A 72,089-nucleotide genomic window follows, 5' to 3' on the forward strand; every position below is an offset into this window, starting at 1 on the left:
ACATGCTCCACGGTCTCAGTAGCACCACATACACTGGTACCCATAGGAAGCTGATATCGGTGCCTGAGTTTATAATTCCATTTACCATCTGTGCAATTTCTAAAACAATATCCTGTCTGGACTCCGACATGGTACTCTGAATACTCATCAGGGCAGAAGCAGAATCTGAGGCAATTAGCACTCCATTCCTTGGTCTATTCCCCTCTATCCAGGTCAAAGCAGCGAGGATGGCTACTAGTTCTGCGGTGTATACAGCAAGATCATTGTTTAGCCTTTCTTTTTTGCACATCTTAAGCTCTGGTACTACAAATGCCACACCCACTTTCCCGTCAGGTGACTTTGAAGCGTCTGTAAAACACACAAGTTTATCCTTGTACTGAGCTCTGATATGGCACTCAACCATTTCTTTGCTGAACTCCTCTTGCTTCTTCAACTCTAGAAGTGCTAAATCTATTACAGGTTCCTTTAACAGCCATGGTGCTACAACTGAATATGTGACAGCTGCACACAGAGTAAGTGCCTGCAGGCCTCTGCCTTTTGAGGAACCACCCACCCAAAGCTTCTACCTGGTTTATCTTTCTCCTGGCAGTGAGTTCACACAGATAGACTGATGTGGCCTTCCCTTTGCCCTCTGAGGTTAGCCCAATAGACTAAGGCCAGCTGATCTCTCCTTATATGCAGTGGCATTTCCCCCACCTCTACCTGTATAGCATTAACAGGAGTCGACTTCATTGCTCCACAACGCGTTCTTACGGCTTTATGCTGAATAACATCCAGTTTTGCCAGGAGCGTCTTAGATGCAGATCTGTAAGCCACACGACACATCCATAGTCAAATACAGACCTAATAAGGCTGATGTATATCGTTCTCAAGGCTGACCTGTTGGCTCCCCAGTCCACCCCTTTCAGACAGCGCATGGCATTCAGTACCTTTTTACATTTCTCAATCATTTTTTGCATGCGAACAGACCAAGTTAATCTCTTATCTAACCACAGGCCTAGATATTTAAAACAGTTTACTCTCTCTAGTTCTGCGCCTGATAACTTCAGCTTCAAACCCATGGGAATGTTCTTTCTAGTAAAAAACAAGGTTTTAGTTTTGTCAATAGACATTCTAAATCCCCATTCAAGGGCCCACGCTTGAACATGGTCTACTGCCTGCTGCATTTTACACACAATGAAATCCACATTTCTGCCCCTTATCCACATTGCACCATCATCTGCAAACAAAGCAACATGGACAGATTCCTGCACCTCTTTAAAGACATCATTAATCATGATCAGGAACAATATCGGGCTGATAATGCTTCCTTGCGGAGTGCCGTTTTCCACTGTATATTCACTGCTGAACTCTTCATTAATTTTGACCGTGATACTCCTGCCTGATAGGAAATCCTTGACCCACTGAAACATTCTACCCTTGATACCCATTTGTCTGAGTTTAATTAGGAGTCCCTCTCTCCAGACCATATCATAGGCCTTCTCTATATCAAAGAATACTGTCAGTACTGTCTCCTTATCAACTTGGGCTTTCCTTATTGAGTCTTCTAAGGCCACTACTGGGTCCATGGTGCCCCTTCTCTGCCTAAATCCACTCTGGTAGCTGTACAAAATATTTCTCGTTTCTAACCAGTAAACCAACCTATCATTCACCATTCTTGCCATTATTTTACCCAGCTGTGAGGTCAGCGCTATAGGTCTATTGTTTGATGGCATCTTTACATCTTTCCCAGGCTTCCTAATAGGGATTATTACAGGGATTATTATTACAGTCAATTTCTCCAACATAATGTAGCATATCTCATCCCTTCCTGGGGTGGACCTACCCACTTTCTTTAACGCCCTATTCAATTCACTCAGGTTAAAGGGCGTATTTAGAGCATTCTGCTGCCCCATCTCCTCCTCTAACATATGCCTGTAGCTATCTATTGTGATTTCTCTTCCTCTTGCCTCACTGGGAGTAAGATTCCCTGAGCTGTGTACCTGTACAAGTGTTTTAGCAATGGCCTCTTCCACTTATTCAACATGCTCAAATATGCGTCATGTTTCAGACACCCCATTTGTGCATGTTAAACTGCTTGTTAATACGATGAGTGTTTTATTACTTTCCATGTCTTCCAAAAGAGAAAATAATCAGGATTTTGAGGATGTTACCGTTACACACCAGCTGAGACGCAGGGTAGCAAAACATTATGGGCGTGAAAACGAAACTTAGAAAATCGGCTCGGCGCATGCGCAAAACCACAAAGTAGCAAATCTCGACAAGTAGGAGAAATCGACAGAACACCGGCTTTGACTCGTTTCATATTCCGGAGCATGGTTAGCCCGCAGGTGGTAAAACAAATTACTCGTGTTACCTTGTCTTGCGATTACTGTCGCATGGCATATCCAAGCGGATGTTCAAAACTTTGCATTACTGCCATCTACAGGACTCATGAGCTATTGCGGTATAAGGTATGGCAAAAAAATCTCTACCGTTGGTGAAAAATACCGCATAAGGTATGATACCGTGCATCCCGCCCACCCCTACAGGTAGGGCAAGAAAGATAGTGCCATGGTGGTCCAAAGAGTGCAGGAAGGCTATCAAAGAGCGCAACAAAGCGTTTAGAATTTTAAAGAAAACATTGAACTTTGAGAATTTGATAAATTACAAGCAGTGTCAAGTGGTAGTGAGGTCTAAAGTTAAAAAAAAAAAAGTACTGGAAAGCATTTTGTGAAACTTTAGACAGAACTACCCCAATAGGGGATGTATGGGGAATGATTAAAAAAATGAGAGGCATTAGGAGAGAGCTGGAATATCCAATAATGAAGGTAGAGGACAGAGTTATTATAGGCAGTAAGGATAAGGCAGAGGCCATTGCTAAAACACTTGTACAGGTACACAGCTCAGGGAATCTTACTCCCAGTGAGGCAAGAGGAAGAGAAATCACAATAGATAGCTACAGGCATATGTTAGAGGAGGAGATGGGGCAGCAGAATGCTCTAAATACGCCCTTTAACCTGAGTGAATTGAATAGGGCGTTAAAGAAAGTGGGTAGGTCCACCCCAGGAAGGGATGAGATATGCTACATTATGTTGGAGAAATTGACTGTAATAATAATCCCTGTAATAATCCCTATTAGGAAGCCTGGGAAAGATGTAAAGATGCCATCAAACTATAGACCTATAGCGCTGACCTCACAGCTGGGTAAAATAATGGCAAGAATGGTGAATGATAGGTTGGTTTACTGGTTAGAAACGAGAAATATTTTGTACAGCTACCAGAGTGGATTTAGGCAGAGAAGGGGCACCATGGACCCAGTAGTGGCCTTAGAAGACTCAATAAGGAAAGCCCAAGTTGATAAGGAGACAGTACTGACAGTATTCTTTGATATAGAGAAGGCCTATGATATGGTCTGGAGAGAGGGACTCCTAATTAAACTCAGGCAAATGGGTATCAAGGGTAGAATGTTTCAGTGGGTCAAGGATTTCCTATCAGGCAGGAGTATCACGGTCAAAATTAATGAAGAGTTCAGCAGTGAATATACAGTGGAAAACGGCACTCCGCAAGGAAGCATTATCAGCCCGATATTGTTCCTGATCATGATTAATGATGTCTTTAAAGAGGTGCAGGAATCTGTCCATGTTGCTTTGTTTGCAGATGATGGTGCAATGTGGATAAGGGGCAGAAATGTGGATTTCATTGTGCGTAAAACGCAGCAGGCAGTAGACCATGTCCAAGCGTGGGCCCTTGAATGGGGATTTAGAATATCTATTGACAAAACTAAAACCTTGTTTTTTACTAGAAAGAACATTCCCATGGGTTTGAAGCTGAAGTTATCAGGCGCAGAACTAGAGAGAGTAAACTGTTTTAAATATCTAGGCCTGTGGTTAGATAAGAGATTAACTTGGTCTGTTCGCATGCAAAAAATGATTGACAAATGTAAAAAGGTACTGAATGCCATGCGCTGTCTGAAAGGGGTGGACTGGGGAGCCAACAGGTCAGCCTTGAGAACGATATACATCAGCCTTATTAGGTCTGTATTTGACTATGGATGTGTCGTGTGGCTTACAGATCTGCATCTAAGACGCTCCTGGCAAAACTGGATGTTATTCAGCATAAAGCCGTAAGAACGCGTTGTGGAGCAATGAAGTCGACTCCTGTTAATGCTATACAGGTAGAGGTGGGGGAAATGCCACTGCATATAAGGAGAGATCAGCTGGCCTTAGTCTATTGGGCTAACCTCAGAGGGCAAAGGGAAGGCCACAGCAGTCTATCTGTGTGAACTCACTGCCAGGAGAAAGATAAACCAGGTAGAAGCTTTGGGTGGGTGGTTCCTCAAAAGGCAGAGGCCTGCAGGCACTTACTCTGTGTGCAGCTGTCACATATTCAGTTGTAGCACCATGGCTGTTAAAGGAACCTGTAATAGATTTAGCACTTCTAGAGTTGAAGAAGCAAGAGGAGTTCAGCAAAGAAATGGTTGAGTGCCATATCAGAGCTCAGTACAAGGATAAACTTGTGTGTTTTACAGACGCTTCAAAGTCACCTGACGGGAAAGTGGGTGTGGCATTTGTAGTACCAGAGCTTAAGATGTGCAAAAAAGAAAGGCTAAACAATGATCTTGCTGTATACACCGCAGAACTAGTAGCCATCCTCGCTGCTTTGACCTGGATAGAGGGGAATAGACCAAGGAATGTGTGAGTATGAGTGCTAATTGCCTCAGATTCTGCTTCTGCCCTGATGAGTATTCAGAGTACCATGTCGGAGTCCAGACAGGATATTGTTTTAGAAATTGCACAGATGGTAAATGGACTCATAAACTCAGGCACCGATATCAGCTTCCTATGGGTACCAGCACACGTTACCAGGTTACGAGGGAACGAGTTGGCGGATAAGTACGCAAAGAAAGCATGTGTGACCCCTGAGGTTACCTTAGAAGTAGCTTATAGCAAGTCAGAGATAAAGTCACTTGTCAAGACAAAGTCCAGGGAGATCTGGCAGAGTGAGTGGAGTGGTGCAGCTACTGGGAGAAAGTACTTTGCCATCCAAGGGGTGGTTGGTCATGCTAGACCAACAGCAAGACCCACCAAAGAGGAGGACATCATATCTAGGATGAGGTTTGGGCGTTCTGGTCTGAACAGTACGCTATTTGTTTTTAAAAAGCATGCTGATGGAAAGTGTAGTGTATGTGGTGCTACTGAGACCGTGGAGCATGTAATAGAGCAACGTGTCAGGTTTGACCAGGAGAGGCAGCACCTCATCCTAGGACTAGAGTCAGAAAGTGTGCAATTAAACATTAAAACAATACTACAGAAGAACTCAAGTGAGATGTGCTTTAAGTACCTTTTTCACTATCTAGAAGCCACATGACTGATTAGAAGGATATAATACCTTTTTTTAATTATTTATTTATTCTTATTTTTTTATATTTAGCTGAGATAGTTTTCGCCCAGACTCACACTCCATTTCAATAGGTGGCGGTAATGCTTCCAAAAGTTGTTTGCCAACCGCCAACAAAATAGAAGAAGAAGAAGAAGAAGAAGGGCGAGGTGAGACCATAGACATCATATATGATCTCCATGGTAAGAAAAGAGCTGCTGGAGCCACCGGAGCTTTTACTTACTCACTGGCTCATTAACGTCCTTGTGATAAGTGGTAAGCCCTCAAAGCAAACTAATGTAATATTTTTATCACTTAAGTAGTTGATCAATGGCTCCATAGATGAGTCTCACATACATAGTCAACAAGTAATTCACCTAATCTGCAGAAAAAACATTTATTAGTTTTTTGGACAACATTAAAAAGTAATACAGTTGTTTATTATTTGATGTCACAGAGCAGAGCAACCCCACGTAAGATCCAGTGGTCTGGTGACTGGACAGTAGGTAGCACCACTGCTGTGATGTAATTGAGGTCTGTGCGCCTTGGTTTCTTGTAGATGGGGCAGGCGTACAGCTTCGGATCCACAGGAGCATTGGATTTGATGGCAAACATGTGGATGACAGGCATGGGTGTGAAGAGTACTTTGGGTGAGGACTCGATGAGAGTGATGTTCTTTCTGTTCCAACCAGCCCCTTCCAGGAACAAACCATAGACATAAACCCCTTCCTGTAGAGGAAAGGCATTCAATAACAAAATAGCACACGGTTAAATTCCTTTCACATTTCCAGTGAGCAGAAAACACCCACTCACCGTTGGCGAGGCTGTGATCTCCTCCACTGACTTCTTCAGGACATTGTTGTTCAGTGTGACTGTGTCCAGAGCCCAGCCTTTGTTCGCCCTGGTTACTTCTTGTCTCATGGCTGTTAAAAAACCTGCAAACATTCAAGTAAACATTAGGTCTAATAACGTGTAACTTTAGCTGCTGGAAGTCTTTAAGACGTGTCAGCTCCATCATGCTCAAAACTTCAAGGTCTTAACCAGTAATGCAGCCAACTCAGTGTTTGACATTGTAAAAGGCCTCATTCCATCAAAACCACAAACTCACCCTGAGGGTTAAAGAAACCCGTCATCCAAAACGCTTTGGGCCTTCCTTGAAACACCCAACTGTAGAACTGTTTGTTTCTCTGGATAAGCTCGGTGTACCAAAAGCCCAGAGTGGAAGACTCCCAGGAGATCTTCCTCCACAGGCTGGGCACACGAGCGTCAAAAATATTGTCCAGAGCATCACGAAGGTTCTAGGAACAAAGTACATACCAGGAGTTTGAAAGCATTTTAAAGCCTCCTGAAAATCTATTCTAACTCTAACAGACAATCGTTGATGAAAAAACTGAGTAACAAACATACAGAGAAGTGCGTATCTTAAGAAGCAAATATGAAGCGATGTGCTGAGGAATCAGAAATCTTACATCACTCATTATTATTGTGCCATCAATGGCCAGCTTCAGGTCAGTCAGACTCGAGCGCACCACAGAGATGATCCTTTGCATTCGATCCACTTCCTGACGTAGGAAGATGTTCATTGGGTTAAGAGCTCCCATTGTCAACAGTCTGGCTCTGACCTGAACCCATCAAAGTTACAGAGTTTAGATTAAGAGAACGTGTACATTGGCCTGTAAAAAGCCTAATGATCCTACCAACTGACCTCATGTGGAATGTAATTAGCGGGCAGTTTGTCCAACATGTCCTCTGCCATTTTGTGGACGATGGACTCCCGAGTCTCTCCAGATCCCCCTCCACTTTCCTTGGGCTGAATATTTGTGATTGTGTCTAACACCTCAGCAGATGTGTTTGTCTGGTATCTGGTCAACATTCATTATAGAAGAGAAATGCAATAACCTCAGAGACTCTAAGTACAGTAAATACAACAAGACCGCTTTTAAAGCTGCAGTCGGCAGGTTTTCAAAATTCCGAGTCTAAAGTCGGAAAATTCAAACTGATACACTCTCAGGTCCCTCCCCCAACCTCTAACAAGCTCCGAATCGCCCCCCAAACCCCTCCCCCTCTGTGGACGAGGTTGTGCACGTGAGTTCACACCAGTGTGAGCGCACACAAGCTGGGGCAGACTCACGCTCAGCAGCGTGTGCACAAGCTGTGACTGACAGGTAGGATTCCTCCACCCTAACTTGATTGGTTAAAAACAGCCGGGAGCGCTCGGTTTTTGCAAGCATGATTACAGGCTTCAGAGGGAGCTACAGATTTCGTTATTTTTCCTAAACAGCCTATTTAATATTCTCCTTCCAGAATCCCATGACAGTTCAAGCTAATATGACTAAAAAAAAGTTGCCGACCGCAGCTTTAATGCCTCATCATGACGACACTCTCCTTACGTGATATCAGCATTAGCGTGCAGCCCCAGTGCTTGGGGTGAATCCTCAGTGGGTAAACTCTGAATGTTATCCATGTACTCTTCTATTGTCTTACACACCGCAATTTTGTAGCCCGTGTAAAAGCAAAATGTTGGGTCAAACATCTTCTTACTGAACCACACCTGTAATTAAGAACATTGAGCTTCACGTGTCGTATCAAATGTAATACAATGCAACATAAAACACCGGGAGTTGTAACACACGAATCAACAAAAAAACTGGGATTATTACACGAGCAAAACACTTCAACAGGCGTTTGTCATAGTCATCTGTGACCCTTCCTCCATATTGCACCTCAGCGAGCATGTATCGCAAGGTTATCCATGACACATCCTGTGGGGGGGGACACAAAGTAGTGAGTGAGGGAGGGAGGATGACATACAAATATTAAACCAGGGCTGCAAAACGCTCACCTTCTTGGGGCCGCAATCATCCAAGTGTCTTTCAACAAATTCAACACTTGCAGAGAAATCGGCCGAATTGAACTCGTAAGGTATGTTCCAACCTAAGGGTCCAAATTTACGTCGTTCCTTACAAAGCCAAAAAAAAAGAAAAGGTTACCATGTAAAATCAGAAAATCCCTGTGTTATTATGACGAACAGCCTTCCTTCTACTGGAGGAAAAAAGTCACAGACACGAGTTGATTTGTGCTACACTGGAAAATACAAACCACTCAAACTTCAAAAGCCTATAAAATAAACTAAAGCCAACACATTCTCAATATGGTAATGAGGTGGAAAATTTGCCTAATGCATTATTAAAATGGCACAAATGATTTCATTATCAATTATGAAATTAATAAGAAAAAAAAGGCTACCAAATTAAGTAGTGCCATTGTCAAGGTTACGGTACTTCTAAATATGGTTAGTTCACTCTGTTTCTCATATAACCTGTGCCAGGAGCAAAGCATGCATTCTTTTTTAATATTTCCTTTAAATAAAGTTCCACTATGACACGCGTGAACTTAGAATGCGCAGTACCTGCACAGCAGTGTGTAAAAAGGCCACACCGTACAGCAAAGGCTTCCACATGGGCAGGTTGCTGACTTCCAACTGGTTCTGTGAAATTCCTGCAAATGTTCGTTTCAAACCAGCACGTATTCCCTGGGGGGGGTCGTTGGTGAACTTGATGGAAGACTTAAAAGGTAAAGAGTGAGAGACAGTCTGTGCGTGTACAAAAACTTTTAACACCTTCCTTTTTATGACGATGTTGTCAAGTCACACCTGTAGGAGTGTGATGGAGAACAGATCGTGTGGCTCTGTGGTGATCCACACCCTGAACGTGTCATGCATGCTCTCTGTAACTGTGATAGTTTCTAGCAGCTCATCCATAAACTGCAACCCCAGGTGACAGTTCTGCAGAAGGACCCAACCTCCCTGTACACATCCAGACACAAAAGCCACGGATCAGGTCAAACAGTCAGCCATTGCTGTTGAAAGCAAGAAGCAACACTCTAGCTTGCACATCAGGACAATCCAATACACTCCCACATGAAAGCATTCACCAGATGCCGTCACCTGCTGGAAGCTGCTTTACTTTGTGAACTTTCTATGAAACCATTTGCTTGTCCACATGCACGAGAGCCACTCCTGAGCCTTGTGGTCATATACGTTCGTTCCAACAACACAGTCAGCATTTATGATTACCGCCCTATGAGGGGTGCTTTCACAAATGCAGTTTGCATCTAGGCTTATAAATGGTATGTAATGTTTTAATACTGCCAGCTGGCATTTCTAAGCCCTGGCTGCAATGCTATTTATAAACTCTGATTTCCATTACAAATCCCACTCAGACATGGTCAATTCTGTGTGTATGGCCATTTGCAAACCACAACTGGCAATATTAACACTATCTAAAACATCAGATGAAAGATGACATCATTAGCTTTTCGATGCTATATCGATTTTACGTCTAAATGTTCCCCTTGCTCAGTATTCATTTATTTATCTTTTTAATGGCGGTCAAACTGTTAGCTGGTCTCAGAGTTCACAGGTTCCCTCCAGACCCTGAATTGAGGGGTTCTTGGTCAAAGAACTGGTACCAATCCTGGAACTGCCTCAGTTGGAAAGGCTTAACTCATGCATTATACTTCTTCAGTAACTTCTAAAAGCACCTCTGTCATTGATGTCTTGACCAGCTTCCTTGCATGCACCTCTTGTCCTTGTCCCATAGATATTGCTCTGCATTCTGTAAACCGAAACAGTGGGAGTATTTACATAGACATGAACATATAGAGTGCATTTAAATAGTGCTTTCCCCCCTGGTCTAATCCACCACTCAGGACTTTGCAGTACAAGCCACAGGCCTTTAACTATACTGTACATACAAAACATAATTATCTTTCTAACACAACATAACACACACACTTACACAAGGATGAAACATTACGGGGAATTAAGGGCCACGGATCAAACCACAGACCTTTCAATTAGTGGAATTTTAACAGCCACAATCAAATGAATTTATGCTCAGGAAAACAAATACATGAGCTGGATTGCCCAGTGAACACCCAAGGTGCCACTGCAAAGAGCACACAGCAACCAACATCCAGGATACAGTTGGTTACCACGGTCACAGGGACATCAATCACAAAATTTGGGTTTCATACCGTTCTAACTGAATCAAAAGTAGATAGCGTCGCAAGTTGGGAACTGGTCTGAATGTAAACACAATCAGACGTCGGGAGATTTTGGCATTACATCTTCAGCAGAAAATAAAAAAGTTCAGTAAAATAAAATAAAAAATGGGGCAGGACAGGGCAAACTCACCGAGATTAAGTTTCTTGGCAAGTGCTTCGATTTGTTCGGTGGGATCTGAGCCCATAGAAAGGAAGCAAATGAGGGGGGTGCGAGGATCACTTTCCTGCCAGGTGCTGTGAAGGTTCAAGAGGACAGGCTCAACGAATCTCATGCCCAAAGAGTCTCCCACATACTTTCTGGCCTGAGACAAGGTGCGATCAGGGCACCAAGACCTGTGAGAAAAAATGCTTGTGAGGTGATTGCATTTTATAATATGGTGTATTCAAACATGTAATCAACATTCAAGTAGGAGGACCCAACCTTATCAGCAAAAGCTTATGGAAAACATCAAGAGAGTTGTATCCATCTGGAGTGACGCCTTCCTCTGGGGCATCAAGATTGAGCCATGCTTTCCAGTTTTTCCCATTTTGGGACACCTACAAACCATGTCAATACCAAAACTGATGACACTACAAGCAGATGAAGAATTCAGATGTCCAGATCATTCGTGGATCTATGGCTTACCTGGTTTATAATGTTAGTGAACTGTGGCAGCTTGCTGAGTTCTACCAAGTTCAGCCACACCATATCCAGGATCCAGCTGAATGGCTTTGATGGACAGGTCTTCAGGTCAAGAGCTGCGCCACCTATTGTTTCATCAATTATGTTCAGAGATGTCAAGTCCAAAAGGCAATTCAACTTTTCCTGGGAATGATGCACACCTTACCTTTAATAAGAATCTGAAATTTGTTGTGTTGTATTCTGTTATTCTGTAAGTCAATCTTGAGGGCCAGCAGGAGTGTGAAGATGAACTTGTGGTTTTCATAAAGGCTTCTGACTGTGTATCGGAAAACCTCAAACGTCAGATATTCAATAATATTTGCAATCTGCTTCTGAGTTTTGGAGGCCTTCTCAGACCTGCAAAAGCGCATTAATTAAAAACAAAAAATCAGCATAAAAAAACGAGGGAGGCAAAGACACAGAGAACAAAGCATATTTGAAGAATACGACCACACCACAGCGTGGTTAAAGAAACATCTTTGTCAACCTATTGTTCTTTCCAGACAAATTTGTTGGTCATTAGAGGAAGTAATGGTTGGAATAGTTTCCGAGCTTTAATCTCAAACATCTTATGATAAGACTGTGCAGACATACTTCTTAAATCACGATAAAGCCATACCTTGCGAGTGACAGATCAAAGATTTTGAGGAACTGACCCAAGGAGGTCTGGTACATGATATTGACCATGCTCATCTCCGTGATGAGGAAGTACAATGTGCTTCCTCGAGAGGCAACTGGATGGTATTCTTCTTGAGCGACATTGATCTTTACTTCTGCTTCAGCTGCAACACTGAGCTTTGCACTAACTTCCGCAGCAGTTTGCTTAGTCGTGGTCAGAATGCCAATCATGGAGTCATCGTCAACCAAAGAACCTTTAACCAGACAAACAGACACACTTTCACTTTAGGAAAAAGAACAGGTATGACTGGAGAAACTGGCATTAGTCTACAACAGTAACTATAGGACCTTTAGTGCTGCTGAGTTTGTACAGCAAATTGTCTTCCAACTCCTGCATCTTTCTTTTATTAGCAGTTACATCCTCAATTAGTTTCAATCTTTCTGCTTCTAGCTCCTGTTGAGATGAGTGAAAAAAAACCAAGAGCCAGTCAATATCATATTCTTACACTGGAAAAACAGTTATCTAAAACAATCACAGATAAAGTTATATTTTTAAACCAAATGGGGAAAGCAAGCTGCGTTTCTGGAACAAATGGCACACTCACGTATTTTTCTTTGAGGATGACTCGGCCGAGCAGCTGGTTCTCCAGGCCCTTCATGTTTACAGTGAAATCAATAATGGATGTTTTTGCGCTGACCTCTGGAGTGTATGCTGGATTAGGCAGTTTGGTAGTTATATAGAGCTGGAACCCATCCATTACGTTTACCTCTTTGTCTCCTACTTTGACCTATAAAAAAACATTGAAGACAATTTTAAGAGTGTACACATTTTAAAGTTGTATTGGTAAATTTGAATGGACATGAAGGTTAAAAATACCTTGAAACTGGTCCCAGATTTGATAAAGTTTTTCTCGAGCACGTTGTCCAGGGCAGGGTCGAGCTCCTCAAATATATCCTCAATGAGCATTGGGCGTCCCATGGAAATACAATCTTCCAAATGTGTGCGAAAGAATTTGTGGTTGAGGGACGTGACCTGAACATGAAATCAGTTTACTTCTACGACATGCTTTACTTAAGCGTGTAATTAGGGTAAAAATGACACAAGTGAAAATCATTTGGCTATATACTTGAAGTTCGTTGGCCTCTTCCTTTTTCTTAATCCAAGCTTTTCCCTGAGTCTGTGGATCGATGAGGAGGGGATATCTTGTTGCTTTTGTGACGATGATGCCATTCTGAACTGACAAGTCATCTCCCGGGAGTCCCTGAAGGTTCCACTCACTTATCTTAAATATTAAAAATGATAGTCAATGGTTCAAATGATTTTTTTTTACTTTTCACAGGACTAGTATCAAATAAAAATAGGCTGGCATTGTTCTCACATTGGGAGCATCCACCAGGGCAGAAATGATGTTGAGATTTTCTGTAAAAGGGATTTTGTGCTTCCGGAGCTCCGCCTCCCAGATGTCCTTCAACAACATATCACGGAAACTCTGGTTGAATGGACCGCAGTACGACAAGAAGCCGGTGAGCTGGAGTACGTCACCCACAAGTCTGAAAACAAAGGCAGAAGCAGCTGGACTCATATAAAAGCCATTATCAAAACCTTTTAAATCTGTCCTTGAAGAACCAATCCTGAATTATAGTAATGAACCTCTTTAAAGACTAACCCCCCTTGGAATATAACATTTTGATATTCAATTGCATTTCCTTTGTAACCTGCCTGTTTATTTGTGACTTAAATTCTTTGCGTTGCTCGATCCAGCGAGCTTTCTCTCCACTAAGTCCGTCAATAAGTGCAGATGCAGCCTGCATTTTATTCCTACACATCTCAGCATCATCCACCAATTCCTGAAAGACAAGACGCCTGTGTCAGCTACAATCTCTAGATTTAAGTCAACGCAGTCGTGACATTTTTCAAAAGGGTGCGTCACACCTGTTTCTCTTTCATTGCAGCGTCGCATTTGGCCTTGACTTTGTCAAACTCTGCTTGCTTTTCAGCCAGCTGAGTCTCTGCCGCGCACAGCTCGTTATTAGCCACAGTTAGACGGTTCTCTTGAATGGCAAGGTTGGCCTGGAAACAAACAATGCAGTTATACTGTAGCATAAAAAGGCTTTGGGCTAAAAATGAGGTTTAATCACCTATTTACCTAAAATGGATTCAAACAGGCTGAGAATAGAGAGTTTTAAATGGCATTATTGGAGAAGAATAGCCGCCTACGACAAATCTAAAATGAAAAAGAAAAAAAAAAAAACAGTCGCCAACATGATGAACTTTAACTTTACCTTGAGTGGCAACACTTCTTTGTTGATGGCAAAGAATGAGGCCATAGCACGAGTCCATGCGAGCAGACCAGCTACACTACCACACACTTTCTTGGCATTTTCCATGGTGTAATCCTCCATGTCAAAGTAAGGCTGCAGTAGTTCCACAGTTTCCTCGTTAATGCTGTCCTTTGGGAACTGCTGGAGGCTTGTCAAGAAACCAGAGCCACTCATAAGCTGAAAAGGACAAAACAAATGAATTCATGCAAATGCCATTTGTGAGGAAGAACACGCCGCTCAGTTTTGCACTCAGAGCAGAATTATCCAGCTGCCATCTTTTCATCCCCATCCATCTTCAACTTTAAATCGTGCTGCATTCGCTTTAACCCAAAAGCCAGATGTCAAGACTAATTTGTTCTTGCTTTTTGTTTAGTTAAGTTTACTTAAGAAATCAATTTGATAATAATCCAACTTCTTACAGGCCTTCTTTCATTTCATGAGCTTTCAGGCTACCTACTGTACCTTCTCACATATTAATGCACTTTAAGGGTTTTTAGGTGTGAATTGTGTCCAAATTTACATTTGCATGGAAGCATCAAAGCTGTAGAACAAATCTCAAAAAAGGCACACCCTGCAGAAGAGAGGAGCAGAGTTGAGTCCGCTGGCTCACTCCACCTCCTAAAACTAATACTGAAAAAAAGGCCTGCAAATGTGGGCTTGAAAAGAGCTGCTGTGTTATATCTCTGTAGTATTTCAACCAAACATGACACATTTAAGACCTCAGGGCACAATGTGTCTCCTTTAATATATGAGTGGAATTCATATATTTATCATTTGCAACAACTGAATTTTTAGAAAAAGGAAATTTGTTACCTTCAGTGCTTCTGACCATGATGGTTGAAGACAGCTTCGTTCTGGATCACATGTAACAGGGTCTAACTTTTTGTTAAATAAAATCAGACAGCAGTCCATGATCCTCATGACCAGGTGTGGAGGCTTGGCCAATTTTCTCACTGTGGCAATGTCAGCTGGCTTGATGGTCTGTGGAGTTTTTAAGTATATCATGTAACATATCGTAGAATGCACGGTGTAAATATCTTCAAATAAGTCAGAGATATCTCACATTCAGTGCAGCTGTAGCTTCTTCTAAAGCTGGCCTGGCAGCCTCCAGCTTTTCCTCAGCTATAGCTTTCTCATACTCTATTCCATCCACAATTTTCTGGGCTCTGTCCTTCACAACTTGGACCTCATTCTTCACAATGGTTGCAGCTTTAGCACTGACTGTCACCTCTGCCAGCACCTTGGTGAATGCAAAAATAAACATCTCATGCCTTCAAATGCATCATACGCGTGCGTCCATGGTGTTGAGCTTTCAAACAGCTTTTCAGAAATGACAAAACCTCTGTCAGCTATTCACATCAAACCAGAAGCTAATTTCCACAATGAACCTATGAATAAACTGATTCTGCTACCTCACTATGTACAGAACTCAAATTGTTCTTAATTTTATGGTTTTACATTACTGTGGAAGTACTGATTGGAGGAAAGTTGCTCATAAACATCCATCCATCATCAATCTTATCTGCAGGTCACAGGAGCTTGGACGTATCTGATTTACCTCGTCAGCTTTGGCAGATGCAATAGCGAGCTCTTTTTCCTTTACTTCAAGATCTTTTGATAATTGAGCCACCGACTTACTGGCCTCCATCAGTTTGTCCAACCCTGGAAATCAGTAACATCTGGTGTAATCTTTTACAGGAGTAGACCATACAAAATCCTCCATAAAGTACACAATCTTTATAAAGACACAACTGCCTTCCTGTTCAAATTCCTTACCAACATTCATGCGCTCTGCCAAAGTGTTGATATAGTTGTGCTTTTCGGCATATAATGTTTTGTAACCATTTATAAAAGAAAGGTAAGATTTAGGGGTGACGTGAGCTCGTCTTCGAAACCTGAGAGATGAACAACATACAGCGTTAGGACTGTGTTTGATAGCGTATGTTTCTGAACAAATTGGATTTGTGTAAATGTGATACCTTTCAAAGTAACTTTCACATGTTTCAGATACTTTGTGATGATAAGTTCCCATGGTGGTCATCACTGAAGTCTTCACATCAGCTGGACAAACCATGTGAAACTTAGATAAGAAATAGGTGGACACAGCAACCAGAGCCTCATTGGGCCAAGGGGTGAACCAGTCCATTGTGCAGCCGGAAATCAAGCCCGGAAACTTCAGACATCTGGAGCGAAACTTCTGCCCCACCTTTAAACAAGAGTAGAGTAAAACTCCAATGAAAAGGTTCATTTATGGAGGTAGTTATGGGTGTAAGTGTATATATAATGTCACTGTTGAGCATCTAAACATGCTGTGAATAAAAAGAGATTTGGAATAAAAGTAGCAAAAGTTTGGGCGGTTGCTTTTGGGTATAAACAGAAAATATACAAAGTTTCAACTTACCGGTGAGAAGCACAGAACAACGTGTAAATTCTTCCTAAACCGAGATATAAAGTAGTCATAAAGATTGTCAAAAGTTGGTGGAATTCGAGGAAACTCCTTTTTCATAACTGGGATCAGGTTCTGGGTGATCTCTTGCATCTCATCTTTTGCAAAAAGATTGGAGACCTGAAACGATTACAACATGGTCAGGACCAGCGAAGCTTTTCCTTTGAGACGTTACATTCTGCCCCACCTCTTTGTTTCAGTCATACAGGACCAATTCCAGTCCGTTTCAATTAGACTGAAGATTCCAGTGTTCAGTTACACAATCAGCAGATATTCAGATACGCCTTTATACCTTTATGAGATCTCACCTCTCCAGAAGAGAGAATATTGTTGAGGTACTCGAGGAAAGCCTCATCCTTGATTTCGTTGTCTGTAAAGACGAAGGTGATGCCTTTGCCCTCAGCCCCCGCTGTGTTATACAACAGTTTCAGGTCATCCATGAAATTACTCATGTTGTATGTTCTAAGTAAGGAAAAATAAACACCACATAATTGGAAAGAAGGTCCAGCATTTCACTTTCAGTGCAAATGCAACTACAAACAGCTCATGGCTTCATAGGACACTCATTCTTGTATTTTAAAGGTAGGGTAGGAGATCCTAGATTTTGGGTCCAGCGAAGCTGCATTTTGAAAATACACAGGTAAAAAGTCCCAACCCTTTTGGGAAGCAGATTGCAGGTGATAGACGGCATCAGAATCCAATCATTGTGAACGGTCCGTTCACAATGATTGCATACTGTTTTTCCTAGATTGTACGTTCTAGAGGCCACTAAAAATTTTCATATTTGTGTCTAAACTTTTAATTAATTGGTTGCAATGGGGGTGTGAAGAGTATTTCAAGCAATATGTAAAAAAATGTTCCAGAAAAAGATCCCCTACCCCGCCTTTAATAGGTACGTTTATCGAATTGAACTTTTTATTTGTTTCCTACTTTTAAGGATAAAATTAATTGCAGTTAATTAGAGCTGATCTTAGTACTGTATTCATGTGCTTGACCAATCACCCGAGACCCTGGAAGAACGTCTATAGTAGGAGCTCACAGTTTATAGAACTCCTTCAGTGGCGTCTTTAATTTCTACTTTGGAGCGGGAGCTTTCCCAGCATAACGGAGACATGAAGGTGACGTGATAGGTCCAGATGAGGTAAGTGTACAGTGACTGGTTGAAGGTATGAACACACCACTGGAACCACTACTATCAAAGGGAAGTAAAAAAAACTAAAACAAACAAACCTATTTAAAACATTGCCTATAAGCAATATATAATAAGAAATTATTGTATTATTATTATTTTTTTGAAACAGAGGAATGGACTTAAAGTGACACCTAGGGCCGACTGAGACAGGTTTGCAGGTTATATCACTTGAATGCAAGCAGAAAAAAAGCCCCTGATGGTTCATTGTCCTTTGGGGAGCGCCTCTAACCCTCAGAGAGCCCCAAGAACAGTTTGATCAGTGTGATTAAAGTCCCTACAAACAGAGCTCTCACAACTATGACTCATCTCACTTGGTTAATGTGATCTGGAAGATGCTGTATCCAGCTATGTATGAGGCCAGGCGCGTCAGACTCTGTTTTCCTGATCCTCCCACTCCCACAAGCAGGGCATTTCCATTGTCAGTGCGAATGATTCGTGAGACCTAAAGAGGAGCAAATCTAAAAAGAATCAGTATTATATCTAGCCTAGTCTACAAGAAATGCATCAGCTATACTCGCTTCAGGTGTCACCTTGACAAGATGAGTCATTGCGTCTTTGAAGAAAACCAGATCCAGGGTGGAGCCCCTTACTACCTCATTGTGCTGAGCTTGATACATCACAAGCTTATCTGATAAGAACTGAAAATCTGGCACCTGAAACAAGTTGTTCATACAGATTATGGTGACAGTTTCCTCCATCAACTTACTACCATGAAACTATCAAGCACTGATGTACGAATTCAGATTTCACACCAGTTCATAGATCTTAGGGGCATCAAAACAGGCATCATCGTCTTCCTCTCCAGTTGGCTCAGGTGCATCTCGGAGGAAGTCCACAAAATACGGCTCAGAATGAAGCTCTTGAACGAGGTTTGGGTCAACGTGCTCTTGGATGACACGACATACAGCCTTCTCAAACCAATCTCTGTCCTCAGAGCAAATAAACCTGCAACAAAGCAAAGTCTTAGAGTAATGCTTTCTTCCAACTTTTTGTTTTTTAACTTAAAAAATGATTTTACCTGTCTGCTATCACCCTTGTACATTCACACTTGAAAAGAGCCAATAGGGTGGAGATGTCACCACACTCCTCTGCCTTAACGTTTAACATTCCCTGCCAGATCCTGGACAAGTCCCTCAAATTGAAAATGTAGTGGAACTTTGATGGTGTTGGAAGCATTTTGACCTTCAATGTGGTGTCATAAAACAAGTTAACAAACTTATCAATACCATATACCTATAATCAATTCCTATTATAAACTTCTCATCATATTCCAGGTAAGTACCTTTGTCCACTGCCAAACGATCCTCCCAGCAGACACTAGACATTTAACCATTGCTGATATGCTTGGCTGGAATGCCCTGCATTCATGGAAATATCCAGAGCCAATCACACCTGCACAAAAAGAACATGAAGAAACCGTTAACTGTAAAATGAAAACTACAGTAATGGAAGCAGAACAAATGGGATTATTTTAGACCAACCTACCAAAGATCTTATCAATGGAGGTGTTGGCTGGCAGAGTGCAGTTGAAGACTGTAAACTGTCTCTTCAGTCTTTGTGGGATGTCATTTCTACCCCCACCAGGGTGGATCATGGCAGCCAGAATCTGTGCATCCTCAATCGTGGTGAAATCTCCTGGTTTATCCAGATTGTACATGCCAGTCATTTCCATCATCTGGCGGACTATCTCATTTGTGATCTGGTTGGATAGCCACATAAAGTAACTCATCAGATTAAAGCGACAGATAGACAGACAGATGTTAATTAAAAAAAAAAGAAAGCAACACCTGATCTCCCCATTCGTTGACAATAGGCATATTTATGTCATCGATGAAGATGGTCATCCTGCGTCCTCCTGGGGGTCCATAGGTGCTGCCAATCCTTTTCTCAATGTAACTTTCCACTGATCGCTGTGTACGAAGAAAGTTTTTGCAAACATGAACCAATGTAGGACTGTAAAAATTCAAGCACAAAAAGCATTTTAAAATATCTTTTACCTGATACATCAAGGGCTCTGTGGCAGATGAGAAGTTCAGTGATTTGAACAGATCCGTCTCAGGATCGTATTTCTTTGCATAGCCTTTGATCATCACTGTCTTCGCTGTCCCTTGTTCACCAATAAGCAGTACGGCCTGTACATATAAAACATTTAGAGTTTAGACAAAAAGTAACATATTTTTAAGTATAAACATTATCTAAATATTCTTTTAAAAACCACAAGATCACCTTGTGTTGTTTGGCAATAGTCTCCAGCAAGAAAGAGGTTCTTGTGTTATCCACATTTGGAACAAGAATGGAGGTGTAGTCAGGCACATGGTCAGTTGGATAGACATATTCCTCCACAAGATTGTTCCAGTGACACCATTCACCTAAAACAAAAGTCGCCATTCTTTTTAGTCACATATAAACCCATTCTCATCCCATCGTTGTCAAAGCTGGCGATGTGCTGAACGTATGCACAATGGGTCCTTTCATGTCTGTGCTGTGGCGCACCACTCGAGGCAGTATCAGACATCTAAAGCAAATATTTCTAATACATCTTATTTCACAACAATTAACAACGTATAACTGATACTAAAGATTACTCTCAGGTGGGTATATGCAGTGCGAAGGGGTCTTAACAAAATCTCCGAATCTGATGCCTCTGGAATGAGACCAGATTCTGTAAACCCTGTTGAGGGTAGCAGGAGGCTGAAGCCTTTAACAGCTGCTATTGGTTAAGAAGGCAGGGACGCTAGAGCGCCCAACACAAGACTAATACAGACACGGACAATCAGACACTCGCAACTACAGTGTAAGCCATGCAGATACAGGGAGGGCACACAAACCCCGCAATAATACCCTTTTTGCTGTGAAGTGCTAACTTAACCACCATGCCACCACATTCAAATGCTTGTTCACTTTAAACTATACAAAAAAAACATCAAATTGATGCTCTTTTACGTGTCAAATAACTGTACCGTTTGTGTTGACCATGTACTCAAATATAGTCTCTCCCGGCTTGGTTTGAGGCACATCAATTTCGCTTTCATGACCTCTCATGAAGACCTCCAGCTTGTCTCTGTCCTCTAATTCTAAAAGAGCTCCCAGACTCCACATCAGGCAAAAGACAAAGAGGCGCTCAAGGTGCTTGCTTCCAGCAAAGCCCTCTGTCTCCTTGGTTGGGAGGAGGCCCTCCAGCAGATTGACGGACTGAAGAAGGAACATAGTCAAACAATTCAGGCTTCGAGGCACCATCTGATTCTGTTTTTATTCTCAGTCTTTTTTTTTTTTTAAATACACACCTGTATTATGTAGTTACACTCCAAAAGCTCCATTTTGGGTTTAAGGTTTTGCCTCATATACATGTAAACATCCTCAAATGTCTTTTCATATAAACCGATGATGCTCTCTGCCTCTCTAGCAGGGCGCTTCTTGGCCCATCCCTGCAATACAAAAGCCAAGTTCTATCTAAGCACTGCTTACAAAGCATTGTTCTTTTTCAGGAAAAAAAAAGTCTTCAACACTTAGATATCACAAAAGTACCTGGAGGATGGGTAGCCAGCTGAGAGCTGAGGAGCTTATAAAAACCATTCCCACACGGGACACAGTAGCAGGGGAGGCATTATCCATGTTGTGCACCTCAAACACCAACTTGCAGGATGGTGACATGACGATGCGGTCACCATTAGCCAGGGTCAGTGTTTTGTTATCATCCAGGACTGAGTTGAGGTTCTCGATCCATATTGCATCAACGGGACCATCCAGCACAATCCAGATGACTTCCCCTGAAGAGTAAACCCGTCGAAGCAATTAAATGTTTGAGTTCTCCGGCAGCCTCTGGCACTTTGTCAGTCACTAATGAGCCGCTGTCCCACTACTGGATCAAAAGTGGGCGAGCCAGTGTGTGCCAAGGACAACAGCATCTCCACTGTCATTCCCAGAACTTAAAAGGGGCCTGTTTTGGGGTCCCGTAGGAACAGGAGCCTGGGATTTGCCCCAGCTGCTACCCTCGGACCAGACAAGGCTAAGTGTAGTTCCGTATGCGGTGGTGTCAATCTGAAAGGTGGGTTTACATGTCAGGGACGAGGTGCTTACGACCAAGGCACCATTTTGTTTTGTTGTGTTTTGGTTACAACGCACTGTGCAGTAAACCATACTGGCTGTCTCATGTGACGTCTCATATTTTAGCTCTAAATATGCATGAACTGGCATCTATAGCTTAAGAAAAGTGCTCAGCTTCTGAGCTGACATTTTCATTGTCTTGTTGAAGCTGGGCAGTAATATCGTGCAGATGCAGTATTTAGCATCACATTAAAATTGCAACAACCTTTATATTGTGTTATACTGAATGTAATATGATAAAAATGTCTAAAGTACAATACTATGTATTGCTTAGATATTATTTAATACAATACCGTTTTCATTTGTACAGTTTTATATTTTTTCTTAGGATCTCATCTGTATTAATCACAAACACTTTCTTAGCTTAGATGTTGACAAAATGTTGGAATTACCCTTCTTAGCTTTGAGTGACCTCCGCCACAGTGTGGAAAAGATTCCATCAGTCCAATCATTAGTTGCTGCATCCAGACGACCAAACATCTGCGGAGCAGTGATTGCTTTGGGGTTCATGCGCATCTCTCTGTGTGGGGTTCCACATTCACTCAGTGATCTCATAAGAACGTTGATAACCGAGGTCTTCCCGGCCCCACTTGGGCCTAAAGTCATCAGCCCATGGCGCACTCGAGAAGACTCATAAAGCTGACCCAGACAGCAACAGTGATATACCAGTAAGAAAAGTACTTTCCAAAAGCTAACTTTATAATAATTATGCTAAACAACAATTTTAAGGCACCTGAACAAGCTTGAGGTTCCACGGTGGGTGGTTAACGAGACCGGCAAGCTCAACTTGATTAGCAACAGCAGCTTGAAGTTCAGTATATGTGCTGTTGTCCTGCTGGATACCAGGGAACAGGTCATTGATAAGACTAAGGAAGAGGGGCTCATCCTCATCCACCTGAAACACACAGATGGATTTTTTTATTCACAGCTGTTGGTAAGAACTAAGTTTGTGTGATACCAGTTTGGACAGATTCATGTCACGAAGCACTCTCATGACAGTGCTGGACTCAGTGTCATCAGGTCGAGCTCTTTTACACGCCCCAAGTGTTCTCAACACAGACAGGATGTTCCTTAGTCCAAAGTCATAGTGGACCTGTCAAATAGCAGAGGTTATATGTCAGTAGTTCAATAACCAAACAAAATAGGACTTATGAAATGCTAACAAGATTCTCACCTGTTTTGTGAGTTGCTCCTCACAAAGTTTGTAAAGAACAAAGAATTTCTGTGCTAAGTTAACATTCTCATTGAATCCACAACTGGCTAGTTTGACTCTCATTATAATCTGTCGGAGACAAAAGTGTAGAGGGATGTGTTAGGACCACAGCAAAAAGAAAAACGTTTCTCTCCACAGAAAGAAGCCTTGACCCACCTGCCTGTCTGGCACCATCATGGACACTGTCCTGAACTGCACTTTTAGATTTTCAGGAAGTTCCTGACGGCCTGCATATCCTGGATTCTAGATACAGAGGCATGACATATCTTTGTATATACTGTATATCTAATGTTTTCCATCTAGTTTCAAGGAGTTTCTTTTAATAGGACTGTGTGTTTCCATGTCTTACCATGGTGATAAACACGCCGAACTCTGGATTCAAGTTCACGCAGTCTCCGTCCGTAAAAATGAAAGTGCTTCTGTGTTTCTTTCGTGATGTCAGAACAATTGAGATCTGCTGAGCAGCAACGGAAAGCACTGGCAGGTCGATTCTGTTGAACTCATCGAAGCAGCCCCAGGACCCTGACTGTGCAAGGCCTGGAAAATAAAAACACAATAGGACATCACATAAATGAAACTGTACACCACTGCTCGATGACTTGTTTCATTGCCTAATGTACCTTTATATATCCTGCCGAGTCCTCTGAAGTCCATTTGGTCCGAGCAGTTGAAGACCACAACGTACTTGCCAAGGCAACGACCCATGTCTTTGGTGGTTTCAGTCTTACCAGTGCCGGCTGGCCCAGCAGGAGCTCCTCCCATACTCATGCCCAGAGCCTGGGCCAGTGTGATATAACACCTTTGTAGAAAAAAAAAACTGTTCTTGAATGCAACATAGGAATTAAAACCTACAAGCAAAGTTGACTTATTACAGCAAGTTGCTTATAAAAATCAATTTTCTCTTTTCTTGCCTGTCAGTCAGAGGGGTGATGACCAGCCGATCAGTACAGCCTAAGAACTCGTTCTGATAGATGAAGTCGACATTAGTTATGGATACAATGACTTTGTCCAGATCCTCCTTGAAGTAAAATCTGCTCTGCTTCAGCCATTCAAAGTCGCTGATACATTTCACACGCTTCTTTACCTGCAAACAAAGCGGAGCTTAACTCAAGTGTTTTACAGAAAGAAAAGAACAGACATTTACTGAAGAAAAAAACCTTACCAGGTCATTAAAAATGTCACTCTGGTGCACATGAATTGTGACAAGTGTTTCATATTTGACTCTGTCAAATTTGCTCAGGTCATAGGTGGTTTGTTTAATGAGCATGCTGAGTAGGTTGTGAAACCTCTTTTTCGTAAGAGGCATGATCTCCTTCTTATCGGCAGCGATTCTTAGGGCCTCTTCAGAATCTCTTGTCCAAAGCATCTGGATTCCTAACAAGCCCACCTTAAAACAGACAAGGCAGAATAAAATGAATCTTGGGAACTCTATGAATATAGAAATCAATTATGATACCATCGTATCTCTCAAAACTACGGAAGCCCAGAGCGGACGTGGTACGTATAAATTTATTTTTTTTTTGATGGTTTTCTCCAGATAACGAGATAATTATCTCGTTATCTGGAGAAAACGATTATTGTTTTCTGGAAATGATCGAAAACCATCAAACAAAAGTTTATACGTACCACGTCCGCTCTGGGCTTCCGTACAAAACTCCAAAGATATTCACACTTGTTATTTAAAAAACTTTTTTCCACAAAGGAGGAAAGTTGTGTCATAGATTTAGTACAAGACTGAAGCTGTGGAGAAAATCTATAACAAAAGCAAATATCACACAGTACAACCTGCTGGAGCTGCAAGCCATGGCGACCTGATAGATACTGGCTTGCATTAGAAATCAACCTGCTAAATGTATTTCCAAGCGGCCACAATGTTGTCTACTCACCTGTGCTTGATATTTGTCAAGGAAAGTGAGAAGGTCAAAGTCTTCATCGTTTATCTCTAGATCTGAAGCTCTGATGATGGAGTGTAAGGAGGCTTGCTGTTGCAGCAACAGCTCTCCAAGCCAGAGCTCCACAGCTCCCTGCGCCATGACACATTGGTCCAGCTGAAAGCAGAAATACACGTTTATCAAACTGCAATTATCAAAGATTTCTAAAAACCGAAGAATTGATACACCCAAGCAATGTTACAGATTAAACTACCAAAGATTAGAAATCTTTTTTTTTTTTTTTTTCCATTTACACGAACTGTAAAAGGGATTTACAGCCCCAATTTCAATATAGTCGGGACACTCTGTTGAAATTAGGTCAAAGAAAACATAAAATGTTGAAAGTGAGACATTTTACTGTTTAATGAAATATTTTGAACTTGATGGTAGCAAAATGTCTCAAATAAGTTGGGAAGGGATCTGCAATAGGCTGGAAAAGCAAGTGCTACTAAAAGGAAACAGCTGGAGGAACGTGTAGCAGCTGGATATGACTGGGTATTGGAAAAGCCCCTTAAAGTAGCAGGGAGCAGGGGCTCAGCAACCTGCAAAAAAACTATGTCAACAAATGTTGGAGCAATTTCAGAACACTGTTCCTCAAAGTAGCACAATATTTCATTGTCTACTGCAGTGTTTTTCAAACCTGGTCCTCGGGGACCACTGCCCCGCATGTTTTAGAGGTTTCCTGCTCCAACACACCTGATTGAAATGATCAGCTCGTTATCAGGCAACTGCAGAGCTTGTACTGGTCTACAGTACAAAATATCATTCAAAGATTGATAGAATCTATCTATGTAGAATCTCTGTCGTCGTTGGGCCCTCAGGCAGCTCTGTATTACAAACTTTTTACAATAATTTTGTCATGGAAATCACTACATGTGCTCAGGAACACTTCCAGAAACCACTGTCTGTGAGAACAGCTTGCCTTGCCATGCACAAATGCAAGTAAGAAGCTCTATCATGCAAAGAAGAAACCTATGTGAATGCCATCCAGAAACGCTGCCATCTTCTCTGGACCATGGTTCATTTAGAGTGAACTGAGGAAAAGTGTAGAATTGTTTTGTCATTAGACAAATCAAAATTTAAAATTCTTTTTAGAAATCACAGACGCTGCGTCCTCCGGACAAAGAAGGAGTGGGACCATCCATGAGATTTGTAAATCACTGCATTCCGTTTTTAATTATACATTAAACAGTGGTCAAACCTTTTAGGAATTGGGGCTGTACAATGGAATTTTTTTACATGTTGAGAAAACCAAAATGAATCAGTTAAACTCTTTAAAAGCACACGACATACCGGTAATTTCTCCCCTTCCTGTGAGAGAACGGCCAAAATCTTGTTATATTCCGTTGGATGAAACTCTGCTTCGTTGACATTGTCAAACACTCCAAGGAGATGAGACTGAAACACAATTGTATCAAAATTGACTTTTGTCAAGTGATAAAATGTCAACTTGAAAGTTATCCAAGTAAAACTTAAAGAGGTCATAGTGATTATTTGAATTTTCATTTTAAGACATCATGCAAACATTCAGATGTATGGCTGTAATTTATATTAATTAAAACAATAACTGAATACATAAATAAATGAATTTAAAAATGATATATATCTATATATAGGTATATGTATATCCATATATTCATAGTGACAACAATGTTCAAACTCATTCTAACCTGAATTGTATGAGAGTCGCTGGCTTGTCCAAGGATTTCCAAAAGAGATGGATCGGATACAAAGAAGAATCTTGGAAAAAGGAGCCTCTTCTTCTCAAGGTAACTGTTAAATTAGAAATACGTAACATCAACACCCACTGCACTGGTATAACAACAATCTATTTAATTCTGCACATCTTATTTTTTGAGTCAATCTAAAGTATTTGGACTAATGTTGTTCGTAAAGAATTACCCTGCAAGAGATTTCTGACAGAGCTCTAGCTGTTTCTGAAGCTCGGGTAGGTGATGCCCTAACATTGGGTCACCCACACAGCAGTCCACCACTTTTGGCACCTTCTGAGCACGCTGCATGACCTTAATCCAGGACTTGTCGATATCTTGAAAGCGTTTTGCCTCCTGTAATAGAACAAAAAAGGGCGGTTTGAATTTTACTTAAGGAAGCATTCTAAGGTGTAGTTTTCCTCAGGATAGAAAGCATGAACTGCACCTGTGGGAGGTCTTTGGCGATGTCACCCCCAACAAACACAGCTTCCAAGTAGATCCACAAGTTTTGCACAATAACCCACTGTTCAATGACTTCCGATGATGTTGAAAGATTGGAGAGCCAATCCTGGATCTCTGTTTTGTAGTATGCACTGTACCTGTACAAAGCAGATAAGGACACAAGCTACTTAAAACTTTAAAGGTGTTGTAAAATGCTGTTGGTAAATGTCAAATCTGTTAAGAACAAGATAAGTTTATTTCTACTTCTTCCTCTTTAACTAAGTGCGTACATTCACTTTAGTTTAACAGACTTTCATTATATTGTTCCGGAGTTCAAGGCTCCTTAGGAACTGATTTAATCAGTGGAATGTAAATCTGAAGCTGTTGTTAACTTGTATTACCTGTTGCTTAGCAGTGAGCCCAGTACCATCAAGCTATCCTCCAGGATGGTAAGAATCTCTGCTGTCTCTGCCCCCTTCAGCATTAGTTCTCCTCTATCCTTGAATGTCATCAAACTAAGGGTCTGACCAGACCACAAGTCTTTTACCTGTGACAATTTGGCCTCAATATCCTTCTCTTTTACAGCAGATATGGAGATGTCCTATGAATGAAGAAAGCCAGGCTAAGGAGGTTAGACACATACAAAAAGAAGAAATATTGTTGCTAGAACTGTGGAATTAAATGTATTCAAACTTCCAGCGAACCTCAATATCATCCTTGTACTTCAGCAAAGGGGCTTCCATGATGTTCTTCAGCATAAAGGTTTTGGACTCCACCTCAAATTGGTGTCCAGTTAAGTCTCCAATCCGGTCCCAGTGTCTCCGCATCATGGATTTGTTTGCCATCAATTCCAGCAGCGGGCACGACTCATTGAAATCATCAATGGTCCTCTTTAGGTCAAGGAAGGCTTGCCAGTCCTTTAGTGCTTTGGGCAGCTTCCGGCACCTACAAATAGAGATGATAAACAATATATCTATCACAGGAATACAAAAGAAATCAAAAATACAATGCTGGCACAAAGCAGGTTGTAATGGCTCAGAAATACTCCACCTATTCTGAAATTCCACAAGTTCTGCATTGATCTTTTCAATGTCCACGTCTGTCCACAGGATTTTATAGTACCCACTGATCTTACTCATCACTGTATCATACAGGCCGTAGAGTTTCCGAAGCAGCTCAAGCTCTTTTCTAAAAAAAAAAAAGGAAAAATCCTTAAAAGATATTACAATCTTTGTTAGTTAATATTAATGGAATTTTCATTGATGGCTCTGATAGAAAGCTTTGTCAGGATAGTAACAAACTTCTTCTGGTGTAGAAAGTTATTCTCCGTAACAGGTAAGCCGAGAAGTTGCTCCCCAGAAGTATATGTGGTGAAATTTCTCCACAGTTCATCAAATCTAGCCTGAGTAAAAAGAACATTTTTTGGCAATAAAATTAGATTCAGCAAACGAGAAGAAAACTGCCATGTTTATAAAACCAAAACCAAAATTCAAATTAAATGTAATTTCACATTTTTGTACTGCTGTTTCATGTAGTTTGTAGTCTTTTGATTTGAATTTCTTTTCAATTTGTCTTTATAAGTCTCTATCAAAATAGATAATCTTCCACTCAAAATAAAGCTAAAGGCTTTTCTTCTTCTTCCTCACATGTTTTAAGCGTAAAACATTAACTGGAATATAGAACGGTGAGAGTGAGCAGTAATGGTACCTGAAAGGCTTGCAGCTGCCTGCTGGCTACTTGTGGAGGAATTCCTTCAACCATTGGGCCTTCCTGAAATGCAGGATCATATGAGCTGATAAGAACGTCTACATTTTTCCAAACACCCATAGAAACAAGGTCATTCACAGATTACTTACAGAGTCGTATTCTTCCTTAAAAGAGTAAACATCCTTCTCGAAAACAGCAACACATTCCACAAGGTTTCGTTTGAACTTGGGCTGCATGCAAACCAGCTCATCTTGCACTGATCTCTGAGAAAATCCGAGTTCAAAATTCATTATCGAAGCTTTGTTACAGAGGAACACATCATGAAAAAAATCATTTAAAGAAAAAAGCCTGAATGTCTTGATAGTACTAACAGCTTTAGACTGAAGTTGTGTGAAGAGATGCCTCAGATTGTACACTCCTTCTGCTTCTCTTTTGGTCACTTCTGCTTCATTTTTGGTCAATATTTCAAAGGCTTCCTGTAAACAACATTATTTCATGTTTCTTATCAGTCTGCAATGTTTGCAACTGTAAAGGTCAAAGAGGGAGCTCTGCTTAAGGTACTGTATATGTCTAAAAAAACGAATGACCGTCCTAGTCATACCTCAATAGAAATTAACGTCATATCAGTCTGAATTTCAGCATCTCGAAGCTTTGACAGGGTGCCCATGGCATGACGCACATCTTCCAGATTAGAAACAGAATGCGATACTTGTACAAGGTATTTGTTGATGTGTAAACTGATGTTAATCATTTTCTTCTTGTAATCCTCCTTCAAGTATCTGCAGATCAGTTTCTTCCAGGCTTTGGTCTCAGCCATCAATGCCTTCTTTAATAAACCTAAAAAAAGGAAAGAGAAAGAATTTCCCATGTAAAGCTTGAATCACTCCTTTAAAACACCAAATTAAAAAAAAAAACTAGCAAAGGCTAACATGTGACGGTACAACCAATATCATGGGTTTTCCAATCAGCATTTACCCTGAAAAAGATTGTACACCCTCCTTCAGTTTTAAGGTTTAACAGATCATAATGGATAAATCCTCTGATCCTTACCAGGCCGTAGATACAGTGCCTTGTGAAAGTATTCGGCCCCCTTGAACATTTCAACCTTTTGCCACATTTCAGGCTTCAAACATAAAGATATAACATTTTATTTTTTTGTGAAGAATCAACAACAAGTGGGACACAATCGTGAAGTGGAATGAAATTTATTGGATGTGTCAAACTTTTTTAACAAATAAATAACTGAAAAGTGGGGCGTGCAATATTATTCGGCCCCTTTACTTTCAGTGCAGCAAACTCAGGCCACAGTTACACATAGCCGGGTATTTAGAGAAACGAATATTTCCCCCCCTCCGTTTTCAATAATAACATCGTGCACACAACATCGTTTTCAAAAAACTTGTCATTTACATCAACCCGCATAAAAGCGCGAATAAAGCCATGCAAGCCAATCAAAATCCTCAGAATCGAGGACTTTCCTCATGTGAAGGAGGAGGTAACGCGAGCAAATATCACAACAAAACTGAAGGCAATAAGAGGGAAATATAGACAGTCAGTGGATACTGGACGCAGGAGAGCCACGGAAAAGTGATGCTCCTCTATTTTGAACTGTGCGAGCAGGTTTGGGGTGGCAAATGCAATAAGGCCAGAATCGTTTGCACAAACGTAAAAATTAGTAGAACTTTAACATCATCCATGATAATCCTGATCAGTAGCCAAACAAACTGTAAACATAAGGCGCTCGCATGACGTTAAGCATTTTCTGGCGCATAATGTGACGTTTAAGAACCTAGAACGCCGTTTCTCCCAGTTGACACGGCAACACATAACCGGCGTTATCAGACATCTCCACTTTGGCCGGAGGTTTTAGAAATAATCGTTTTCTGTGATAAAAACGGGGTTTTGGTGTAAATGAGAGGCCAAACCGCAGGAAAATATCTGCGTCTTCCTATTGTGTAAACGGGGCCTCTCTCCAGAAGTTCAGTGAGGATCTCTGAATGATCCAATGTTGTCCCAAATGACTGATGATGATAAACAGAATCCACCTGTGTGTAATCAAGTCTCCGTAGAAATGCAGCTGCTCTGTGATAGTCTCAGGGTTCTGTTCAAAGTGCAGAGAGCATCATGAACAACAAGGAACACACCAGGCAGGTCCGAGATACTGTTGTGGAGAAGTTTAAAGCCGGATTTGGATACAAAAAGTAGGGATGGCCGGTGAAGCCTCATGAAGCTTCCACAGAGTTCATCTGATTGTGCCAGGAAATGAACCAAAGTTTCGGGGCTTTGAAACCACACAGAACAGTGGAATCTGGTGGTGCACCGCAAGTATCATCTGCTTCAACCAGCCTCATTGTCCTTGTTATACTTTAATATGTACAAAATAAAAAGCGTAAAAGAAAGAAAATTGTGATTTTATATGACAAGTGCTTGTGTTACATTGAAAGTGGCTAGTAGTTCTACTAGAACTACTAGCCACCGTACCTTGAAACCTTTATCTTCCACAATAGAAAATGGTTGCACATCCATAACAATCATATCCACCCACACAGAATCAAGCTTTTGCTTCCTTGACACTACAAAAATAAAATTCTGCATATCAAGAAAATAAACGCAGGGCAAACTTGTAAAATGCTGGATTCAAACTCATAACCTTTGGATGCAAAAGCCACTAAGCTAATCACTGAGCTATCAGTTAAGTGACTGCGTCAACCCACCATCTACATGATGTCTAGTTAAAGACATCATCCATAGCTAAGAATAATAGTACACTTTAGTTGTTTTAAATAATTCAGAAACACTTTGCGTAATTAACACACCTTTCTGTCAGAACACAGACAGAGAGGCGTTTGGTACACGGGACACAGCTGTGTAATAATGGCCGCAAGCGCTTTGTTTGTGATATGTGCTAAATAAACAAGTCCAAAATGAATGTATTGTCCTACATAACTTAGATTCTTAAATGTGCTGCCCCCTTATTTTAAGAAGAGAACTATATTAGCATGCATACCCATAATAATAATAAAGCCTATATTTACACTTGAAAAACAAAAACTGGCAAACATCTTACATCACACAATAGTATATTGTACAATAGTAGGGGTGGGCGGTATGGCCTAAAATGTATACCCCGGTAAAATTTGAGCCACTGACGGTATACGGTATATATCGCGGTATGGTACTTTTGTATATAAATTACAACAGAACAGTTTCTCAGTGGTTACCATAGCACCAAATAAACACTTTCAATCAGGATGTTTGCAGCAATATTAAATTAAATTTATTGTGCAAAACAGAAAACACAGGAAATATAAAAAATATATACGTTATATTTATATTTAAAAAACAAGAAAAGGTACATTTCCTCGAATAAACTCTGTGAGCGAAAAGCCGCTGCCTCTTGGATAACGGAACTTTCATAGGCGCCTTCCACTTATTCAACATGCTCAAATATGCGTCATGTTTCAGACACCCCATTTGTGCATGTTAAACTGCTTGTTAATACGATGAGTGTTTTATTACTTTCCATGTCTTCCAAAAGAGAAAATAATCAGGATTTTGAGGATGTTACCGTTACACACCAGCTGAGACGCAGGGTAGCAAAACATTATGGGCGTGAAAACGAAACTTATAAAATCGTCTCGGCGCATGCGCAAAACCACAAAGTAGCAAATCTCGACAAGTAGGAGAAATCGACAGAACACCGGCTTTGACTCGTTTCATATTCCGGAGCATGGTTAGCCCGCAGGTGGTAAAACAAATTACTCGTGTTACCTTGTCTTGCGATTACTGTCGCACGGCATATCCAAGCGGATGTTCAAAACTTTGCATTACTGCCATCTACAGGACTCATGAGCTATTGCGGTATAAGGTATGGCAAAAAAATCTCTACCGTTGGTGAAAAATACCGCATAAGGTATGATACCGTGCATACCGCCTACCCCTATACAATAGTATCACCTTATTAGGAGAAACCAAGGTGAAGTGATCCCAAGCCACAAAACGTTTCTTGCCAGAAGCCATGGAAAAGAGCAATGAATTGAATTCAATTCTGACAGGGCAACAGAACTGGTTGGGAAACCAGTTTGGGATTCATTCTCCTTTTATAGAGAATAGCGCGCCCAAGTGTTCAAACGATGAGAGACCTCTGAACCGTGGTTCCACCAAACAATGCATTCGGCGCTTCGGACGTCATCAATCACGTGATTAGCGCCATTTCATACACGCCCCGGAACATTGTGCCGAACCACTTTGCTTCACGAAGATGAAACGAGCGCCGAAGCGTCCGTGTCAAACGAGCCATCCCTAACAAAAAGATTTCCCAAGCTTCCCAAGGAGCACTGTGCAAGCAATCATACTGAAATGAAAGGAGTATCAGACCACTGCAAATCTACCAAGACCCGGCCGTCCCTCCAAACTTTCATCTGGAACAAGGAGAAGACTGATCAGAGATGCAGCCAAGAGGCCCATGATCACTCTGGATGAACTGCAGAGATCTACAGCTGAGGTGGGAGAGTCTGTCCATAGGACAACAATCACACGTACACTGCACAAATCTGGCCTTTATGGAAGATTGGTAAGAAGAAAGCCATTTCTCAAAGATATCCATAAAAAGTGTTGTTTAAAGTTTGCCACAAGCCACCTGGGAGACCAAACATGTGGAAGAAGGTGCTCTGGTCAGATGAAACCAAAATCCAACTGTTTGGCCACAATGCAAAACGATATGTTTGGCGTAAAAGCAACACAGCTCATCACCCTGAACACACCATCCCCACTGTCAAACATGGTGGTGGCAGCATCATGGTTTGGGCCGGCTTTTTGTCAGCAGGGACAGGGAGGATGGTCAAAATTGATGGGAAGATGGATGGGGCCAAATACAGGACCATTCTGGAAGAAAACCTGTTGGAGTTTGCAAGAGACCTGAGACTGGGACGGAGATTTATCTTCCAACAAGACAATGATCCAAAACATAAAGCCAAATCTACAATGGAATGGTTCACAAATAAACGTATCTAGGTGTTGGAATGGCCAAGTCAAAGTCCAGACCTGAATCCAATCGAGAATCTGTGGAAAGAGCTGAAGACTGCTGTTCACAAACGCTCTCCATCCAACCTCACTGAGTTCGAGCTGTTTTGCAAGGAAGAATGGGCAAGAATTTCAGTCTCTCAATGTGCAAAACTGATAGAGACATACCCCAAGCAACTTGCAGCTGTAATTGCAGCTAAAGGCGGTGCAGTTTTTTATTTGTTAAAAACGTTTGACACATTGAAATTAGTTTCATTCCACTTCACGATTGTGTCCCACTTGTTGTTTTCTTCACAAAAAAAATACATTTTCTATCTTTGTGTGAAGCCTGAAATGTGGCAAAAGGTTGAAAAGTTCAAGGGACCGAATACTTTCGCAAGGCAGCATAGAAGTAAAAAAGGAAAAAAAAAACAACAGCTTACCTGTTGAAAGTTCAGTAGACCCAAAAACAATCTCAGGCTTGATAGCATCAATGTCTTGCTCAACTGAGTCGTAGTACTGGATTTCAGATTCAATCTGAATCAGGGATGGATTGCTACCCATAAATTCCTGTAAAAAAAAAAATGAAGACAATTAAACCGTTATCATTATAGGGGAAAAAACAGCCAACATGTCTTCTAGGGAAAACAAACCTGGACTTTGAGGTTCCTGTCCACATTCCAAATCACCCTGAAAGGATCGAAATGCTTCAAAACGTCACTTGCTTGTTCCTTCTGGGAGCTGATTGCAGTTTTCAGATCGACCACAACTTTTTTAATGTCCCTGTGTTCAAAAACACTCTGGAAGAAATTGTTGCCTTTTGTGATGAAATGAGGACAAAAAAAAAGGGAAAATAAATTAATTTAAACACAGTTTTAACCAAACGTTGATCTTGACAATTTCATGAACAAAACCAATCCTGTTCAAATGATTGTTTTACTTATCAGACACCTGATTGTCAGATGAAAACAGTAAGCTATTTTGACAATGTCTGTTGTGGGATTTCATTTTTAAAGCAGTATTTGTGCAGCCATTGTATTGTTAAAAGTTACATTTTACGCAGGATAACAGCTTTTTGGGGGATTTAGGTTGCTTGTTGACTGCTGATAAGCTGCATCTTTATACGGTCATTTTCTGGTGGAAACTATAGCAATTGACCTTGTTATCCCATGGAAAGTAGTTTTGTTATCCTCAGATAAAAGTAGAATAAACTCATGATCTCGTGATAATGTCGTCACAATAACTAATTGCAGCCAAGGCCCCTCGCTCCTGTTTACACACACAAGTCAGTGCACTTGAAACATCTTCACAGACTTCTGCATGCTCGTGTCTAACAACTTAAAAAATGTATGATATTAAAACTAATATAATACATGAAAGTTTAAATGAAATAATCCTAATTATAACTGATCAAATGACAATTTATGGGAGATCCCCATTTGCGGACTTGTTTTATCAGGTGTCTGCTGTCATGTATGTGCATGCTGACAGTTAGTAACCTTTGTTCTGTGTGTCATCTTGACTGTACTCCTTCTGCCAAGCAACACCCTTGCTAACCTCCAACACACAGTCAATAAGTTGATTTATGGCCTGTTGGATCTCATCTACATTGGGAATCATTACCTGAGGACAAATATCAGACATAGTAGCAACATTGTAGTGCTTGACAAGACAGGCAAAGAATTAAAGATAATGTATTTCCCCTGACCATAAACCATTGTAGCGAATGAAAATCATCCAACCATGAGTAGAAAGAAAAAAATAACTCACCATATTGGGTTTGTCCAGTTGGGCTTCAGACTGAATCAGTGGGACCACCTTCGGCTTAATCTTTGCCCTCTGGTAAGTGCTAAAATACACATTTATTGATTTTACTCTTTCAGAGGTTATTTCCTTTCTTTGTGATACTGTTCTTCTTATTTAAACCCAGAAATACTCACTTGGTGCCACAAATTCTCCTTTTAAGGATCTCCAGGGATAACTTGGTGCTTTTGACAAGTGCATCGAATACCTTTGTACTGAAGAGTTCATAAAGCTTCTTAAACTCCTGAAATGAGGATTTTTTATTTGAGGCATTAATGCCTGTGTTGGCACACAACAGTTTATAGAAAAGACATGTTTTGCAGTTGGTATCCAATCATACCTTTTCGAACTTGATCTGTTTATCTTTCAATGGACCCTCTAAAAGCCTCTTGCTCTCTCTTGAGAAGGTCACACTCCTCCCTGAAATATATATATATATGTATAAAAAAAGCTGAGATGCTAATTATACGAAAAGAAAAGTCATTTACATTTGTGCTACACACCTTGAACAGGTTCCTCCACAATCTTGGTGCCTTTTGGTTCATAAATAGCACTTAACACATTACCCAACTCCATAACAGCTCCTTTAACATAACTGCATTTGTAATCCAGTGTCTTTGCCCACTCCTTACAACGGTTCTGAAAAACAAAAGAGGAATAGTTGCACTACGAGCGTTTCAATGAAACAGAATTCAGAGTTCATTGGAAAACTCAAAAGTTTACTCAAACCACGACATCGAGCCTTTGCTCTTTGGCAAAGTAATGATTGTTTCAAACTCACGTAATGGATGAAAAACACTTTAACTTCCCTTAATGGATATGGAGAATAAAAATAAGATGATCATGCCTTATTGTGGTCAACCAGCTGCTGCAGCAAAGATGCACGGCCTTCTGGGAGCTCTATCAGAACAGTCTCAGACATGTCTTTGAGGACATCATCAATTTGTATCTTACAAATATCCTGCACCTGAAAAAGAAAGTGGCATCTAGAAGCGTGGCTTTTGTCCAAGAGAGCTGTCACACCAACCCAAACATATCTGAACAATGTGACATTTAACCTGATGTTGATACTTTTCAGTATCAGTAGAATTTTTATTCATCAACAAACCTTTTTTACAAGATTTTGGAGCTCAGACAGAGCAGTTTCAACATTTTGAAAGAACTTGTCCAGGAGGAGGGAAGACCAGGTCAGCAGCACCGAACCGTGTCGAAGTGCAGATTCCACCTGGACATTTTAAGGATGTAGAATTACAATCAAAAGCTCTTCAGGACACGTCTGCTCGAGACATTTCTCAAATCGGCAAAACCCCTTCCCACTGCCTACAGCAGGGTTCACATTCATCAAGTAACAATTTCCCACTAAAGAAGACGGACCACCTGCCGTACACACGGTATGAAAAGCTTACGTTTTTTATTTTTGAAGCCATCAAACTGTTGAAGTCTGCGGGTATGCTCTCACAAGTGGATTCAAAATCTTCCAGAATGGTCTATAAAAAGGCATACAGGTCAAATTCTCTTAAGTTAAACAATCCCGTAAAAAAAATGTAAATCCCGGTTTACCTTTAGTCTGAGGTGATGGGCATTTATTTTGCTTTCCATCTTGATAAGAAGCGAAGCCTGCGTTGGAACCTTATGCCCCATTTTCAACAAACACTTAGCCTCCCGAATGACTTCGGTTATTTTAGGGTCAAAGTTGACGACTAATTTTCCAGTATTTGGGTGGCGAACCAGCAGGGTAATGTTCAAGACTGTTATACGGAACAGAGAAAGCTCGTTTTAACAGTGTGCAATAATGGAATCGACAGGGGCTGTTTTCTGCCATTAGTGTCAAATTATGACATCAGAACAAGAGAACCAACCGTGATCTAGTTTGGAAACTTTCTCCATCCACGTTTCGTGTTGAAGAAGCTCAAAGTCGACCAACATAGCTGCAGTCCCATTGTACATTCTGACCACATCTTGTCCCACGGGACTACATAGGATGTCCGAGTTTTCCTGCAAAGGAAGGGAGATTTGATCGTCGTTAAAATGTCACTGTGAAGTATAACTGTAAAGTTGTTTTGCTGATAGAAACTGTGTCTCACTTTCATGTACAATATCGGCTCCTCTATCTTCTTATAGAGGTGTCTGACCCAACCAATCCTGCCAGCCACTGGTGGCATATTTCTGGATAATGGAATGTCATCCTTCTGATTGTCAAAGACCTGCAAATGAAGTTTACAAAACATACTGAAATCATTAACAGTTTTCTTCCATTTTCAATTCAAAATGTTTCACTCATCTGAAGATTTCTTTCAGCTTAATACGTTTAATAAGGTTTATTGTTTGGTATCTAAGCCCAAGCAAACTGAATACCTTTTTCACAAACTCCACCTCTGAAGCAAAGTGCTGAAGAATAACACCCAAAATGTTGGAAATGTGAGTTGCAAGACAGGGAAGGTTCAGCTTCTGAAAACTATCAAAACAAATTTCATAGATTGCTTCTATTTTTTCCTTTTAATGCCACAGTTAGAATAGAGTCTTCATGTCATACTTCCAAATTCTGCAAATTGTACTGACCGCTGTAGCAGGCAAAGAGCTTGCTGAGATGAGATGATGTTTGAGAAGTACGAACACATAAATGCCTGGAGCTGACTCTGTGGAAAAGGACAAGATTGTGGGGATACTCTGAGAATACAACGTCAATATTATTTTCTTTTTTCAGCTTCAAGCTGTGTCGATACAAGCAGTAGATCCTCATTCCTCAGAGATTCTACAATCTTACTAGTCCTTCTTTCTGTTCCTAAACGTGTAATTCTTTTAAGTGTGGCCATGTGTGAATGCAACGGCTGTTTGGAGTAAATGAGTGTTGCTGTGATGTTGCACGTATGAACCTGTTCCCAACTTTCACTAAAGATCTTCATCTGGTTGAGGCTTCCTGAAAAAATGAGCTTGAACCAACATTTGGGTACAAGCTGTAGATTACACTTACCTCAATGTGGCTCATTTGAGCCATGAACTTCACAAAATCAGTTTCAAATTCAGTCGTCCTCGGGGACAACATGTCATACTTCTTCCTTTTCAGATTCATGGACACAGTGTGGAATTGTCTGGCTGATTTCTCAATGCCTTCAATGTTTGACTTTTCAAGAGATTCAAATGTCTTGAACACTGTGATTATTTTCTTGATCTACAAAAGACAATATTCGTCGTCACATTGCAAGGCCTTATGATAGAAGTGGGATGGAGATTTAAGAGAATGAACAAAGACAACACCTTTTCAAGTTGCTTGCAGAAGCTCTCAAACTTGCAAAAAATCTGCATCTCTGAAACCTCAAGGAATGTTTTCCCAGTTTCTTCCATTACTTGTACCTTTTTTTTCTGGAAACAGGTCTGATACTCCTGATATAAGCATGTACAGACCTGCCAAAGATAAAAGAAACATGATGACAGCTACAGTCTACTGATGTCAAAATGTGTAATCTTAAGCCTTGGTAATAATAACCCAAATGTTTAGTAATATCAGCTTCAGTCACCTGCATTTTTCTGATGAGTTTTTCAGCATCTTGATCCCATATAAGACAACTGCCATCGTCAGTAATGTAGGATCTGCATGCTGTGACCATCTGATTTGTGATCTGGAAAAGTGGTCAGTTGTGTGGCTACAGTTTTACGAAGGGAGCTGGATCCTTGCACTGCGTCTTCTCATGAAAGTTACGTTTTCCGGTGACAACTTAAATATTTCAGAAACTGAACACACTTCACTTACTTTGACAAGCAGCGCAGACATCTTTTCGCTTGTATTGTAATATAGTGAAACACGGTAAATCATGTGAATGGCACTGATGACCTTCGGCACATTTTCTGTCATGGAAACCTGAAATCACATTTCAGGATTTAGGAGGGTCAATGAAGATGAATTATCATCTATTTCTACACTTAAGTTTGCCAAACTTCCAAACTTTTTACTAATTCTTTGTTAAAAAAAATGTATATAAGTTGTCTAAATAATGGCTGCCTGGATAGTACAAAACAATGTAATAAGGACATATTAATTCAGTGTTACCAAACACAAACTATTCATTAGAATCAAACTGTTAAATGTACATACGGGGTCACTGTTGTACAGAGGATGTAAGACTTTCTCAAGTGTTGACAAGAATTTGAAATTGTCTTTTGCCTCATTGACACGATATGTTATCCTCGTGTCGAGATCCCGCCACACCTGCACGGGTACAAGACTGCGTTAATAGGAATCCATTGATTGATTTAATAAATCTAGTCATTCACAAATGATCTTAGCATAGGATTTTATCAGAATACATGAAATAATTCAGGACTAGGCTCAGATGTGACACCAACACTTTCCAGTGAAATGAAACAGTGCCTACTCAGCATCATCTTAATGCAGAACGGCTACATACTGTACTGTGTTAACAAATAATCATTTCCAAAAACTATTTTTTTCATACATCTGTGAAGATCACCTACATGCAGTGAACACTGAATCCATGATCATTGCAAGCTATCCAACGTCGATATCTTCTACATTGCAATTTTCAGGCATTTGTCATGATTTATGTATCACAGACTGTTTTTAATTTCTCTTTACATGCAGCAAACCTTAACTACATACACTAAAACTGATACAAAGTGAAAATGTTCAATAGCTTTGGTATTACTCTGTGTACATTGAACACTTGTGTCAGTACCTTCATTATTTTGGAATGGTTGAGATGGAGCACCATCACCACCGCCTTACACTCTGGGCTTTTGATGTGATCGATGATAGAGTTGTACTGTAAAGACATTCGTTTCCAGTGTTCTAACTCACTCAGTGGTCCGGCAGAATCATCCTCTTTCCTCAACAAATCACTCTCCATCAGGACCTGATGACAATGGATACATCACCAACATCACCATTAAGCTTTGCTGTCTGAGCAATCCTATCATATTCCCAATCTTCCATAACTATCTGATCCATCTTGGCCTGATGTCACCATCTCTAACCAATGAGCTTTGTGCCTATCACAGTCATCGCAAATTCATTTTTAGCATTTAACAGCACAAATTAAGGTTGTTGGATCAAATATAAACTCTGAAATCTACCAACCTGCTCGATTTGTTTGCACCATTGCATCAGAATTTCTTCCAGCCGTTGCACCATGTCAAAGTTGGCAGCCGCAGCTTTCATATCATCCAGACAGGCCAGTTTAGACAAGTCAATATCTGTGACTGTTTTCAGATGAACGACGCTCTCATTGCTCCTCTGGATATCTGAAGTATAAATAAGACAAAGTACAAAATCATCAGTACTGGTTACAAACCATCTTTTGGTTACAGTATTGCTTGTTATTGTGTACTTCAACATAAGATGGTTTTAAATCAGTTGAGTAAGATTTGCCCGAGAGATGGAGCTTAAAGTTACAATCTTTCTAAAGAGCCACCCTCCAATAACTTATTCACATTCAGTTGGCAATAAATGTGAAACATTCTTACCATCTAAAGAGTTCAAAAAATGTTTAAAGGAATAGAAGAAGTTCTTTTTAAGTTTTGCTCCATGTCTAGACTTGTCTACAGCTCCCCAGTTCTGTCCTGTAGTAAGGGCTGGAAGCAGTGCATCGTAGGAATCCCTTATTCCTTTCAGGAGGCCATCCCTGGCATCAATCATTGAGAAAAAGATTTCCTGCAAGGCATCAAGAAAAGACAACCCATCACTTAATGAAATCCGAAGCAGAAAACATTTCAACTGTGAGGGAGAAACATGATTTGGTTTGAGATGTTAGGGTTCTCATGAAAATGTGCTCTTGCTTCGAACTACTGACTGACATTACATCAGCTGTGCCAAACTTTGGTACCTGATAATGCATCTGGTTGAGATAGCAGAGTACACAAATATAGAGAGCGTGATTTCTGTAAATCACGTAAAGAACATAAACCACTTCATTTGAAAAAGTAACAAGCAATCAGCTCTGTAAATTCATATGAATTGACCCCACAGAGGTTGAAAAAAGAAACGTTCAGATTATAAACCAGCGGCCAAAACGCACAGCAGCTCACACCTCACATCTGGGCAACAGGAAAAACCAGAGCAGACTAAAAATGAATGTAAACGTGTCAGTCCAAGGGAATGAAATCAAACTTCTCAAAGCCAGACTAATATACGCAGATAATGCAGTTGGGAGTCGAATCCATCCTGCATGTATACACTCAACTAGACTTAATATATTCTCAGCGCTTCACAGATCTTATCCAGGAAAAAGGTAGAGAAGAGGAGGGCAACAAAAAAGAAGAACCACAAGGAGATGCATGCATTTGTAAAAACAAGTAGACCGTCCACATCAAAGTCCGCCATCTTTTTACATAAGACGCCCCCTCCCACGCTCAAGACGAGAAACAAGTTTGAAGCCAACACAGCACACCATGTCGGTGAGTCGTTACTCTGTAAACGGTGTTTCCGTAGATCAAAGGCTCCTCAGTAAACAGCCATTTTTTGTACGGTGGGGTGTTTGTCTGTGGAGGTTTTACTGCTCGCGTTAGTTTAACATAGTCATCAAATAACGTTGTGGAGCACATAACATTAGCTAACTGCTAATAATGCATTAAACTCCTAACATAACCTTAGTAAAGTAAAATATGTTTGGTTTTAATCCTTAGGTTAAAAAGACCAACAAATGAATAACTTTAAAGGGGAACTCCGGGGCATTTGAAGCGTGTTTCCATTGCTAGAGGTTGTCAAATAATGCTAGTATGACACAGAGAGGTGCGTATCTGCGCTCCCTGTGTGGAGATTGCTCTGTCCGCACAGCATGTCATGCGAGGCTAATACGTGGTGGCTAAGGGGCAAGCGCTAACCCTTCCACGTAAAACAACAACTTGCACACTGCAGAAACGTCACACCTCTTTATAACCCATCCGACAATAAAGTCACAAGCCTTACCATCAAAACCATATGCATGGTTCTCACATTACTGGCATGGGGACGTTACAAAAAAACTTTATAAACAGCATGTAACTCACTGGCTGGTTGTAGGCTCGCGCATGTGAAAGCCCAAAAGAGTCGATGGAGAATAATCCCATATACAAAACAATTATATTCTCTAGAAAAACTGCGTTCAAGCATTTAAAACATTACAACAATATTACTGGGCATGTATTGTTGTAATGTTTTAAATACTTGAACGCAGTTTTTCTAGAGAATATAATTGTTTTGTATATGGGATTATCCTCCATCGACTCTTTTGGGCTTTCACATGCGCGAGCCTACAACCAGCCGGTGAGTTACATGCTGTTTATACAGTTGTTTTGTAACCTCCCCATGCCAGTAATGTGAGAACCATGCATATGGTTTTGATGGTAAGGCTTGTGACTTTATTGTCATATGGTTTATAAAATGGTGTGACGTTTCTGCAGTGTGCAAGTTGTTGTTTTACGTGGAAGGGTTAGCGCTTGCCCCTTAGCCACCACGTATTAGCCTCGCATGACATGCTGTGCGGACAGAGCAATCTCCACACAGGGAGCGCAGATACGCACCTCTCTGTGTCATACTATCATTATTTGACAACCTCTAGCAATGGAAACACGCTTCAAATGCCCCGGAGTTCCCCTTTAAGAACATTGTGCATTATCAAAGATCACTTCGCCATCCTAAATGGCTTGTGTATAAACAGTGTTTATTAGTGAATTAACTTTTTTATTAGAGATTCTCTTTGTATGACAATAACTGGACGTGACAGCTGTAACAATGTTATTATTGTGATGTAATACGTTGCTACACACACTGCCATGAGGTGAGCTGCTCAGGGAGGGAACCCGGAGGTTTAAGGAAGATGCTAAGCTAAGACGTAGCTGTGCCATTTTTATCTTTTGTCTTGTTCAATAAAGTTTCCAGAAGCAAGGGTAACACTTTAATCATCAAGCTTGTATAGAGTAGTGATAAAGAATAAGCTGAAACAAAAGCTTTTCTATAAAGTGATTACATCTTTTGATATGACACATAACACAAGAATAAATACTTAACAATTACTGAGACACGCCACCTTTGACCTTACCTCGTGTATGTTTTCTGGGTTCACAGGAATGTCCACTCTGGTCCGTGTGAAGGAGCAGCAGATCCCTGTGAGGCACGTTTTTGCTAAATTGGCTAAAAACAGCCTCATTGCTTTGCCCCCTTTGCTTGGTCCAGGATATACGCGCCCACATTCTGAAATCAAATCCAAATGGTTTTGTAAGAGATGAAAAAACATTCCAGTTCATAATGTTGTGTGGAATATCTGGGTCTTTATCATGCAAGATAATCAATCAAATTTGATTAGAAGACTTTCCCTAAAATTGTATCATCTATCGGTATTTCAGTTTTTCGAAAATAGGACGTTTTTCCTATTTTACTTCAAAATAAATACTAGTATATAAAACCCGGCATAACAGCTGTCAAACGGAAAAAATTTCAATTAAAATAAGCATGGACAGTCTTTCCAATTGAAGACTTTCCAGATTTCTTCATACCTATTCCTGGGACTTCGGACTCCTGATACACAAACGAAATGGTTTTGCTGCCCCCCGAGGCGAAGAAATGATCAAAAGCGAGCAGCTAGTCAGCAAGAAAAAAGGAAGAACACAAAAACATTATTAATCATTGCATCATATTACGATGCAAGTATAAAACAACCAAAAACAAAACATAACCTTGGAACGAAACGTTTAGAAAGCATCACACCAAACTGAAGAAAAAGCCACAAAAATAACGCGTTATGCATCAATCCCACAAAACCTCAGCTGATCACCTGACTTCTGATTTGTGTTGGTGAGATATTTCTGCTTTTGATAGCATTAGTACCAGTTTGGAGTCACACTGAGGAGGAACTTACTGAAGGAGAATCCAAAACAAATTCCTCCACCTCTGTTGGTGCCAAAGACAGCCGGTCAGCCAGGATGTCAATCATGTACTTGTGTGCAGGGGTGAGCAGCTTTTTCCTCTCTTCTCTTGCCTGCTTATGTTTGGCCTGAAGGAAGACAAGAGTCGGAAATAGTGTAGAAGTGTATTTGCTCTACGTAACTAGAGCTGTATCTCAACGAATAAGCTGAATCAAATGGGCTGCTTTAATTCTAAAAAGAAACAACTGAAACTTACCTGAGACACACACTTGTTTGCTTTTGGATTGGGTGTGTCCATCATAACGATGTCTGGAAGGGAGAATCACCCCTTAAGCCGTAATACTCAACGGTTCCCTTTATTCCCTCTGAGAAAACACTATTAGCCACTAATGTTGTTGATTTATCAACTTTTTCCTGTAATTCAGTGAATAAAATGCATACAGTGACATCAACAGTCTCCTCAGTTCCTAAGCGCTGGATGTGCAACATCTGATCCATGTTTCAAACATTTTTAAAAGTAATTCCATCAAATTCAAAGGAGCAGGTAATTACAAAAAAATGTTTTTATTGTGTTTCTATATTATTTAAACTTACTTTGGTGAGGTTCCTGATCAATTTGAGCATGAATAAACGCTAATTATTTTTCTTTCTAGCTGATAAGGTATGTTAGCTCAACCGTTACGTCTCAGTTTATGTTGTTTGTTCATTCACTTTTTCAAGTTTGATATTCTGCTCTTACCGAAACTTTATCATCCGACGTATTTGTAGCTTCCAATGTTCAGCTTTTCTTCTTGTGTCGTTTCTGAGTTTCTGAATTATTGGACCATGGAAATATTTTTCTCCAGCTCAATCTTTAATGAGCTTTCGGTCTTGATAAAAATGATGGTGCACTTGCACTCAGTGTACATTGAAAGATAGCCCATATTAAAGCTTTGTGTGTTGTTTCATTCACTTGAGGATTTACTAAGTTGATTCAGTGTCACAAAAGGTTGTGTGTAACTGTTGTTGGAATCTATGGCCAGGAGGGGGGAGCAGAGAGCAGAAAAGCAAGACTGAGATATACAAGGAACTGACTCTGGAAGACAAGAAGAACATGAAAACAAAAACAAATAAGCATAAAACAAAGACAAACTTAACAAAACCTAACACAGAACTTGCTTGTTTGCTTGGGCACATCTATTCAAATAGTTGAGTCATTCTGCTGAGTGTATTTATACAGTGCAGTCTACAAAAATGAATTTCTAATTTTCAGTGAGTATGACTCTCAGTGACTATTGTGTTGCCTGCAATATGAGGAGAGAGAGCCTACAAATACTGAATAATTCATCATTCTATTACTAACTCGGTCGGCCCCTGAGTTAATTATCTGCTGTTTGATAGCTCCCTCGATACCTTGCTCACAGCATTAGTAGGAACAAAGAATCGTTCCAGTAACACTGTTAATCCATGAAAGACATGTCACGGGCTGACAGCCAGTCACTCTAATGTGTGAGATTAATGTTGAAGCAAAGGTAACATTGAACTCAAACACTGCCCTGCTGATCTGGAACACAGCCTCCAAGCGATGCTTGCACAGAATCATGGGCCAGATGTGATAATATGCTTTTCTTTTCCATAAAGTATCATTTTTCTTCACTAAAGATGCACAGTGTGCAGATCAGTGGAAGCTTTAAAGGTGATTCACTATCACAAATCAATTCAAACCAAGCTATTCACACTCCTGCATGACTTTCTTTCTTTCTTTTGACCAGATATTTTACAGAGAGAAATATCTTAAACAAAAACAACAGACAAGTACATTTTGAATGTCTTTTACCAGATCAGACTAAACAAAAAAATTCTATGTAGCTTTAACTAACACAGAGAATGCAGAACCTTTTCATGTCTAAAACTGTTTGAAATCATATCAAAAACTTGCTTTTTCTCACTTTAGTAAATGTTGAGCACTATGTTTAACACTTTTTTCATGTCTTATGTAGATCCTGGTTGTAAATAGAACACATTATGTATATCATTTTATAGAATAAAAACACAAGAACACAAGCATACTGTGACAAACATTGAGACTCCTGCCACCAAATACAACATTTTGTTGTAAAAGATCTGTGCCAACACTGATGTTCAAGTTTATATCTGAAATGTTTAACTTTGTTTGGGTAGTCCATTGAGATTAGTTTGGTGTCCATAATTTGTCATTATTGTCTTCAGAGTTTAGAAGTACATCAAAAACCATTCGGACATGATGCAGTATACTACATGCATGCTTTTGCCTCTGATAAATATGAGTTCTTATCCATTTACAATGAAAGCTTAAGATATTACCTCGTAAATGTAATTTTCTCTTTCTTAATTTAGGCTTTTCTCATTTCTTGAGATGATTTGGAATAAAATACTCTTGTTGATATGTTTATATTTTCCAGAAAACCCCTCAGGTTTTAAATTGCTCAGATCTGAATAGCTTAGAAAGCCTGACATGCAGTTTATAGAAATTTCAGTGTCTGAGGAAGCAAACAGACAATAGGTTACTGAAGTTCTCGTTTACTGTTAAACCCTCGATTAGATCAGTAACAAAGGGACATTTTAGGAAGTCACACGTCAAAGCAAACGTTGCTAAAGGGTGGGGGCTGTTTTCATTTGGCCATAAAGGATGGCAAGCCAGTTTTAGTTGTCTGATTCAGGTTCATCAACCAGTGTTACCTGTTGAATATGTGCATTTACATATATACTGATCCTGCAATTACTCTTGAAAGCAGCAATAACTATTATATTAAAATCTATTGTTTCACACTATATTGAACGTTATTAGTTTAATTTGTCTATGTTCATGTCACTACTCGCAATTTGGTATCATGACAAGGTGTGAAATCTTCAAATAAATATAATCCATTTATTGTGTCAACAGACAAATTTTGCTGCTTTTTCTTTATGTGCTACAGCACATGAAAATAACTGTCAACGCATTGTCACAGCCTTGGTGTAATTGTGACATATGGACTGTTGCATCACATATGTAAGGACAATGTGCTCATTGAGAAATTTCAGTCTTTCCTTGCATTTTCCCCCACTGTTTCATCTCCTTTTTACACATTACAAACTTCTTGGTACTGAAAATGATGTGATTAAGGTTGGGTGTTAAAAATGACTTGACCAAGCTGAGGTTATAAAAACAGGATGACAAGAGCCAAGAGCTCTCCTCACACCACTCCAGTTTTAGTCACTCCTAACATTTGTCATGTTTGTTGGCCTTACAAGGCGAGGAGGGGCCTTGTCTTAGGATTCCTACATTAAAAACATTGCGAGTAAAAGAAATAAAAGTTTGCTTGAACACATGCAGACCCTGTGTTACAAACTGAACTGCTACCTGGAGACAAAGACCAAAATGAACAGGCACCAACACAGGTTTGGGTGAAAATGAACAGAGAGAGTTAGTAAGTAAAGTCACATGACCTGGCCTCAATCAAGGTTGTCAATTGAGAGCACACTCAGATAGTTAAGGCCCTCAACAAGCATCAATCAACACCCCCACTTGTTCTCACATTTACAACAAGAAAAACAAAAACATTGCAAAGAGCAAAATCACATTTTGGTTCGGCAATCACCTAAATAGAAACCTAGAAAAGGCAAGAAGCTTCCCTTTTGTAGCTGGTTTTGTCATTTGGTCAGCAACCATTTGATCTGTTGGGCAATACTCCAAAAACACATCACCATTTTTTACAGTAGATCTTACAAAATGATATTTGATGTCAATGTGTTTGCATCTCTGTCGGCTAAAGGGATTCTTTGCCAATGCAATTGCCCCCTGGTCATCTTCATAAATTACAGGTACATCATAATGAGAGTCAAGATGTTTAAGCATTTGAGACAGGTACAAACATTCTTGTGTAGTGACAGCTAACGCCATGTACTCAGCCTCACATGTTGACAGTGCTACAGTTGGCTGCTTTTTGGTCTTCCAAGAAATCAGAGGACCATTCTTACATAGGCTAACACAATAACCAGATGTACTACGTCGGTCAGTTGCATCTCCTGCCCAATCCAAGTCACTATAAGCCACCAACTGTAACCCATCATCACATTTCCTGTAACACAGCATCTTGTCAATTGTGCCTTTCAGATATTTCAGTACATGTTTTACAGTCGTCCACTGCTCTTCTGTTGGCGCACTGAAATATTGTGAAAGTTTGCTTACAACATAACTCAAATCTGGTCTAGTGCATGAACTAAGATACAGTGCACAGTGAAAATGAGTACACCCCTGTTGAAAAGTAACATTTTGAACAATATTTTAATACACACACAAGTTATTCCCAAAACGTGCATAGAGTAAGTTTAATACAACATCTGTTCAGCTTACAACAGAAAAGAAAGATCAATAATATAACTTACAGTTTTTCTCGATTTGTTTGGCTCATTTCTTGAAACTGAGATGACATTCTCAAAATGACATGGACAAATCCCCAAACTAACAGGCACTGTCTCAGAACAGAATGGCATTTGTCATTGCTTTCATCACATTTCAAATGCTTTGTACATGTCTCAAGCACTTAGTACATCTTTGCAAATGGTTATGTACAAGTGGCCTACATTTAACACAATCAGCCTACATTTAGAACATTTCCCAAAAAAGTGCATCTTGCTGATTTATCCCAATTGGTTGGTTCTCAGTGTCATGGTTGTTCTCTCCAAAACATGTCAGCACAATTTCATTGTATAAGTCATCATCTGCAGAATAGTCTGCTCAATTGTCAAAATTCTTTAAGAAATTGGAATACAATACACATATTTTGGAACATTTCATACGTTCATGACAATCAGGTGAGTAGGTAACAGGTGAAAGCAGGTTCTGACGAAGAGGAGTGTCCCACATTACAGGTGACCAGTCCATCAGTTTGGTGAGTTACCTGACAGGTGTTCTCTATGATTTTGAATGCTGGCATTGCTGTATACTGTATATACAGCTTGTTCTGGTGCTAGTACTTTTTCCAATGTCAACATGGACAGACCGCAAGTACAAGGCCAACGTCCACCTGGAGGAGGAGGAGGAGGAGGAGGAGGAAGAGGAGGAGTGAGGGTTCGTCCATCATACAAACCTTTCGCCGGGAAAACAGGTATGCACTCAGGCAATGAAGGAACTACAGAATTCTCTAAGAAAGCCTTACTGTACTGTTACCGTGTTTGATTCAGTGTGTGTGTGTATGTGAGGGCCCATAGGCCAGTCCAAAATCTCACCTCAATGTCACAGTATGATACAGCACACTATTGTAGCATGACAAACAAAATACAATTGTAATGTAAATTAGACAAAATACATGTGTTTCAGTTTACAGTAGTGCAATATTGCAGTACATTTGTAAGTAGCCTACAAAAGCTATAGAATGATAGCAGAATGAAGCAGTACACAATACAGCCATTACAGTGATTGACAATATGTAACAAAGACACAAGACAAACACTAAAAAAATAGTCATATTGTCTTTGTCTATGTGCAGGATTGGGCGACAGCGTCATGTAGGTGGGAGAAGAAGACTGCTCACCGATCGCCAAGAAGTAGAGATCTGCAACATGGTCATTGCAAATAATGCAACACTGACACAGATCCGTGACACAATCCTCCAAAACAACACAGTCTTCCAAAACATCAACTCCATCAGCATTTCCACAATAGACCGTGTACTGAAGAAAAACCTCATGACTGTGAAGCAGATCTACAGAGTACCATTCGATCAAAACACAGACAGAGTGAAAGAGCTGCGGTACCAGTATGTGCAGGTAAGCCAGTTATTCATGCTCTATCAGTTTGTATAGCCTACACTATGCAGAGGTTCCAATTTCTGAGGATTACCAGTATCCTCCTTACCTTTGGAATCCAGCTTTACAATTCAGTATCTGACCCCAGTATTTTGCCAAAGAACTGTAACAGAACACTCTCATCATTATGTCTCCCTTCTATTTGTGTGAAAAAACTACCTGCAGAACCTCTGCATATGCCTGCACTCTAGGTTTGGAACAGTAGGTTATATATACTTTGTGAAGAGTATTATTGACCGTGTGGTGACCCATCTATATGACTGATTTGTTTTTTTTTCTCTTTTGTAGAGAATCCTGGCACTAGAGGGGAATGACACCCCCCATATACTTGTATTCGTTGATGAGGCAGGGTTCAACCAGTGGATGTCCCTGGCCAGCGGGGGGGGGGGGATATTACCATGTGTGCAGCCATTTCTGAAAATGGTGTGGCCACACACGGCAAGCTTGGGCCCATACTATACTGAGAAGCTCCTCCGTTTCCTTGACCGTTTATATTTAGATTTAGTTCCAGAGAACGAGAGGGGTCTCGAAGGGCTCCACCTACCCCAGTTTGTTGTTGTGTGGGACAACATCAGTTTTCACCGTGGCCAACGCATCAGGGCATGGTTCGAGACACATTCAAGGATGCATAATGTCCCACTTCCTCCCTACTCTCCATTCCTTAACCCTATTGAGGAATTTTTCTCTGCTTGGAGATGGAGAGTGTATGAGCATCATGCTCAGAACCAGAGGTCCCACCTCAATGCGAAGGATGCTGCCTGTGAGGATATCATAGGCGATCAGTGTAGAGGTTGACTAAGGCATTCAAGGCGCTTCTTTCCACGGTGCATTGCTAGAGAAGACATCAGATGCGATGTTGACGAGAATTTATGGCCAAACAGACTGCAGCGGATGGATGGCCCGGAAGATGAGGAGGGTGACCCGGAGCAAGAGGGAAGTGACACAGAGTAGTCAGAATATTACTGTATTTCATTTGTGATGCTTGACTGTTTTTTTTTTTTTTTTTACTGTAACATAGGCTACTGTAATGTATTTTGGTTTTGGTTTTGGTTCTTGCAGGTTTTTGTATTTTGTATACATAGGCCTATATTGTATACCTTTTCCTTTGTAGTTTTTTTCTTTCCTACCTACAGTAATGTGTAAAAATGTACTTGTGAATAAAAATAGTTACAATTTCCTCAGCAGAATGAGTGCAGTGTGTGTGGTGTGAAAATTGTATTCCTTTAGCTAGATCTTTTCCATAAAGACAAAACATCTAATCATTTTGACTTGCAGTGCTTACACAATGCCAAAGGGACAATGCATTTTGGAAGCACTGATGATTTGTGTGAGAAAGGAATTTAGTTTTGACACATGGGTAAACTATTTTTGGAGCGATATGAGTATGTGATGAGGATCCATGTAGTTGTGCTGCACCGTCCAGTTTATTTTGACAGGAGGACAAAATGAATGAAAATGTGCCAAAGAATTGAGAAGGATCTATGCCATTTTTATGGTACTGACTATTTATATGGGACAGGGACTTCATTTTGAAGCAAGAATGAACGTTTTGGGAGACATATGACATTTTGCTGGTTATCTCAAGTGTTGCGAAGAACTGCAAGTCTGTTTGGCCAAGTGACCCTATAGTTTTAGGAATATCATCTCAGTTTCAAGAAATGAGCCAAACCAATCGAGAAAAACTGTAAATTACCTACTTCTCAAAAGGAGGCCCTGAAGCTGACATGACCGATCCATTTCACCCGTCTGCACAGCAGCTGAAGGCTCAAAGTCCACCTATTTAGGACCAACTCCTGTGGTCCAGTCAAAAATAATAAACTATATTTTTCATGCTCAACAGAAACTGTGGTCCGTCACATCCTGTACGATGGTCCAACGGCATTCCTTCTTGTTTCAGAAGTGATGGGTGTTTGGTCCCAGTGGCTCTTGCAAATCCCCTCTTGTTGACTTGGGCCCCTTGGTGCAATACAGGAAGCCAACAGTCACAAACTTGGGTTTTAAGATGGACAGTGATTTTAAACCGGACCGGCAAATTGGTGCAATAGTGAAGTCCAGCTTTTTTTGTATCTTAGTCTCAGTGTATCTGGTCTTAGGTGAAGCCCTTCCTTGCACATACGCACTTTGAAACAGTAATCAACGCCTTTATTACATCTCGGCTAGATTACTGCAATGCACTTTATCTTGGAGTCAGCCAGTCCTCCCTCGCACGTCTCCAGTTAGTCCAAAATGCTGCCGCTCGCCTCCTAACTGGAACACGTAAGAGGGAGCACATTACTCCCATTTTAGCCCCGCCTTACCTCTCTGAGCTGCTCCATCCTTATGCTCCTGCCCGGCGCCTCAGGTCAGCTGATGAGCTGCTCCTGGAGGCAACGAGGGCTAAACGGAAGCTCAGAGGAGACGGAGCCTTTTCCGCTGCCGGTCCTAAACTGTGGAACAATCTCCCATTTCCCAATCAGACAAGCCCCTTCACTGTTCATTTTTAAAATTCGTCTTAAAACCCATTTTTATTCACTGGCTTTTGACCCAGCATGAGACTCTGATTCTGTTATTGTTTTTATTGTTTTAATATTGTTATTGTTTATTATTGCTTTTACATTGTTCTTATGTTTTATGCCTCATACTTCGTGCTGTTATTATACTACCGGCCCATATCAAACCTGCCATTCTTAGGCAAAGTCCTAGAAAAAGTTGTATACCAACAGCTTAGTGACTTTCTCCTGTCTAACAATGCTTTTGATACTTTCCAATCAGGCTTTATGCCCCACCACAGCACTGAGACAGCTCTGATCAAGGTGACAAATGACATCCGCCTGAACACAGATGCAAGTAGAGTCACATTCTTAGTTCTGCCTTACCTGAGTGCTGCCTTTGACACAGTTGACCATGCAATCTTATTACAGAGGTTAGAAGACTGGGTGGGAATCTCTGGTCGTGCTTTAAACTGGTTCAAGTCCTATCTGGAGGACAGGAAATATTGTGTTGAAATTGGTAACTGTGTATCAGACCAAATGGCTATGACCTGTGGGGTTCCCCAGGGGTCAATCCTGGGACCCGTATTGTTCAATTTGTACATGCTTCCACTAGGCCAGCTAATACGCAGCTATAATGTGTCCTACCACAATTATGCAGGTGACACTCAGATCTACGTGTCACTGACGGCAGGAGAACACGGGCCTGTAGATACACTGTGTCGCTGCATCGAACAGATCAGTATGTGGATGCAAAACAATTTTCTCCAGCTAAACTCAGACAAAACTGAAATCATTGTCTGTGGCCCACAGAAACAAAGAGAAAGTGTTATCAGTCACCTTGAGACTCTCTCTCTAAAACCTAACTGTCAAGTTAGAAATCTCGGGGTAATATTGGACTCAGACCTGAACTTTAACAGCCACATTAAATCTGTAACATCAGCAGCTTTTCACCATCTAAAAAACATTGCCAGAATCAAAGGAATAGTGTCTAAACCAGACTTAGAGAGACTGATCCATGCGTTTGTCTCCAGCAGGTTAGACTACTGTAACGGCCTGCTCACTGGGCTCTCTAAACGGGCTGTAAGACAGCTGCAGTACATCCAGAACGCTGCTGCTCGAGTCCTGACTAGAACCAGGAAATACGACCATATTAGTCCAGTGCTCAGGTCTCTGCACTGGCTTCCTGTCGCTCAGAGAATAGACTTTAAAACAGCTCTGCTTGTGTACAAGTCTCTTCACGGTCAAGCGCCAAAGTACATCTCTGACATGTTAGAGCCATATGAACCAACTCGGGCTCTGAGAACCTCAGGGAGGGGTCTCCTGCTGGTGCCCAGAGTCAGGACTAAACAAGGTGAGGCTTTATGTTTTTTATGCCCCTAAAATCTGTCTTGGCTCCCAGGAATGCTCTACAAAGAAGCACACAGTAACGTTCATAAAAACACCACAACAAAACAATCCAGCATCAAAATACTTTTTACTTTCTCAAGCCTCAGGTTTGACCTTTAACCCTCAACATCGAGTTTAGAACCAGATATCCATTTATATTAGGTACAGAAATTTTTCCAAAATGACCATCAGTGGACATATCAGGAGAAACAAATCCAGATTTGATCCTAATAATCACTTGTAGATAATCGTTGGCTTAGTGTTTTATGAGAGAAGCTGATCCTTGTTAAGTGAGAGTTTGCTGGAACCTTCAATGGTGTTCCACTTCATAGCACGTCTGTTTTAGCTTCACATCTGAGAGGAGATATATATGATAATTACTACCATGTTTATATACATTCCATGAGCCACTTCTGCTGAATTAGATGCACTTTTTAAACATCCATCAAAATGAGTTTTTTGTGAGAGTTGCAGCTGCCTGGCTTTAAATATGGTTGGTGAGGCTGAGATACTTAGGATTTGTTTTTCTTTTCTGATGACCTATGGTGGTTGTTTTAACTGATTATAGAGAGATAGATTACCTTTTAGTGTGTGGGGGAAAAAGACTTAACAGCAGCAAAAACACCAATACTAAACACAGACACTGTAGTAGAGCTTATACTATGGCTCTCGATATTAGATATTCAAAGCATGATTGTGCGGAGGTAAAGAGAGATGCTGATACTTAAACTGTATCTACGCGTACATACAGAAACAATTACGTGCCATGGTTAGTGAAAAAGGAACCACGTGAGCTAATAACCAAAACAAAAAAAAAAACAAAAAGGCAAATCAGCCTACTTCTGGGCCAGAAGGACATTCTATTTGATGACCTTCATCTGTCAAAATAAGCAGCTGTGCCAAAGGTCACGACCTGTGGGTACAAGGTTCCTCAAATAGTCCCAGCACCTGGGTAAGTTTAACCAACACCAGCGACAAGCAGAACGAGGACACAGTTACAATTATAGAGGAAAAAAATGTTCCTACTCCTCACTATAGTACATTTGAAGGTTTTCGTTCATGCGCTAACTTTCATTCATAGCTCATTTTCTCCATTCCAACTGACACTGAGTTTTATTACAAAGCAGGGTAGCGTTAGCATTAGTCGCACAGATAGTCTTGAATTACTCCGGTCCGTTCTTGAGCTTCCAATTAAAAGAACCGAATCTAACACTCCGTATGGACGATTGTCTTTGGTGTTGCTTCTGGTATTCCACCTACTACATATATTTCTGGACGGTGGCTCGCAGCGCCCAACAGGCTCAGATCAGACCAGGGACAACCAAAGCAGAGTCGAGATCGAGATGCACCGAAGCAACTCTTTTCGATTTGCATTCCTGTCTGGCATCGTCACACAAATACATCCAGTCAGTCTTATTTTCGTCAATGATGACGATGACGAAATCATTTCGTTGACGCCACTTTTTTTCATGACGATAATGAGACGGTGACGAGATAAACATAGCTCTCTGATGACAAAAACATGACGAGACGTGTGTGAGTTTTCGTTGACAAGATGAGAATGGACGAAAATGTTAGTGGGTGATCTGTCAGACGTTTAAAATGCATGACATTTCTGCTTATTGTGTGTGTCAATTAAAACTTAAAAAGTATCTGCTGCGGCACCGTAAGGCTCGCCACAGGGATATTTTTTCGAAGGTAATTTACAAATGCTGTTAACATAATCGTTTCATTGTAGGCCTAAGCTAATATATTAGTACGTTTTCCGCATACTCCTGGCGCAAATGGGCTGCTAACTTCAGGTTAAAGTTAGCTTTTGTTACGCTAACGTCAATTCATTATGTATGTGTTACTTTAGCAGCAGGTTTTAAACAGCCATGTTTACATTGAGTGACGGTGTGGTTATCTCTTTGTGTGTACGTTCTGTCTGCACGTAACTTGATATGTTAACAGGTCGAGTTACTGTTATACGTAGAGTCTGCTAGCTTTAGCCTAAGGGCGTATTCACACCTACCTCGTTTGGTCCGGACCAAACGACCAAACAGACCAGATTTTCGTTGGTTCGGACCTTTTGGGATGGTCTGAATACAAACCACCGAACTCTGGTCCGGACCAAACAAGCGGACCGAGACCGAGCTGAAAGGTCGGACTCGGTCCGGATCAAATGAACCCTGGTGCGGATCTTTTGGAGGTGTGAAAGCAGACCGGACCTAATCCCAGACTTTTGCTTTTTTGTACCTCGGGAGCATCCGTTGTTTGTCTGCTGCTAGGTAACAGAACAGAGCGTCGTTCTTCTAATTACTAGACCGGCTGTGGTAAAGCTAACGAAAGACCGAATCAGCGTTCTCCTCCGTAGCCGCTTTGCCCTTTGTCGTCGTTGTTGATAAATTACTTGTACAGCAGCATAGTAATTACACAGTTGTGAAAATAGCAAAACGTTGAAAAACATATAGTTTTGATTATATTAAAGGCATGGTTGGTAATCCTGTTCAGAAACACATTTTGTAATACTGGGTGAAATGGTCCGTCTGTCCTGAGAGAAATCTATACAAGATGTATTTAGAAAAAGGGACGAAAATAATCAGACCTCTGTGGCAGCTGCAGGACTGAGAAAAAGCTGACCAATCCGAGATCTCGGATCGGTCGCCTACAAAAAACCAATCAGATGCCTCTGCTTTCTGCCTACGCCCCCCTCTGTCGGCTCCCTGCTCCGTGTGCGCATGCGGTTCTACCGGCTTTGGATGAAGCACTGACGGAATGGGGAGGGGGGGTGGAGCTTAGAGGAGGGGACACTTTCGAATCTTGCTAGCTCTCTTGCTAGCTCTCTAGGATTACCTACCATAGCTTTAAAAGCAATAACGGCACGGAAAGCGTCCATGGCTACATTCACTTTTGGACTTTGCATTTTGTGTTGCGCGTGTCGATTCTGATCAATAGCCGAACGACTTCAGGGCGCGAGGCTTTGTTGACATATTTTGGTCTGTTTACTGAAATGTACAGTCTGAAAGCAAACCGCACCAAAATGAAAAAAAAAAGGTTCGGACCAAAGCAAGTGAACTATCGGACTTTCCTGGTCAGAATACGCCCTAAAAGCCACAAGTGACGTTGTGCAGCCCTAACCAGGACCTGTGCGTTTAGTGCGCTTACAGTAAAGTTGGGACACGCACTGTACAGAATGAAAAATCAGAAAGCTTTAGTACAGGGTCAGTTAATAAGCTATGTATTTTTGTTCTGTTTGTTTGACAGTTACAACCATACTATTTTCTTAACACGGAAGACTATACTTATTTTTTCTTTTTTTTTTTGACTAAAACCTTTTTGACTTTTCGTCGACTAAAACTGGACTAAAACTATCACATATAGAAGTGACTTAAATGTGACTAAAACTAATAAGCATTTTAGTCCAAAAGACTAAGGCTGTGTTCGAAATTGCCTACTACATACTACATACTTGAAAACGGCATACTGATCGATCAGACAGTATGCAGAGCGTTTACACACAGTGCACTCCACTCCTGCCCGAGCCGAAATCAGCCAGCCTGAAAAGCTGATTTCGCTTAAGCTATAAACTCTGTAAATATATAACTTTAGCAACATTTGAAACATTTTCAGGCAAAAATTAGTCATTTAGACCCCCAAGGTGTTGAAAATCTGACAAAATACCAGATATTTACAATTGTGTTCCCACAAATTCGGCGCTGCTAAAGCTAGTCGCAGTGAGCAACGCACTTCCGGTTATGCCGTTTTGACTGCTGTCGTCCCGTTAACGGAATTTGACCGTTCAAATGGCGATGGGCAACGTCACGTTGCGTTGCATCTTGGGTAGTTTGAGTGTGACAAGTAACCTCATGATGAATACTCAACATTTCGGCAAATCTAGTATGCATCTAGTGTACATCCTTGAACTTAAAAAAGTAGGACTAGTAGGAATAGTAGGAGAAGTAGGCGGTTTCGAACACAGCCTATGACTAAGATTAAATCTAAGATGGTTGTCAAAAACAACACTGCATCCAATGAATACCAAGTATCGTGGTGATCCCACCCCCTCTGGTCGTTCAATGCGACTGACAAGCAGTGACCGCAGGTCATGTCACTCAGGTGTGGGCTGGTGATTGGGGGAGAGGAGTGGGCGTGGGCCAGTCTGTCTGCAGGTCTGGTGCTCTCCTGGGGTTGGTTGCGGAGCAGGACTGAAAGTCACCCGTGTTCTTTGATTGTACTGCTGGTGTAAAACTTAATAAAGAGCAGTTCGGCAACCGCCAGTCTCAGAGCCTCCGTGAAGTCACTACAGTATTATTATTATTGTTTTCAAGCCAGTTCGGGTCTCATTCATGAAACGGATTTGCACAAAAAAAATCTCCACATAACTGCTAGCTACGTCTTACCTTATGTCACGGTTAGCCACAAGATAGCTTTTCAAGCCAGTTCGGTAACTAAATAGCTGGCGCTACCTAACTGAAAAACGTTGATAACTAGCTAGCTACTGGCTAGCTTTTGACATATTGAACTGAAACCAATTGAAGTTGTGGCATTTCATATCATTGTTGTTCTATGAACCGTTCTTAAAAAGTCTGCTAGTTGGCGTTGGCTAGTATGCTAGTGGTGGCTAAGGCTAGCAGAATTTCTGTGTTTTTTGGAACCATACAGAGGAGTTTTTCAGCTCTTAAACTCATCAAAAATCATCTGCGTTCAACTATGTCAGAGAACAGACTCACAGGTTTAGGAATTCTCAGTATTGAGTCTAAACGTGCAAGAAATTTAGATTTGGATGAGTTTGTTAAAGGTGGGGTAGGGGATCTTTTTCTGGAATTTTTTTTACATATTGCTTAAAATACTCTTCACACCCCCGTTGCAACCAATTAATTAAAAGTTTTGACACAAATATGAAAAGCTTTAGTGGGCTCTGGAACGTACAATCTAGGAAAAACAGTATCCAATCGTTGTGAACGGACCGTTCACAATGATTGGATACTGATGCCGTCTATCAAACTGCAATCTGCTCCTCCCTCCCCCTCCTTCCCCCTGTGCGCGTACCCTGCTCCGTGAACGAATCACGCGTCCAGAAGCTTGGCAGGAAGCTAAACTAGAGCCAGCTTGGCTAGCACCTAGCATTATTAAACGTATAGTTAGCATATACTAAATACTAAATAGGGCAACGATCGATGCTTGCTGTCAGAACAGCGTTCGTGCACCTTCGTGCTCGTTCATGTACTCTAGAGGCGTGCCTTCGGGGGGAAAGTGAAGAAAAGGGTTGGGACTTTTCACCGGTGTATTTTCAAAATGCAGCTTCGCTGGACTCAAAATCCAGGATCTCCTACCCTACCTTTAAGAGATTTGCTGCACAGCACAGCAATCGTCGCATACAGCTTCTGTAAATTTGATACTGTATAGCAATCAGTTGATATACATGTTTTGTTGTTGTTAATGGGGGGGAAAAATTTCTGCTGCTACAATAATCCCAAGGGAAACACTGTTTTAATGTACTAAAAAGTGGAATGCTCATGTATGTAGACCAAATATTGAATTTATCACACTTGGGTGTTGAAAAAACTGTTTATGGGCTCATATAAAGTACAAAGTAAGATGGGCTTCCTAAAAAAATTGCCACCCTACCAGCTTGCGTCTGCCATTGGTTCATAACAATGTGAAGATAGAAGTACTCAAAATTGAACTTACTCTTCTGCTGATATGTCCTGTAGCCAGTGGTGTCAAAAGTACACACATTTGTTACTTAAGTAGAAGTATAGATAATGCAATTTAAAAACACTGGTAAAAGTTGAAGTATCAACTTGACCTCTTTACTCAAGTAAAAGTGAAAAAGTAAGTGCTCCAAAACGTACTTAAAGTATAAAGTAACCTTTAAATAAAAAAAACAACTTTTTTTTAAAAAAAACCACACAAAAAGAAAGATGCCACTATATGGATTGCAAGCTTAATTTGAAAACTAATTAGTTGTACACGTGGGTCTTGGGTATGCAGAGTTTGCGTTGCATTTTCCACGAGTCATTTTTGCACTTGACTATTTCGAAAAATTCTTTGAGATAGGGCCAAGGATGAGGAAGGTCTTGTTGATCTCCGTCTCCATCTCCCGATACGCTCTCGCCTGTGTCCGACCTTTGAGACATTTCGCCATCTTTTTCTGAATCCGACATTGTGGCGTACACACTTCGCGTTTGCAGTTTGTAGAACACCAGAGGTCCGTTTCACGAAGCAGGTTTAGTGAAAACTCTGAGTTGATTAACCCTGAAATGAGGGAAACCCTGAGTTTTCCGTTTCACAGAGGGAGGTAACTCAACCCCGAGAAAGAGGGGTAACTCTAGCCTGTTTCACAAAGAGAGGTAACTTAACGTCTCGGTTACCAGAGTAACAGACTCTCTGAACCTAACCTGGTCGGGACCAGGTTTTCCTCAAGAAACATTGAGTTTCTTTCTGTCTCCGCCCTCTTTCAGCCACACACAACATTTGATTTCCTCATTCATTCAGTTAGCATAGCGAGTTCTTCTACTTCTATAAGTCCATTACGCACAGTAGGAGATGCCTTTTTTCACAAACATGTCCTTTTGACAACGATCCCGTGGATGAAGGTGCAGCATTATTGCGCAGAGAAATAAATATTCGTCGGGAGATGGTTATCAGACCGCGCATTGATTTTTGCATTTACAGACAATTATCTTTTTGAGCGGCACCATCAGAATTTTGTTGGGACAAAAGAAAAAAAAGACATAAAAGACAAATAAATATTCGTATGAATAGGCTTAAAAAAGACATATATAGGCCTATTATATTTTATAAAGACACTCGTGTCTTGGGGTGGATTCCCTCAGCCACTGGCCTTCCATTAGGGGTGGTGGTGCTGGGCACCACCCGTTTTACGGGCATCTGCCTTCTTTCTGTTGGCTCAGTAGAAGTCTGTGTTAGTTTAAATAGGCATAAGTATTTAACAGAACATGATATAGATGAGAAGACATAGTTTATGTGTGTGAAAACAGCATTATGTTGGGGATAAAATAACTGCACAGTCAAATAGCCTCTTAATATTTATTTTACAGTGTAAAACATGATCAAAATGAGGTACCTCCATGTCGAGGTCTCACCTGTTTGAACAATGTTTTTATATTTCATCTTAAACTGCTGCCAAGTGCACTTCTCCCCCGCGAGATTGCACCTAAATTAAATAAATGAATGGGTTACCATTCAAGCAGTTTCCCCTGTAATATTATTTTGATTGCAAAGGACTACATTTAAAGCAATACAATGTAACTTCTCAAAAAGGCCATTATGGAGCTCCCCCTACAGGCTTGGAGGTAATGTACGATTACACTGTCGTAAATACATCACCCTTTCGCTTTCACGTTTCACGTTTGTTGACGAACCGGCAAGGAGTCAGAAGGTGCAAGCTATGCCGACCAAGAAGAGTAATCAAATGTACCTGGGAGCGTGAGAGGGGTCTATTTGTTTTTGCGGTAGGTGTGCCAGAAAGCAAGTCGAAGTACTTCCGCTCAGCTCCCAGGCCGCTCCAGCAAAGTTACATAGCACAGTTTTTCCAACTCAGACCCCCGAAGGGCATAGGAGACAGGCCAATCGTAATATTAAAACTCATTCTAGCCGCACAATTTTTTTTCAAACTGTTATTTTAAGGTAGAAATGTTACATAGTATTGCTTTAAACTTACACTTTTGCTGCTGCAGCGGTGTTGCACTTATTTCTAAAAACGTATTGAAACTCGCCATATGAGCGCAACCTCGATTTCCAATTCGAGGTTGGTGAAAAACGTAGCCCCTCCTCTTCACCGTTGCCATGGTGACTCGTCGAATCGGGGCTTCATTGATGCTGGCTTTTTGAAGTTGTGGCGCACACGCAAAACTCAAGGTGAAGTACTCAGAGTTGATTAAACTCACTCAAACCAGCGTTTCTGACGAATAGCCTAACTGATGAGTGTTTGCGTTATATGATTCATCCAATTACACTCGTTCTCACTAGGTGTGGATGGCGCACATGACGTGAAATACATAAACATTAAACTGAAGCCAAGAGTTAAAAAAAGGAAATTGAAGCCAAGAGTAACGAGGGTGTTTGTTTTGAAAATGTAAGGAATAGAAAGTACAGATACTTGTGTGAAAATGTAATGAGTAGAAGTCAGAAGTAGGCAGAAAAATAAGTAATGGAGTAAAGTACAGATACCTAAAAAGTGTACTTAAGTACAGGAATGAAGTATTTGTACTTTGTTACTTGACACCTCTGCCTGTAGCATCGGAAAAATGCCACATGAACATGAAATACGATTTTCATCAAGGGGGTCTTTAAAGCTGCAGTCTGCAACTCTTTTTCAAGCATAATGCCTGGAACTGTCCGGGGATTCTGAAAGTAGTACATTAAAATACCCCAATACAAAAAAAAAATGAGTTCTCTAGGTCTCCTATATGTCCCGCTAGGTCCCTCCAAAGCCAGCAGGTTTGTTTACAAAATTGCAGACCGGACCGGTAAAAGGTGACCAATCAGGTTTACGAGCTGGGCTCTGCTGCCTGTCAATCACCGATTGTGCACGCGCGATACAAGGTAGGCTCGTCCCCATGCTTATTTATCTAGACTATTGAACTTCATTACGGGCTAGTCTACTTACTGTGTCTTCCATGATCGCAAATGACAGGTGAGTTGATGAATGAGGAGTCGTGTAAGCGCAACTGGCGTGCACGTCTACGTGCACGAGTTCTCATGTGTTTTGATAGGGCGGGACAGGAAGTTGAATAACTTTTTATTTTTCGGTTCAAAAATAAGCATTTCTTGCATTTTGCGACTACGGAGGTCACCGTTTTCAACTTCAAACGTTCTGATAGATCATGTAAACTCTTAAAATGCCAAAAAGTAGGACTTTACGTATGACATAACAAATCCTGCAGACTGCAGCTTTAAACCAAAACCACAGCATGGAGTCTAGAATCCCGAAACAAAGCGAACACACACCAAACCGAGTAGTTAGCTAGCTAACAACTGGCGGACATTACATCGTTCACCTTGCATAAAAAAAAGCCGGATTAATATAGAACATTTAAGTAAATGGCAGCCAGCAACCCTGCAACATTACTTAGCAAAGACTTTGAAGGATAAAACTACCAAACATTGACAGTCACTTGACTAAAATCACTCTGGAATAACGAGAAATGGCAGTTAATGTTAGCAGTTAGCTCACAATAACATACATTGCCTGAATCAGGCTAGTTAAAGTTAATTACCTACAGTAGTGTGAGCGGGAATGTTACTTACCCTTAAATTTCCTTGCCTCCTCTTCATTAATTTGTATTCCAGCTTCAGTTTTATTTTTTTAATTAGCTCATCTGTGGACAAGCTCGATAAAGCAGAAGTGGTCGACATATCCGCCGTCTGAACTTCTAATGCATTGTCGGAATCCACTCCAGATGGCGAGGATTCTAGAACACCGACCTCTGTTGGTTTGTTGAAATAACGGCAGGAGGGTGACAGCCTCTTGGCATTTGAACGGTGATGGAATAACGGCGTTATAAATAAACGGCGTTACTAACTGTGCTACTTTTTTCAGTATCGAGTAGTAACAAGTTACTGTTTCCTTATTACAACGGTGTTAAATTCAATTTCAATTAATTTTTATTTATAAAGCGCCAAATACAACAAATGTCATCTCAAGGCACTTAAATAATGAAGTCCAATTTAAGCCGATTGGAATTCAATTCATTGTAATCATAATTATTTACAAAATAATCCAATTACTAACAATACAACTACATATTTAAATTGAGATTTTGTGAGCACTGAGTTGCTGCACCATTTGATTGTACCTTAAGTTTGCTAGAAGTACACATCTGTACCTTTTGCTATCAGCCATGAATTTGCACCTTTAAAATGAAACAAAGGTCCACAGTTATTACGTCAAGGACCATTTCTGTACCTTACAGGGGACTTTTCGGTTTAATGTACCTTTTGAGTACAGAAAAGATCACCCCATTTCTCTGTGTGTACTACAGACTGTCCAGTCTTTAATTTTGATGTTATTTTTTTTCAGTGGGACTTGGTAACCAATCAGTGCTCACTGACCATCTGTCAAAACAGAGCCATGTGTAAACGTGTTTCTATGGTCATTCTATTGACATTTTGGAAGACTGTTCCAGATGTTAGGAGCATGAAACTGAAACGCAGCCTCACCTTGTTTAGTCCTGACTCTGGGCCCCAGCAGGAGACCCCTCCCTGAGGTTCTCAGAGCCTCAGTGGGTTCATGTGGCTCTAACATGTCAGAGATGTACTTTGACGCTAGACCATAAAGAGACTTGTACACGAGCAGAGCTGTTTTAAAGTCTATTCTCTGAGCGACAGGAAGCCAGTGCAGAGACCTGAGCATTGGACTAATATGGTCGTATTTCCTGTTACTACACTGGAAAAAATCTAAATCATACCAAGTATATTTGTCTTGAATATCTTGTTAAGTGAAAAAGTCTTGAAAACATCTTCTTTTCATATTTCACATGAAACAAGCTTTTTTTTTTTTTTACATTTGAAGAGATTTTTAAGCTAATTTCAAGATCACTTTTAACTCAAAAGTCCTAAAAAGCCGATTGTCACTAGTTCCATTGGCAGATTTTTTTTTGCTTATTTCAAGCAAAAACGTTCTGTTATTAGTTGTTGTTTTTTACTTATTTTTGGAGGGGGCATTTTTTTTCCAGTGTAGTCAGGACTCGAGCAGCAGCGTTCTGGATGTACTGCAGCTGTCTTACAGCCCGTTTAGAGCCCAGTGAGCAGGCCATTACAGCTGTCTAACCTGCTGGAGACAAACGCATGGATCAGTCTCTCTAAGTCTGTGTCAGGGTGTGGGTTTTTAAGGGAGGACACGGATGCGGATTTTCCAAAAGTAAAAATAGATTTATTTAACAAAAACAAAGTATCAAAAGGAAAGCGCGGCTGAGCCGAATACAAAAACCTTAACTGTGGAAATATCTATGACGAAACAAAACAAAAGCATGGAAACTTATCTGTGGCGTGGCGTGGCGTGGCGTGGCGTGGCGTGGCGTGGCGTGGCGTGGCATGGATGGTGACGGGGAAGGATCTCACAAGAACTGAAAAGAAACCTGGAAACTAAATACTGTGGAGGGTGATTAGGGATTGAGTGCAGCTGAAGGGGAAAACACAGGTGAGGGACGTGAGGCTGATTGCAGGGAAGGAGAGGGTGGCGTGACATGAAAACTAAACAAGACCTGAACCTAAAACATGAGAAAAAAAACTAAAGACATGAACTATAAACCAAAACATCTACAACTATAGACCTAAAACTCGTGACATGGCGTTACAGTCTGGTTTAGACACTATTCCTTTGATTCTGGCAATGTTTTTTAGATGGTAAAAAGCTGCCGATGTTATTGATTTAATGTGGCTGTTAAATTTCAACCCTGAGTCCAATCCAATATTACCCCGAGATTTCTAACCTGATTATTAGGTTTTAGAGAGAGAGCCTCAAGGTGACTTAACTTGTTCTTGGGCTTCCAATAAAAGAATTGGGCTAACAATTGGGGAGCTGTTAAATTTTCTTATGCATAAAACAAGTAATGCAGAGGCTCTGGATTACAAGAACCAACTGTTTCCCAAACCTTTTGAATTGATAACCTTTGATACCCACAAATTAGTCGTCAAAATAATATGCCTCCCTTTAAAGCATATCAGCAATCTGTGGAGGGGGGGTCTGGTGCATCAGGTGCAGAGGAGAGGTGGGAAGGGCTCAGGGGACAGGGGGAGGGGAAATGATGGGCACATCTGCACACCATCAGCTAATCATTCTCCCCTTTATCAGTAGCGTGCTGGTCCGGGCGGAAGAGAGGAGAACCAGGAGATGACCTGTCAGTGTGACGACAGGGGAGTGGAGAGTGACGCCTGGAGAAACGACTGAGCATCCGCGTGAGCCGGGTTGACTAGTGAAAATAAAAAGGTTAACTCGCAATAAAGTGGTCTGTATATCTCTTGGGGAACCCACGGTGGCACAAGCCTGCCACAACTGGCGCCCAACGTACCCCTAACAGCATGACAGAGCCACAACAGCCGGTGACCGCTCTGGCAGAGATGCTGAGGGAAGTGGCCAGGATGAGCCACGACCAGGCCGCTGCGAACAGGCAGCACCTGACGGCTCTGCACGACCAGGCGGAGCTGGAGGCGATGCTATCCCAGGCAGAGGCGGGGGCACAGGGGCCCTCACTCGCGGGGATGACTATCCACAAGATGACTGCGGGGGATGACCCGCAGTCTTAAGGCTGATTCTTACTCGGCGCGACCTCGCTCATACTAGCTGGTCGCAAATGGCGCAAACGGTCACGTGTCCCAAAATTCCGCCACGCCCCCCTTCGCAAGCTAGAAAATCCTCGCGCGGCGCAAGGGTGCGCACACAACTTTTTTTCTGACTTCACGCGCGCTCAACTGGAAACAGCTGACCAAGAAAAAGAAAAAATGAACACTGCAGAGACCGCGGTGACCGAGAGGATGCGCCTCTACAAACATCTGTACGACACGTCTATGAAGTTACACTGGGACAACGTTTGACAAAGTTCGTCTTGTTGCAAAGGACGAACATTCCACCTTCTCTTCTGTTTTTGCCGCAGCCGCTTAGCTCTGAGATACATATACAGTTCTACACCCAGAGTAAATTCATTCCGCATCAGATGTGCCAGCCTCTGCTGACGTGACACCACAGGTGGCATTGTGTATGCTTTCTTCGTATGCTTTTCAGCTTGTTTCCTCAACAGTGACGCTCGCTGGTCCGGAGAGAACTGCAAATGTGACGCATTCTCGGCGCAAACTGCGCTTATGAGCTGAAGGAACTGTGAAGGGGCTGGCGCTTTCGATGACGTCATTAATGGTTCTCGAGCCAGAACAGTTGCGCCAGGACCACCTGGCAGTCCACTCCTATGGCCAAGCAGCGGAGGTCCGCCCAGCGCCTGCGGCCCGTCCCACGCCGGCACCCCGCAGGAGGCGCGGCCACCCGACCCACCCCGCTTCCCCGCTCTAACCGGCCGTCTCCTTTTTTCCTACCACAGGGCCAGCGCGCTGCGGACCCGGTCCCCGACCCACAGACGGTCCCTCAAGCGACGGTGCAGGAGTGCTGGAGGTGTGGACGGCCCGGACAATTCCGCCGGGAGTGCCCACTCATGGAGGTCGGCCAGGTGATCCGGGTGGTCGGCCCTGCAGCACCCTCCGCCGGTACGGGAGGGACGTACAGCGTTCGGGTAAGGATCCAAGGGGGTACACATCAGGCGATGGTGGACTCAGGCTGCATGCAGTCCATGGTTCACCAGAATCTGATTCGGCCCGGGGCTTTGATAGAAGCGCTGGGTGGAGATTAGATGTGTGCATGGGGATATTCACAGATACCCTGTTGCCTCAGTGGAAATTCGTTATAAGGGGAAAAAGCATAGTGTAAAGGCTGCGGTTAGCTCCCGCCTGGCACACCCTCTTATTCTGGGTACTGATTGGCCGGGGTTTGATAAGCTAGTGGGGCAGTGTGTGGGGGTGCGCTCACGACCAACAGAGAGATGGGATATGGGCGCAGTGCTCAGTGGTGACACGAGGTTGTCCGACGCTGCAGACGGGGAGGGGGAGCTGGCGGCGCCTCCACAGGAGGCTCCGCAGGTTCCCGTGTTTAACTCCATGGAAGATTTTCCACTTGAACAGTCTTGTGATGATACTCTACGCTTTGCCTTTGACCAAGTGATACGAATTGATGGTCATATGGTGCGCCCTGACAGCGTTAACGTATCCACACTTCTCATTACAGAAGGACAGGTTGTACAGAGTGAGTCGTGACACTCAGAATGAGAGGAGATAATTACCCAGTTGCTGGTACCGAAAAGCCGCCGGGAAATGGTTTTCCAGGCGGCTCATTATAACCCGATGGCTGGGCATATGGGGTATGAGAAAACACTGAACCGGGTAATGGCCCGATTCTATTGGCCTGGCATTAGAGTGGACGTTCGCCGCTGGTGTGCGTCCTGCACTGAATGCCAGTTTGTTAACCAACCGGGCCATCCCGAGAGCGCCGTTGCAGGTACAGCACCGTGGAGAAGGAGGGCCTGGCCATCCGGTGGGTGGTCGATGCTCTGCGGTACTACATGTTGGGGCGGCCATTCACCCTCTGTTCGGACCATGCTCCCCTCCAGTGGCTCCACCGCATGAAGGACACGAATGCCCGGATCACCCGGTGGTACCTGGCCTTACAGCCATACAAATTCAGGGTGGTCCATAGGCCGGGGACGCAGATGGTTGTGGCCGACTTCCTTTCCCACTCCCACGAGGAGGGGGGGGGGGAGTAGGTTAGGCCGGACAGCTCCCCGGCCTAAGTCTGGCGGTGGAGGTATGTGGAGGGGGGGCGTGGTACATCAGGTGCAGAGGAGAGGTGGGAAGGGCTCAGGGGACAGGGGGAGGGGAGATGGTGGGCACATCTGCACACCATCAGCTAATCATTCTCCCCTTTATCAGTAGCGTGCTGGTCCGGGCGGAAGAGAGGAGAACCAGGAGATGACCTGTCAGTGTGACGACAGGGGAGTGGAGAGTGAAGCCTGGAGAAACGACTGAGCATCCGCGTGAGCCCGGTTGACTAGTGAAAATAAAAAGTTTAACTCGCAATAAAGTGGTCTGTATATCTTTTGGGGAACCCACGGTGGCACAAGCCTGCCACACAATCCAAAAGACGGAGCAGAGGATTCATCACAACAACTCCGGTCTAACCAAAAGTGTCTGTACCTCTCCATCAGTACAGATGATGTGCTGAAGTACTGGCCTGATGACTTTAAGATGTCATGCACGTTTCCCTTGTACGAGAGAGACGAAGAAACTCCTCCTTTTCATCACAAAAGGAAAATGCACGTTAATGATGTAGTGTACATCAAAGAAATCGAGAAGCTGGCTGTCACAACATCTGACAGAGAACTGCTATTCTATGAATGTAACAAAATCCCACAATTATTGAGAATTTCATTCCGCTTAATTGTGGATGAAGACAAAAGAATCCAAACCATTAACTACAGCCACAGTGAGAAAAAAGGTATGTTTTCCTTTGGAGATTCAGAAGGATTTTTATCCGTATTCATTTCCTACGATGTGTGTGAAAATGGGCTCTTTTGCAAAAACATGTTTGAGAAAAAAACCCTGGGGCACTATCCAGTTGCATACACTTCATCCCTCCTAAAGACTGTTTCCAAAGATTTTGTTTCTTTCAGGATTCCCATTTTTCCTGAAACATTCAAAAATTTGCAATACTTTCCTTGTATGGAATCATTCATCATCTGTGGTGAATCATCTAAATCCATAGCCGTTGTTACTTTAAGCACATGCCCTGAGTCTGTCAGACCCAAAATCTCTAAAAAAGTCTTTGAATGCAGGGGCCATGACAAGTTCTTTACCTGTGCTCATGCGCGTCGAGAGACCTGGTCATTCGGGGCTTCAGCCCCGAATCTCTCTGGACTGACATAAAGAAAAATATGTATAATAATAATAAGAAGAAGAACGAAGAAGAAAAAGAAGGAGAGCTCCGTCACGGGACTTTGAGCGGTGACTACCGCGGCGCTGCTGTCATCATGCAACTTTGTAACCAGCTCAGACCGCAGGATTCTGAGGCGCGGTGAGGAGCGGTGAGGCGGTGGCCGCCGCGCGAGTGAAAATATGCGATTCGCGAGAGTTCAAAAAATCCAACTTTGGCGAAATATTCGCGCCAGACAGCCTATCAGCGTTGAGATTCTGGACGACAGTGAGTGGAGACAGATGGACAGGCGCTGTCTGTGACATGCAGATGGGACTGCACAAGGAAATTAGCTTCTAAACTACAATCTGGTGCAGGTCATCTCTTTACTTTGTAATTAATGTACTTTGCACATGGTCCCTGCCAAAATAAAATAAAACAATAAAATCACCGCCTTCTCCAGGAGTTCCGTCTGGATGACGGCCGCCTCCAGCGGCACCCCAGGCCCACCAGGACCCAGCCCGACAACCCGCTCGGGAGGACCGGCGCCGCGATCTCTCGGCAGGACACCAACTACAGGCGCCCCGCAGCTGAAACGGAGCCGCGGCCCAGCTGCGGAGCGCCTGCAGCCGGCGTCCCGCCGAGAGATCACGGTACCGATCCTCCCGTGGCGGCCACCAAACTGGGTCCCAGCGAGCCCGAAACACCGCTGGAAGCGGCCGCCACGGGAGGATCGGTGCCGTGATCTCTCGGCGGGACGCCGGCTGCAGGCGCTCCGCAGCTGGGCCGCGGCTCCGTTTCAGCTGCGGGGCGCCTGTGGCATGGTGTCCCGCCGAGAGATCGCGGCGCCGATCCTCCAGTGGCGGCCGCTCCCAGCGGTGTTTCGGGCTCGCTGGGACCCAGTTTGTTGGCCTGCTCGGGAGGATCGGTGCCGTGATCTCTCGGCGGGACGCCGGCTGCAGGCGCCGGTCCTCCCAAGCGGGTTGTCGGGCTGGGTCCTGGTGGGCCTGGGGTGCCGCTGGAGGCGGCCGTCATCCAGGCAACTCCTGGAGAAGGCGATGAAATTATCCGAGCTGAATGCACCACCGGATGATGTCACTGACCCAGACACGACGGCGTATGCGTTTCCCACGAATCTCGGACTGCCACAGCAGGTACAAGGAGCGATCAGCCATGGATAGCCCCTTGAGCTATTCACTCGTGTTACTCGCGCGAAAGAGGCGTTTGAGGCGATGGAATTTAATTTACACCTGCGGCAACGATCGCGCGATGAAGGCGGTGCGAATATTCTCATCGCGTTTGGTGTGAACGCACCAGGCTAACAAAGACACAATGTCAGCATTTGGATATATGGATCTCGGCATTTTATCAAAACATGAATGCCAACATTCACAGCTCGGCATTCAACATGTTAAGCAGCTGGTCATGAACTGTGTTAAATTTTCATTGTAACACCCCCTTTTTTTAAAAAAAATCCCGGGGGAAAAACCCCCCTGACCCCCATTAAAAATTATTTTCATGTCTGGGCTACAGCCCCGAATGTTTGCTCAAGCTACAGACGCCCCTGCCTGTGCTGAATATTCCCCTTGGTCACATTTTATAATGACTGGTGGCAAAGATGGCCTTCTGCGGGTGTGGTTCCCCCACAAAAACACATCAATGCAGGAGCCTTTGAAATAACTACAACTGATGATTGTTTTTTAAGACTTGATGTGCTTTCCTTTAGTTTTTTCACTTTAATTCTCAGACACACGTCAAAGCAAAGTGCTAAAGAATTGATTACATTTCCACTTCAGCTATTATTTTCAGTGTTGGTCAAGTTCATTTTAAAAAGTAATTAGTACTAGTTACTGCTCCCAAAAAGTAATTTGAGTTAGTAACTCAGTTACCACATTGTAAAAGTAATTAGTTACTCAGCAAAGTAACTGTGGCGTTATTTTTGTGTTCTATAACGCTGTTATGTTCTATAACATCTTTAACATCAAATATGTTTATATTAACTGATTTAATTCATTTAAGGTAAACACAAGAAACTTGTGCTAAAGGAAAAAAAAAATGGACCAGGCTCAGTGAATATTTCCCTATACTCCCTATATAGACGATATAAAAACACTATATACAGTAATTTAGAACATTCGGTATTTATTTGAACTCAATAGCAGCCTGCCATATGATGCATAGAAATAAATTAATAAAAAAATTCTGACCCGAAAAATTGAGTGTTGTTTGTTTTCGAGTGGCTCCGTCTCCTTCGCTGGGGCTCACGCTAGCTGCCTTTGGGCCCGGGCTTGGGTTAGCCAGCTGCATTTGGGCCTGGGCTAGGGTTAGCCAGCTGCCTTTGGGCCCGGGCTTGGGTTAGCCAGCTGCATTTGGGCTTGGGCTAGGGTTAGCCAGCTGCCTTTGGGCCTGGGCTTGGGTTAGCCAGCTGCCTTTGGGCCTGGGCTAGGGTTAGCCAGCTGCCTTTGGGCCTGGGCTAGGGTTAGCCAGCTGCATTTGGGCTTGGGGGTTGGGCTAGCAGCTGCAGAAGCAACAAGTGCTTCA

At 41.8% G+C, this 72,089-nt stretch overlaps 1 protein-coding gene across 1 annotated transcript; it reads right to left on the minus strand.

Annotated features, from left to right (window-relative positions):
• Positions 1-5,799: 5,799 nt before the first annotated feature.
• On the minus strand, positions 5,800-44,727 carry LOC142376988 (dynein axonemal heavy chain 8-like). Its single transcript, XM_075460691.1, has 92 exons — positions 44,686-44,727; positions 44,423-44,557; positions 44,061-44,145; positions 43,607-43,758; positions 41,055-41,241; positions 40,669-40,832; positions 40,268-40,444; positions 39,667-39,780; positions 39,325-39,432; positions 39,092-39,193; positions 38,832-38,978; positions 38,548-38,745; positions 38,136-38,212; positions 37,932-38,031; positions 37,661-37,780; positions 37,436-37,571; positions 37,137-37,324; positions 36,983-37,063; positions 36,685-36,801; positions 36,424-36,543; positions 36,131-36,215; positions 35,917-36,011; positions 35,714-35,820; positions 35,544-35,610; positions 35,273-35,396; positions 34,427-34,590; positions 34,217-34,343; positions 29,374-29,609; positions 29,144-29,248; positions 28,922-29,035; positions 28,773-28,835; positions 28,367-28,467; positions 28,116-28,253; positions 27,770-28,010; positions 27,467-27,666; positions 27,070-27,223; positions 26,815-26,978; positions 26,583-26,685; positions 26,206-26,310; positions 24,868-25,029; positions 24,144-24,368; positions 23,893-24,065; positions 23,602-23,780; positions 23,331-23,518; positions 23,138-23,224; positions 22,943-23,050; positions 22,727-22,861; positions 22,502-22,663; positions 22,161-22,407; positions 21,190-21,431; positions 20,949-21,089; positions 20,625-20,856; positions 19,891-20,033; positions 19,662-19,796; positions 19,452-19,574; positions 19,150-19,363; positions 18,947-19,056; positions 18,683-18,846; positions 18,417-18,609; positions 18,195-18,317; positions 17,976-18,106; positions 16,781-16,934; positions 16,428-16,592; positions 16,006-16,232; positions 15,803-15,921; positions 15,585-15,688; positions 15,090-15,266; positions 14,840-15,007; positions 13,988-14,203; positions 13,638-13,775; positions 13,425-13,552; positions 13,084-13,255; positions 12,832-12,987; positions 12,582-12,737; positions 12,310-12,492; positions 12,053-12,158; positions 11,706-11,958; positions 11,253-11,443; positions 11,051-11,172; positions 10,847-10,962; positions 10,556-10,758; positions 9,901-9,974; positions 9,011-9,163; positions 8,768-8,923; positions 8,201-8,317; positions 8,019-8,120; positions 7,749-7,909; positions 7,064-7,220; positions 6,828-6,980; positions 6,467-6,656; positions 6,172-6,293; positions 5,800-6,087 (listed from the first exon to the last, which is right to left on the minus strand). The coding sequence occupies exons 1-92, from the start codon at positions 44,725-44,727 to the stop codon at positions 5,800-5,802; spliced, it is 13,587 nt and encodes a 4,528-aa protein (XP_075316806.1).
• Between the last annotated feature and the right edge of the window lie 27,362 nt (positions 44,728-72,089).

Source organism: Odontesthes bonariensis, chromosome 3 (assembly GCF_027942865.1).
Source record: "Odontesthes bonariensis isolate fOdoBon6 chromosome 3, fOdoBon6.hap1, whole genome shotgun sequence".
NCBI classification, from domain to species: Eukaryota; Metazoa; Chordata; class Actinopteri; order Atheriniformes; family Atherinopsidae; genus Odontesthes; species Odontesthes bonariensis.

Excerpts from the sequence above, each read along its gene's own strand:
- LOC142376988 (XM_075460691.1), bottom strand. The coding sequence starts at position 44,727 with ATGGACACACCCAATCCAAAAGCAAACAAGTGTGTGTCTCAG. Across the intron at positions 29,036-29,143 it reads CACAACTTCAGTCTAAAGCT|AGATCAGTGCAAGATGAGCT; the intron begins GTTAGTACTATC and ends GGATTTTCTCAG. Across the intron at positions 6,088-6,171 it reads AGATCACAGCCTCGCCAACG|GAAGGGGTTTATGTCTATGG; the intron begins GTGAGTGGGTGT and ends TTTCCTCTACAG.